General features: G+C 38.8%; 1 protein-coding gene across 2 annotated transcripts; it reads right to left on the reverse strand.

The window, feature by feature from the left end:
- Positions 1 to 3,607: 3,607 nt before the first annotated feature.
- Positions 3,608 to 49,062, reverse strand: LOC145537103 (plastin-3-like). Of its 2 annotated transcripts, XM_081567775.1 has the most exons (17): positions 48,978 to 49,062; positions 46,093 to 46,173; positions 35,776 to 35,939; positions 29,791 to 29,920; positions 28,927 to 29,059; positions 24,921 to 25,002; positions 23,981 to 24,146; positions 21,931 to 22,073; positions 14,596 to 14,622; positions 14,228 to 14,323; positions 10,429 to 10,624; positions 8,777 to 8,855; positions 7,935 to 8,049; positions 7,614 to 7,747; positions 6,648 to 6,771; positions 6,301 to 6,425; positions 3,608 to 4,839 (listed from the first exon to the last, which is right to left on the reverse strand). In XM_081567775.1, exons 2-17 carry the CDS (start codon positions 46,163 to 46,165, stop codon positions 4,707 to 4,709), a joined length of 1,920 nt encoding a protein of 639 aa, XP_081423901.1. In that variant the 5' UTR covers positions 46,166 to 46,173; positions 48,978 to 49,062; the 3' UTR covers positions 3,608 to 4,706. The 2 variants fall into 2 exon arrangements, with proteins under 2 accessions (XP_081423901.1, XP_081423900.1); XM_081567774.1 differs by lacking the exon at positions 14,596 to 14,622.
- Between the last annotated feature and the right edge of the window lie 23,027 nt (positions 49,063 to 72,089).

Here is a 72,089-nt window from a genome sequence, read left to right on the forward strand (position 1 = left end):
GTAATATAAAAAGTAAAAACCCCTTGTTAATCACACTCCATCCCTCCAAGTATAACTACACAAATATATTTATGGAATTTCTAACACTTTTATCTATATGAAAGTGAAGTCGCTCAGTCGTGTCCGACTCTTTGCGACCCCATGGACTGTAGCCTACCACGTTCCACTGTCCATGGGATTTTTCAGGCAAGAATACTGGAGTGGGTTGCCATTTCCTTCTCCAGGAGATCTTCCCGACCCAGGGACTGAACCCAGGTCTCCAACATTGTAGGCAGACACTTTACCGTCTGAGCCACCAGGGAAGTCCCTTTATCTATATATATACTATCATTTATTTTTCTAAAGTGGGATTAACACAGGACATCTTTCCTCGTCATTACAGAGTCACAGCCATCTTTTTTCTAAACTTTTTATTGGAGAATAGTTGACTTACAATATTGTGTTAGTTTCTGCTATGCAGCAAAGTGTATGTTATACATATATCCACTTTTTTAGATTCTTTGCCCATACAAGTCAGTGCAGAGTATTGAGTAGAGCTCCCTGTGCTATACAGTAGGTTGTCATTAGTTATCTATTTTATATATATAGCAGTGTGTAAATGTCAATTTTATATATAGTAGTGTGTATATGCCAATCCCAATCTCCCAATTTATCCCCTCCTTTCCTTGTAGTAACCAAAAATTGTTTTCTACATTCGTGACTCTACTTCTGGTTTGTAAATATTTGTACCTCGCCTTTTTTTTTAGATTCCACATAAAGAACAGACTTTTGTTCTAAGTGGGAGAAGGTGAGGGTGGGATGATTTGAGAGAATAGCATTGAAACATGTATATTACCATATGTAAAATAGATGACCAGTGCAAGTTCTATGCAGGAAGCAGGGCACTCAAAGCCGGTGCTCTGAGTCACAGCCATCTTTTTAACAACTACATAACTATTGCATTGTGTAGATGGACCATATTTATCTCACCAACCCTTTATTATATTACAAGATGTATCATGGCACACTGCTGTACTTGCTGGCTGCACAGAGTTGAAGGATATGCTAGTTTTTGGTTTCTCTGTAATTACCAACTTGCCTTCAACAAGCTATAAACTGATCACTCTTCCATCTGTGGTGTCAGAGAATGCCTGTATGCTCATACCTTCATTAGCATCAAATAATTTATCAATTACTGTTTAAAAAAATCAATGGCAGGCAGTTCATAAAAAAGGCAGTTCTATTAAATGCCTATTACTCAGTGAAAGAAAACAATCTGAAAAGGCTATACTGTATGATTCTGACATTCTGGAAAAGGCAAAACTATGGAGATCGTAAAAAGATCAGTGGTTTCCAGGGGTTAGGGAATAGGGAGGGATGGCAAGGCAGAGAACAGAAGATTCTAGGGCAGTGAAAATCCTATATATTATACTATAAAGGTAGATTCATGTCATTACACATTTGTCAAAATCCACAGAATATCCAAGGTAAACTATGGACTTTAGGTGATTATGGATGTGTCCATGTAGGTTCATCAACTATAACAAATGTACCACTCTGGTGGGGGATGTTGTTAGTGAGGGAGGCTCATGCATGTGTGTGGGCTGGAGGTATGTGGAAAATCTTTGTACATTTTACTCAATTTTGCTGTGAACCTAAAATTGCTCTAAAAATAAAGTCTACTAAAAAAGGCAGCTCTTTGTTGGTTGAAACTACATAACCCTCGTTACTTTTTGAGAATCAGCATTCCCTTTTAATGTTCTTTGTTTAATTATAGGCTTTGAATTGGATATTGATCTCCTTTGCCCATTTTTCTAATGGAACTTTCTCTTTTACAGATTTGTTAGATTTCTTAATATATTAGTGATTTTAGCCCTTTATTTGGAGGAAAGAAGAATGGTGTGTTCAGGCCAACTGTTTCATGTGAACACTTAAGTAACCAAAGGTGCATTCCTACAGATGGTGGGCTCTGTACAGTGAACCACCCAAGAAACTAGCTCCTGTTTTGAATAAAGGGCAAGATGGAATAAGTCTTTTTTATTAATATCTTGCTTCAAAGCCACTTCAAGGCATTACTTACAGAGAACTTTTGTACCTGGAAGGAAACATATGTAGATAAGCATGGGAAATACAAAGTAGAAGACAGGTCATAAGGGATAACTGTCCTGTCTTATCAGTTACCCTGGTATATATTTGCAGAGACTGGTCTTTTATCCTTATATTAAGAAAATCCATCATACGGGTACTATAGACTAAATGTTTCAGGCTCCTCCAAAATTTGCATGTTGAAACACAATCTCCCAGTGTGACGGTATTAGGAGGTGGGACATTAAGTTATAAAGGTGAAGTCATGAGTGGGGTTAGTGCCCTTATTAAAGAGACTCCAGAGCTCCTTGTCCCTATCACAATGTGAGGTTACAGCTAAAAGACAGCCATCTGTGAACTAGGAGGTGTGCTCTCACCACACAGCAAACCTTCCAGTGCCTTGATCTGGGACTTCCAGACTGCCTAACTGTGAGAAATAAATTTGGTATTTATAAATCACGCAGTCTATGATACTTTGTTACAGCAGCCTGAATGGACTAAGACAATGGGACCAAACATTTTTTCTCAGTCATCTATATTGTGACTTTGCTTACTCATTTATTGCAAAAGTAGAATTGTCACATTTATCTTTCTTTTATAGCTCTGGGGTTTATATCATATTAAGAAAGGTCTTTCTTATTCTTAGGCTATAAATAAAAACTATTTTATAGTATCACCATGTAGTTCCTTAAAGGATTGCATTTCATATTACTGATTCACACAAAACGTTAAAACGGTACCATAAACAACATTTTGTCAACTAGAGATGATTTTGCCCCCACCTTGGAACATTTGACTGGTTCTGGAGACATATTTGGTCTACACACTGGGGGTATGCTACTGACATCTAGTGGATAGAGGCCAGGGACACAGCTAAATGCTCTGCAATAATGCACAGGACAGCTCCCTCCCACCTCCAACAAAGAATTATCCAGCCCAAAATGTCAATAGTGATGAGGCTAAGAAAACCTGTCATAAGCCACCTCTCCTCCCTGGTTGTTTGGATCCCCATTGTTTTGACCTTCTGTATACCATAGAACAGGCGTCCCTGGTGGCTCAGCAGTAAAGAATCGCCTGCAATGCAGGAGTTGCAGGAGATGCAGGTTCTAGCCCTGTGTTGGAAAGATCCCCTGGAGAAGGGAATGACAACCCACTCCAGTATTCTTGCCTGGAGAATCCCATGGACAGAGGAGCCTGGCGGGATACAGTCCATAGGGTCACAAAGAGTCCAACAAGACTGAAGTGACTTAGCACGCATGCAAACACATATCGTGTCATTACTGAACACTGAAAAGATTGAATGACATGAAAAGAAAGAAAAAGGGAGAAAATGGACTAAGAAATTTTGGTAAGTTGGAGAAAACCATCTTACCTCATTGAGGATTATAACCTTAATCTGTCCATCTGTGTAATTCAGCTCCAAAAGCATAAATTTAACAAACATCATATTATAAAGTACACCAGAAAATGAGTTAGAATATTGGAGAAAAAAAACTGGCAAACATTATAGGCATACTAAGAAGGGACAGAGGCACGAAGAGACTAATTATGTAAATGCCTTTATTTGAACTAATAATCGCTACCAGATTACATTAGAGTTAGAGTAACATTACGATCTTAAAAACTATAGCAAACAGCTTGACAAAGCAAGAGTACATTAGAGTACATTAAGTCCTACATATATGTTTATTTTTTAGTGACCACATCTCCTTATCTTAGGTGTAAAATTAGAAAATTTAATATACACTTAGCATACTTGGCCTACCATATCCTTCCTAAATTCTGAGCCCACTCTCTCCTCAAAAGTGTCATATTCAACAGCATTTTAAATCTAAAGAGAGAGTTTGATGGTACATGTTTTAAAACAAATAAGCATATATTGAACCAATGTTTCAGGACAAAATATGTCAAGTGTTTACAGCTTTAGTGTGGGAGGGAAGATGGAAATTCAAGGTACATTTCCCTCTATGTTTTTTACTTACTTGAAGACCCCTTAAAAAAGTAGCAAAATCAGCAGTCTTATTTAACGTAATCAAAATATTCTTAAATGTACAAAAAAGGATCATGTAGAAAGAATACTGTAAAAAGATACTGATTTTAAGAATAAAAGAATATGAAAAGCTTCTATTACATTCTGCACAGCCAGTTACTTCTGTCAATTTTCAGTACTAGAAAGATAAGCAAAGGATACTCATATACAAATACCCTCTGACCACAGTTCTTGAATAAGAACTAGCATACTGGATGGAAAGCAAATTATTGCCTAATATCAATAATATTCATATTCAATCATCTAAGCAAGTCCCACGAGGTGGACATTCTAAGAGGAAAACAGATACATAGAAATACGTACAGCAATGGAAAATGTCAAGGGCAGCGATCTATGAGGAGCGAGTAAATGATTTGACTACGGGCACATTTCAGGTGGGCCTGACAAATCCACCTTGACTATGGGAAAGAGGAGTTGTTGCTACTAAAACTCTTTCACCTGAGGGCTCCCAAGATGAGCTTAGTCTTGTGAAAACTAAAAAGTCCTTTCAATAACCAATAGTTTCTTAAGCCATGAGCACTTCAGCCAGAAATTGCTGTACTGCTAATCATGCACCTGGGAGCAAGGTTGTTTTTTATTCAAATTGGTTATTTTACACTCTCTTCATACCCCTGCCCATCAAGCATGCAAACACAGTCATGACCATCTTGGGCTTTACTTCCACAAGGTCTTCTGGGAGAGCGTACACCCTGGCTCCAAGTCTTCTAGCCATCGACACTGCGTACCTATTTTTTGGAGGAAACAAAAATTGAAGTGCAATTCTGGTCAGTCATGGGCACTGACATGAGGCATCTATTTCCTCTTATATACTCAACTGTCTAGGATGCAAAACTTCTACAGTGAGAGTTCAAATCAGAATGACTTTATTTTTCATTGTCTTCTCTTTTATTTTTTGAGGTCACTCATAAGTGATACCAGATTTTTAAGCTCTACTATTTGGGGCTGATGATATTTATTCACTCCTTTTCTACAATGTAAAATGAGAACAATTTAGGAGTACTGATATGAAAAAACACTTTTCTAGAATATGTGTGTGTGTGTATATACATATATGTATATATACCCAGATGTTGAAAATATGTATATATAATTACTCAGATATTGATATTCTCATTGAGCATGTAATAAGATAACAGTGGCTATCACGAGATCTTAGAGACACAGAATGGAAAACTGTGCCAGATGCAAAATACAATTTCATAGATGCAGTGAATACTTCGAAATATCCAAGGGAGGAGAGAGAGTCTGTATGGTACATGCCAGTGTGGCTGAAGCAAGGAACGAAAAGGGTAGAAAAAGGAAAGGAGTTAAGAACTGACATGTCCAGCCGAGGAAATTTGCAGGAGCACCCCTCAATTAATACACAAGGCATTTCTAGGTGTTCTATAACAGGAATCTTTAAATATGATCAAGTTTCTGGAAAAAGAACTTTGAGGAGTTCTCTATAAATCTTTATCATATTATGCTGCAAATATTTTTTTCAAGGAGGGAAGAAATGATGTGATGCAGTATGTGATGCCAAAATGAAGTTTTACAGTAATGCTTCTTAGCTATCTTGTGAAGCCCTGTTGGGAGCTGATTTTCAGTGTATACTAGGAGAGCTTTCATGGGTTGCCCATGAAACCAGATCACAGTCTAGATCTTTGGAGAAGAAGGGAAGAGGCAGGTGGGAAGGACCTTCTGCATGTTGTCAAAATGCAGGGAACTTTCAAGGCACGGTTTCAGCTGAGGGTTTAGCATCCTGCCCACTTAAGGGACCAAGATAAACTCAGTGTATGTAGTAAGGTGGGCTATGCACAGTAAGTTTTAAAAACGTTTGAAAAGAGTGCAACAAAAGAAAACCCTATCAAAGGCATGGTTATCCTTAGCCCATTTTTCTTCTGTTCTAAGTTTGCAGCTAAGTTGCTTTAACACATACATTATTTCTATAACCTACAAACCAATGGCTGACTGAGCACCTACCTATTAGGTCAGGTGCAGCAATGTTAGGCTCTTAACGTATTTTACTCATTTCAAAATCTCCAAGGTAAGTATTATTGCTCCCATTTTATGGATGAGGAATCTGAGGCTAGAAGATGCTTCCCCCAGCTGACACCATTCTTGAGTGGCAGAACCTGAATGATAATGCAGATCTGCCTGCCTACAATGTCTATGCCCTTATGAGGATATTAGGCAGCATCCCTTACTTGGCATTATTGTGCTTGTCATCTTCTGTCAGAGTGCCACTCTTAACAAGGTCATAGTTTATGCAGCCTGGCTGGATGGCGTCAATTAAATCCACAACTGCCAAACTAGAGCTGATCGTCTTATCCTAGAGTAAAAGGACAATACATTTGAGAATTTCCATGTGTACAAATTAATGCATGATCACTTATATAACGCTGTCAAAAACAAAGTCTAGTGAATTAGAAAAGAATCATGTCGTTAGCCCCACAATGATCTCACTCACAAAGAATCCAAAGGCTAGCTTTCCAAACTATAGATACTTTTTATAGCAAACATAACGTTTAATAGTCAAACATGGAATTCTTACCTTAAAACTCTGAATGGAGGTTGATTTTCCAGCTTCATTCAATGTTCTGTTCACCCAGCTTACAATGATGTCGTCATTAGCTTTCTGACCATCACCGAGATCTTCCAGGACATTGAGGGTATATCTAAATGAAGCAGCAGAAGAAATAGGTAACTAATGAGAAGCTACTGCATAGGATAGGGAACTCGACTCAATGCTCTGTGCTGAAAAAGACGGGATATATTTAAACATATAGCTGATTCACTTTGCTGTATAGCAGAAACTAACACAACATTGTAAAGCAACTAAACACCAATAGAAATTAATTTTAAAAAAGCAGCAGAACAGTTTCTGTCCTAGTTTATTAGAAAAAAAATACAATTATTAGAATGCTTTATCTTTCATTTCTTTTCCTTAGGTTTGAGAGATTAAAGGAAAGATTTCACGAGAAGACATTCACACTATATGAAAAAAAAAATTTCAGGCAGTAGTGGCTTGCCATTGAGCTGCCTTTTGCACTGCTGGTGGGAAGATTTTCAGCGCTCTACTGAGTAAGTCCACCAGTCTACTTACTGCAGGCTCACTGTGTACTAGGCCAACCCCTGGTAACGACTTAAAGTAAGCTGTGCTTTGGCTGGTACCCAGTTATAATGAATTGCTTTTTAGCATTACAGTTAAGAGATCTTCTTTCTCAAATGTATACATGTTCATAATTTTTGCTGTTTTTATTCACCAACTCTAAATGAGGCTCAGGTCTGTGTCAGGCAGATTATAAAAAAGGGAAATATTCACAATTCTGTTGCCTCACTATCGAGAAGGCATTTCCCATTGACCATCCAACATATACTCATTACTTAAACTCACTTCGGAGTCTAAACATAAAAATTTCAAAGGTGTAGTCATTGATACGTTTCCTTAGAAATAGTAAAGACTAGATCACAGACCTGTATGATAGTGAACTTGAGCAGTTAAAATTGTATACCATACCTTCTCATCAGCTGCCAGACCAAAGCTAAAGTCAGGGTTTGATTTCCATCATTCAGGTCTTGCCCTCCAATGCCAACCAGGGAGAATTTGGCAGGATGCTTCCCTAATTCAACAGCATAGTTGCAGTTTTCTAGCTGCAAGCAAACAAAAGCAAATGATTAAAGATTTTCACTTGTTTAATCTTTATATGCAGGTGCGCACAAAGTAAGACACAGTTTCTGTCCTCAAGAAGCTCAGAGTCAAAGAGTTTCCCAAACAAAAGAAACAAATTGAGAATAAAAACAGTCCGTAACAAATATGTGCAGCAACTTAATTAGCTACCTTTTTCATGTTGGCTCCAAGTTTCGGGTATGGAGGTTTATTCACCTTACTCCAGTCAACAGGAACTTTAATTCGTTCATATAGCTGTAAGATTACCAGGGCATCTTGCAGGTCACTGATGATTTAAAAAGAGTTTGATCAGTGTTTTCAGAGAGCAGAGCCTGTTTCCTTAAAAACAAGGACACTACACTGTCAAAAGACTCATGTATTTTATTAATCTGTGCTAAAAATGGAGCTAACACCATCCAATTCACTTAAAAATAGTTATTGAGAGCTTATTGTTTGCAAAGAACTGTTCTAGAAGCTGGGCTCATAGGAGAAAAATTCCAGGCCTTTAGAGTCAGAGAAAGAAAGAGAATAAACAAGTATATGGATAAATGGGTTAGGGGAATGTATTTAATTGCTATGAAAAACAAAAAGAAAGAGGTTAGGAGTTAGGGAGTGGTAGGTGGTGGTTAGGATCTGGATCAGCGGCTTGAATATAGCAAGGGAATAAAGCATTTGATGTGGAAAAGAACATTCCAGGCTGAGAGAACAGTGAACACAAAGACCTCAAGGCATCATGGATGGTCTACTTAATGTGCTCTCTGGTCTCCGTTTCAAAATATAAAGTCTCTGTTCCCTAGGGTGTTAGAAAGATATTTATACATTTTTTCACTTAATGACCATGTAAAGAAATAATCTGGGCTTTTGTGTATTTGGGAAATGATAACGGAAGTCACCACATTTTCCAATAAAGTAATGGCTACAAACTAACATTTAGAAAAGGTTTAGAGCTATAATTATTTATGCAGCATCCATTCATGATGTTCAAAACTTTACAAGAGCATTGGAAGGCTTACGCATAGAGATGGTTTACATGGGGATTAACACCAAGAGAGTTCATCCAGTTACGAAAGGTTCTTTCTTCGCGAGTTTCTCCTATTAAAAATATTCACAGTGTTTATATAATCATTAAACACCTTGCATATGTGCATATAACATCAACCCACAATTAGATGATTATTTTTTTTTCAGATCTAAAGGTTTTCTCCAATATGAATCTCTAAGCAGTCTCTCTAAATACATACTCTCTTGTTTTTTAAATTGGATGACTTTCTTTTAAAAGTAAAAATATAACCTTATTATAACCAGCTAAGAGGTATATGAACTTTTTATACTCTCTTCCCTATCTCATCCTTCTCCAGTATCTCCCCAAATCCCCATACTTCTAAAGTAACTGATATTATTGGTTTAGTTTTTATTAGAAAAATTTACCATGGTCATACAAACCTCTATACTCACATTAATTTACATCTTCTCTCTACCCATTTAAAAATACTGATACTAAGTTACATATATGTACTTTTTTTTACGTGCCTATATTAGAGCAACAAATTATTTGAAACTTCAAAAGCATAAAATTTAAAGATTTTACAGTAATCCTAGTATATATGCAATGAGCTGCTAATTGAGAGTTTGAAGTATTAGTCGCTAAGTTGTGTCCAGCTCTTTGTGATCCCATGGACTGTAGCCTTCCAGAATCCTCTGTCCACGGATTTCTTAGGCAAGAACACTGGAGTGGGCAGCCATTCCCTTCTCCAGGGGATCTTCCCAACCCAGGGATTGATCCCAGGTCTCCTGCACTGCAGGCAGATTCTTTACCATCTGATTTCATAATAATGCTAGTGGATATGCAATGAGCTACTAATTACATTTGTTAATTTTTAAGTACTATACTTCATGCATATATAATCTGGCAAAGGTATACTCTGCCTTTCCCAAATTAAATGAATATTTACATGCATTATTATTATTTTTTGAGTAGGTTAAAGGTGAAAGGAAATGAGAGCAGTTTCAGTTAGTCTGACTATGCAAGAATGAATCAAATACTGCAGATTTACATAGGTCAAATTTTATGCACACGTGCATTTTTTTGGAGGGAGGTTTAAAAATAAGTGACCTAAATACAAAATATTAAAATAAAACATTGGTTTACTAAGTGGCCTTATACTAAGTGATCCTAGGCTAGCTTACTTTAAAAGTTCCCAGACTTCCTTGGTGGTACAGTGGATAAAAGTCCTCCTGCCAAAGCAGGGGACACAGGTTCGATCCCTGGTTCAGGAAGATCCCCTATGCCATGGGGCAACGAAGCCCAACTACTGAACCTACACTCCTCAACAAGAGAAGCCACCCCAATGAGAAGGCTGAGCACCAAAACAAAGAGTAGCCCCCGGGTGCAGCAACTAGAGAAAGCCGACACGCAGCAACAAAGACCCAGAGCAGCCAAAAATAAGTAAATTAAAATAAAAGTTCCCTTGTATCATCCCTTTCTATCAGTTGCCACTTTTTACTCAGCCCTTGGGACTACTTATAGTAGACAGTTGCTAAAGGAAAGTGGATAAGGAAACTTATTAAATCAAGATTATGAAATCATCGTGGCCTATGTATTTCTACTGTGTAGCCCCAAATATAATTTAAGAAACCTGTATACTAAACCTGTATACTCTATTACCTTCTAATAGAGTCCAATCAATATCTTGGTTCTCTGGCTTAGTGAGTGCTGGGTATTTATTAAACAGGTTAGCCACAAAGGCTAAGTTCAGTTTGGGGTTCCCACTGACAACATCAGCTGGGGTAACAAACTTTCTGCAACCTAATTTGTCTGCTTGTTGAAGCATACTCTCAGCCCTCTTCAAATCATCTGTTTCCTGTTGAAGTAAAATAAGACTTTTTTTTAAAAAAGGCCATACTAAAAATATAGAAACTTTGCCCTACAATGATAAGCTGGGTATACAATTCTATTTTTTCTTAGCCAACACATGGTACTTATATTACTGTTTTGAATGCAAAAAAAAAAAAAAAGTTGCCTGTGCTGGATATGCAGTACCTTGAAAATACCCTAGATGGCACCAGATCACGAATCTAAGGACAGGATACATTTCACTCAACTGAAATTACTTCTCTCATGCCAAAATTCATTAAGAAAAAAAGTGAAACTTGTTCAGATTTTAAATTTAGGCCCTAAAGAGGGTGTAAGGCTGAAAAAGATGAAGGAATTATGAAGAAATTTTTTACAATAATAATCAAGGATACCAGGCTCCAATAATTTTGAGGTTTAAATTACATATTTCAAATTATCATCTTTCTCTTAAACTATTTTTTGATTTTACTTTTCCATCCAGGAAGCAAAGTTGTCTATTTCTGTGTAAAATACTTACTTTCAGCTAATTCCTAGGACTCCTAACTTCTTCTCTGTTTTGTCCCCCCCACCCCCTCAACCCCAACTTCTTTCCTTTTGGAAAGATGCATGCTGATTTCTTGACTAACATACAGTTTGGTGAGGAGTATAAGTTACAGATATGATAATTTCATACCAAATTAAAGATAGTTTCCCAAGTGCTCACCATCCCCACCTCCCAACAATAAAAGTAAAAAAAAACTGGAGCTGCAGGAGGAACAATTGCTTTTGGATTATTCGTTTCCAGTGATCTGCCCCCTCTAGACTTCTCTTGGCAGTTACTATAGATGTGGCCACCCCAGTATGCCCCAGGGTAAATGTATGTCTTCTGGAAAAGAGTGTCAGGTAAGAAGGGATTTTTATAATAAGGGGGAAACAAGAGATAAAGGAAATTTGGGAATGTTACTTACAAACCAACACAGTTCAGATTCTATAATTTGAGTCTTAACTCTGTCTTTAATGGGTGATGCTATCTTTACTTTTTTCATCTCCAGTGAGGGGCCTCGATCATCTAGGTCTCCAGAAGAATGGGTATTTACTGTGTTACCCTTCACTGTTACCATTGCAGAGCAATCAGTAACCACCAGCAGATGAGCAGTTGACTGGGATTCAGCCTTTGGGATTCTCCATGAGCCTAGTGAGTTCATCTCATAGAGCCTATTCTATTTTCTGTTACTTTAATACTTCTGGTTCATGCTATTTACTATCTTTATTTTTAAATCTCATATTTTTTATCATCTCGGCATTCTTAAACAAAAAGCATTGATGATATTGGAGTAGAAGGAAACGTTGAAATAGCAACAATTTTAAAAAATTAAGATACAGAATAATGAAACAAAAGACAATCAAATAAATATATATATATATGCCAAAAAGAACTTCAGCCCATACCTCACATCATATTCAAAATTAACCTTCAATACACACACACATGTAAATGTATAAACCCAAAACTATAAATAAAAAACTAGATATAAAACCCCAACTATAAACCCTCTAAGAGGAGACATAAGAAATGTTTGTGACCTTGTGTTAGGCTAAAATTTCTTAGATACAACATCAAAAGCATGATTTGTCAAAGAAAAAAAATGACTAAATCTGACTTTGTTCAAATTAAACAATGCCTGTTCTTGGAAAACCACTGGGACTAAGTATCTGCAAATCACATATCCAATCAAGGACTTATATCCAAAATATATAAAACACTCAAAACTTGATAAGAAAACAAACAATGCAATTAAAATGGGTAAAGTGTTTAAACAAAGATGTATAGACAGCAAATAACTACATGGAAAGATGTTCAACATCATTAGCCATTAGGGAAATGCAAATTAAAATCACAATGAGACACCTCTACCACTGCCAAAATTCTTAATGTTTAAACTAACCACATTAAAGTGTCAGTGAGCATGTGGATGAACTGGAACTTTCATGTGCTACTGGTAGCAATGTGCAATGGTACAACCATTTTGGAAAACAACTTGGCGGCTGCTTAGAAAAGTTAAACGCACATATACCATTACCCAGCCATTCTACTCCTAGGTATTTACCAAAGATAAATGAATGCATAAACTCACACAAAGACTTGTATATGAATGTTCAGAGCAGCTGTATTTGTAATAGCCTCAAACTTGAAACAATCCAAATGTTCATTGGGGTGAATGGATAACAAATTATAGCATATCCATTCACTGAAATATTATTCAGCAATAAAAAGGAATGAATTTCTGATTTATGTAACAACACAGATGAATCTCAAAATAATAACGCTGAAAGAAGCTTGATTAAAAAAAGGGCACCTATTATATGATTCCATAAAATTCTCAAAAATTCAAACTACATTGAAAGAAAGCAAATCAGTGGTTGCCTGGGATGGTGGAGTATGGAGGCAGAGAGGAATCACAAAGGATCATGAGGAAACTGGATGTTATGATGGAGATACATATCCCTAAAGAAGGTATAAGACTGACAAAGATAAAGGACACTGAAAAACAAAGGAAAAGCATGATGAAAGGCTCAACAGTAAAATGAATGTGTGGACAGAGCAGTAGGAAATTGCCCTGGCTAGAAGAAATGGAGCAAGATGGTGTAGCAGGGCTTCACGTGCACAGCAGAACATTTCAGATTGAACTCTTAAGTCAACGGGGAATCCTTAAAGGATTCTGAGGAGGACAGAGACAGCGAAGGGAGTGCTTTAAGATCAACCAGGGAGAAGTGACTAGAGAAGAGCTGTATCATAATCAGAATCAGTACACTGGTGTTATCTACCCAGGCATAAGATCACCTGGCTAGCCATCCCAGATAGCTTCCTTCATGCACAGGAGGGCCCCTCATTTGTGCCAAGAGGGACCTGAACTGAAGAATTTCAGATTTAAAAACAGACAGAAATGTAAGTACTACAAGTCAGTGACAAATTCAGTTCTGATAAGGGCTGCATAAAATGTTTAGCAAGTGTAATCCACTCAATCCTGAAGTGGATATGAAATATGCTAGAAATGTGCATTTTTTAAAAATCAGTAGAATCCATTCCATATCTAATGAATACAAAGAACAACAGGATCCTAGAAAGTTGAGACTCAATAGTCTAGGCCAACTTGTTACTTCATGTATGAACAAAGGAACTTGTCCAAGGTCATTGAGCAAATAAGTGATGTAACAAGGGAACATGGTCTGTGACAGTAATTCACCAAATTGGATTTGAGAGATCAGGAGTTTGTAAACACATTCACATTACTCTCAACATAAGAATATGTTTTCATTAAATCTATCATTGTGATTATAATCCAAACACTCAGAAAAGGTTAGCCTCTAGTGCTTATTTCCCCACACTTACTCTGAATATTTTATGCCATCCATAAAAACCAACAACACCATAACTACAGAACTCACCAATAAACTATTAATATAAATCAAAGCTGGTCTTTCTGTCTATAAATTACATCTACAGTAATAAAATTTAAGATAATACTTAAAACTGCCAACATCACAACATGCAATTATAAGCATTCTTGTTATCTATAAGAAATTGACAATTTTGTAAGCTTGTAGAATTCACAAGAACATCTATACTTACATTGAAACCCGACATGTTAATATCTATCCGTGGTTCACCTTCCTTTTGTCCTTTTGGTGCGATTTGATTGAGAAGATGAAAATAGGCTTTGGAATCCTAAAAATGAATTGCAAATGTCAGTGAGATCACATTTACAAAGAATGAATGTATCCTATTGTCCCATGTGTGGAAGGATATTTGCATTGGATTTTGTAAGAATGTGACACAAATCTCTATCTTCTTATTTAACAGTTCCTTTTCCCAGAAAAGTCCACCTATCTGGCCTTATGTCTGCCTTGAATATGGATGAACTGGATTTTGTCATGACTTTACAATTTATTGAAATCATCAATATAATAATGCTAGAAAACATATAACTAGTTCTGTACCTTCACTGAGTTACTGAAGTCAATAAGCTTGACAGATAAAACAAGCACGAGAAACAAGTAGGATAGGAGAAATCCAGGAAGCATAGGGAAAGAGAAAATAAACAGGTTATATCATTACAAAGCATAATATGTATATACCATAACCTATGGAGAAGAGATTAGTTGTGTTAACAATGCATTAAATTATAAATTGAAATGACAAAAATTTTTAAATGATTTCTACTTGAGGTGGTGAAATAACAGTAAACTCTTAATCATCTGAATATATTTAACCAAATGAGCTTCTCTTTGTTTTAAGCCCTTGACCTCTTTCAACACTGGAACACTTTTACTTGGAATACCAATACCTAAAACAAAATGGTATTGCTCATATGGGATGTGGGCTGGGTGAATTCAGGCTGTGTGGATGCTACACAGAACAAAACCTGAAAACCACTATATTAGTCTAAACATTTAATGAGGGTCTCCAACACACATGTCAAGTACAATTCTGCCTCTCTGGAATACCAGAGGACAGGAACTGGAGTGAAGTTTCTTTATCATGTTGAGGCAGGACATACATGGGCCCCAGGCTGAAGTTTCTCCCTGTGGACAGAAACTCCATAATAGTAATAGCAGAAACTCCATAAAAGCTGGATGATGGAGCAGGCTGGGCCCTGTCCAGATAAGAGATAGAAGAGGTAGCATCACGGTGGTTTTGGGTAGCCTCAGTCCACAGTGCCTTGAAGCAGGGCTTTGGTTCCCAGACAGAAATTGAGGTGTTGCCCCCTTCCTTTTGACCTCCATTGAGCCTTCCTGTGCCTGTGTAGTCAGGAAGGTATCCTTGACTTCAAGAATGAGGAATATATGGTCTTTTATTTCTTATCTGGGCAAGGCCCAGCCTCCTCCATCATCCAGTTTTTATGGAGTTTCTTCTATTATAGAATTTCTGTCCACAGGGGAGAAACTCTTCAGCCTGGACCCATGTATCTCCTGTCTCAAGCTCATAGTAAGTGATGTCAACCTACCCATAGGCCTCTTCACTAGAATCCATCTTGGCTAAGAGATACACATGCACACATGGGAGGATCCTGAGATAAACCAAACACGGACTCAGAACCAGACAAAGCAAGATGACTGGCAAAGGGAAACCCAGAAGAAATGCTCCATGAAAGTGACTTCAACCACCACGAGGGTGCAACTGTCTCTCTGAGCCCACCCATGTGAGTCTATTCACATATACGTTTTCCTCCTAATAAACACTTGTTTTACTTGTCTCAGTCTCTATGTGGAAATTCATTTCTACACAGCTGATGGGCCAGGGCCTTGGTCCCACTGGTCCCTCGTGATCTAGTGGCTAAGATTCAGTTCTCTCACGGCTGTAGCCTGACCTCAATCTCTGGCTGGGAACAGAATCCCTGCCTCAAGCTGCTATAGGCCGAGGCCACCTGAGATCAATGTTACATCTGAAGATCACCTTCCCAGCTTTGGTAGTTTTCTATTACTGGGCCTTGACAGTCCAAACAGATTATAAAGGAATGTTTCTCATGGTAACTCCTATGGATTGTGTACACCCTAATCCCCCAGGGAAGTTGCTGAATATGGAGATGGCCAGATGTAAGCTCTGACCTGCTAAGTACAGAGCTCTGGGAGAGGCCTAGAAAGCTGTATCTTCAATGAGCCAACTATGTACGTTTGATACACTTGCCAGAAATTATTCTAAGAATGGGGAGAATCAGGTGAGAGTGAAAGCCACTGCAGAGAAATTCATGGAACGCAAACTCAGATCTTACATTAGTGGCACAGAGGTTATCTCCTAAGGAGTAGGGCATTACAGTTGTGAAAGTGCTTTCACTTACAACTATCTACTAAGGGTGCAGAAATAATTTGTATGTGCCTTCTCCCTATGCACTTGAGAAAGACAGGTGAAGAGTAGACCCCAAAGAGTCTGTAACTTACTACCCCAAAAAGGGGCTTTAGGTGAAAATTTGAATGTGAACATAAATTGGAACTTCCTTTTCACATTACCCAGAAATCCTCTTCTTTTTAAAACTATTAAAAGCAGAATATCTTTTTAAAAAAATATCAAAGGAGAATTTTTTACAATATTCATTTAAAAATAAGATTCCCTTTCCAAAACAGCAGAATACACTTTTTTCTCAAGTGTACACGGAACACTCTCCAGGACAGATCACATCTTCAGTCACAATCATCAGGAAATTTAAGAAAACTGAAATTGTATCAAGCATTTTTTCTGAACCACAATGCTATGAGACTAGATATGAATTACAGGAAAAAAAAAAAACACAAACACATGGAAGCTAAACAACCTGCTTCTAAATAACCAACAGGTACTGAAGGCATCAAAAAGGAAATTAAAAATACCTAGAAATAAATGACAATGAAAACATGACAACCCAAAACCTATGGGACGCAGCAAAAGAGGGAAGTTTATAGCAATACAAGCCTACCTCAAGAAATGAGAAAAACATCATAAACAACCAGACTTTATGCCAAAGCAAATAGAAAAAGAAGAACACACACAAAAAAACCCTGAAGTTAGTAGAAGGACAGAAATCGTAAAGATATAAATGAAAAATACATGAAGGAAACAATAGCAAAGATCAATAAAACTAAAAGCTGGTTCTTTGAGAATATAAAATTGACAACCCACTAGCCAGACTCATCAAGGAAAAAAGGGAGAAGACTCAAATCAATAAAACTAGAAACAAAAAAGAAGTTACTACAGAACGCAGAAATACAAAGGATCATAAAAGACTACTGTGAGCAACCATATGCCAATAAAATGAACAACCTGGAAATGGATAAGTTCTTAGAAAAGTACAACCTTCCAAAACTGAAACAGGAAGAATTAGAAATCACAAACGGATCAATCACAAGCACCAACATTGAAACTGTGATTTAAAAATCTTTCAGCAAACAAAGGCCCAGGGCCAGATGGCTTCACAGGTGAATTCTACCAAAAGTTTAAAGAAGAGCTAACACCTATCATGCTCAAATTCTTCCAGAAAATTGCAGAGGAAGGAGAACTCCCAAACTCATTCTATGAGGCCACCATCACCTTGAGAGCAAAACCAGACAAAGATACCACCAAAAAAGAAAATTACAGGCTAATATCATTGATGAATATAGATGCAAAAATCCTCAACAAAATTTTAGCAACCAGAATCCAACAGCACATTAATGGATCATACACCATAAGCAAGGGTGATTTATCCCAGGGATGCAAGGATTCTTCAACATATGCAAATCAATCAATGTGATTGACCATATCAATAAACTGAAAGATAAAAGTCATACGATCATATAAATAGATGCAGAGAAAGCTTTTGACAAAATATAATACCCATTCATGATAAAAACACTCCAAAAAGTAGGCACAGAAGGAACCTACCTCAACATAATAAAGGCCATATACGACAAACCCACAGCGAGCATTCTTCTCAATAGCGAAAAACTGAATGCATTTCTTCTAAGATTAGGAACAAGACAATGGTGCCCACTCTTGCCACTATTATTCAATCTAGATTTGGAAGTCCTAGCCATGGCAATCAGAGAAGAAAGAAAAAGAAATAAAAGGAATCCAGATTGGAAAACAAGAAGTAAAACTCTATTTGCAGATGACATGATAACATAGAAAACCATAAAGATTCCACCAGAAAATTACCAGAATTAATCAATGAATATGGTATAGTTGTAGGATATAAAATTAACAGAGAGAAATCCCTTGCATTCCTATACACTAACAATGACAAATCAGAAAGGGATGTTAAGGAAACAATTCCATTCACCATTGCAACAAAAAGAATAAAATACCTAGGAATAAACCTACCTAAAGGGACAAAAGACCTGTATGCAGAAAACTGTGAGACACTGATGAAACAAATCAAATATGACACAAACAGATGGAGAAATATACCATGTTCTTGGATTGGGAGAAATATTGTGAAAATGACTATACTACTCAAAGCAATCTACAGATTCAATGTAATCCCTATCAAACTACCAATAATATTTTTCACAGAAATAGAACCAAAATAAGTTGCAAATTTTTTTTTTTCAAAATAAGTTACAACTTTAATGGAAACACAAAAGACCCTGAAAAGCCAAAGCAATCTTGACAAAGAAAATCAGAGCTGCAGGAATCAACATTCCTGACTTCAGACTATACTACAGATCTACAGTCATCAAGACAGTATGGTACTGGCACAAAAACAGAAACATAGACCAATGGAACAAGATAGAAAGTCCAGAGATAAGCTTACACACACCTATGGGTACCTTATCTTTGACAAAAGAGGCAACAATATACAACGGAGAAAAGACAGCCTCTTCAATAGGTAGTGCTGGGGAAACAGGACAGCTACAAAAGAATGAAACTAGAACACTTCCTAACACCATACACAAAAAAAAACTCAAAATGGATTAAAGACTTAAATATCAGGTCAGAAACTATAAAGCTTAGAAGAAAACATAGGCAGCATGCTCCTTGACATAAATCACAGCAAGATCCTCTGTGACCCACCTCCTAGAGTAATGAAAATAAAAACAAAAAAAACCCTAATAGACCTAATTAAACTTAAAAGCTTTTGCACAGCAAAGGAAACAATAAACAAGATTAAAAGATAACCCTCAGAAAGGGAGAAAATAATTGCAAATGAAACAACTGACAAAGGATTAATCTCCAGAATATATAAGTAGCTCATATAGCTCAATATTAGGAAAACAAACAGCGCATTCAAAAAATGGGCAAAAGACCTAAACAGACATTTCTCCAAAGAAGACATACAGATGGCCAAGAAACACATGAAAAGATGCTCAACATCATTAATCCTTAGAGAAATTCAAATCAAAACTACAATGAGCTATCACCTCACACCATTCAGAATAGCCATCATCAAAAATTCTACAAACAATAAATGCTGGAAAGGATGTAAAGAAAAGCAAACCCTCCTATACTGTTGGTGGAATGTAAACTGATACAGCCATTATGGAGAACAGTATGGAGATTCCTTAAAAAACCAGGAATAAATACCATATGACCCAGCAACCTCACTACTGGGCATATACCCTGAAAAGGATCCATGTACCCCAATATTCACGTGTGCTTAGTCACTCAGTCGTGTCTGACTCTTGCGACTGCATAGACGGTATCCTGCCAGGCTCCTCTATCCATGGGATTCTCCAGACAAGAATACTGGAGTGGGTTGCCATTTCCTTCTCCAGGGGATCTTCCCAACCCAGTGACTGAACCTAGGTCTCCTGCATTGCAGTCAGACTCTACCGACTGAGCTACGAGGGAAGCCGAACATTCATAGCAGCAGTATTTACAACAGCCATGACATGGGAGCAACCTACATGTTCATCAACAGATGAATGGATAAAGAAGATGTGGTATATATACACCATGGAATATTACTCAGCCATAAAAAAGAACGAATTTGAGTCAGTTCTAGTGAGATGGATGAACCTAGAGCCTGTTAAAGAGAGTGAAGTCAGTCAGAAAGAGAGAAACAAATATAGTAGATTAATACATATATATGGAATCTAGAAAAATGACACTGATGAACCTATTTACAGGGAAGGAATGGAGACATAGATATAGAGAATGGACTTGTGGACACAGTGGGGGAGGGAAAGAGTGGGACGAATGGAGAGAGTAGCATCTATATATATATATATATATATATATATATATATATATATATATATATACACACACACACACACACACACACACTATGGAGTGTAAGATGGATAGCTGGTGAGAAGTTGCAGTGTAGCACAGGGAGCCCAGTCTGGTGCTCTGTGATGATCTGGAGGGATGAGATGGGGAGAGGGGTAGGAGGCCAGAGAGGGAGGGGAATGTATGGCTGATTTGCGTTGTGGTATGGCAGAAACAAATATAACATTGTAACATTTTTAAAAATATATTTAAATTTAAAAAATAGGGGCAGGGTTGAGGTAAGAAATACAAACATACATAAGAGTATATAACTACCCCCAAGAACTGAATGCCTGAAGGAGGGAGCACATGACAGAAGAGGAGCCAAATAAGAAAGGGAATGGGGAATCCTGAGGCCCTTTCTCTCTAGGCCTTTACTAACACAGATCCACTGAGGCCTGGGAAAGGCAGTTAGGAACAGAAGTCATGACTGCCGATCTTTTCGTACAGCATGTTGAACAGTAGGCAGAATAGAAAATGTTAGCACTGTAATATTTAAACCCCTTTCCACAAAATGAAAGCTAGACTTAGTGCTGGTGCTCTTACTTGGCTCAGTCTCTCTACTGAAATCTACCATCAGGGCCTAGAGGCAACAAGGTTGGGTGATAAACTCATAGGATTTTCCCTCCTTTAAGCTGACCTGAAGTCTCCATGTTATTATGTCCCTGTCAAGTATTTAACTAAACGGTTAAGGCTGTATATTGTCACCCTGCTTATTTAACTTATATGCAGAGGACATCATGAGAAACGATGGGCTGGAGGAAGCACAAGCTGGAATCAAGATTGCTGGGAGAAATATCAATAACTTCAGATATGCAGATGATACCACCCTTATGGCAGAAAGCGAAAAACTAAAGATCCTCTTGATGAAAGTGAAAGAGGAGAGCGAAAAAGTTGGCTTAAAGCCCAACATTCAGAAAACTAAGATCATGGCATCTGGTTCCATCACTTCATGGGAAATAGATGGGGAAACAGTGGAAACAGTGGCTGACTTTATTTTTCTGGGCTCCAAAATCATGGCAGATGGTGATTGCAGCCATGAAATTAAAAGACGCTTACTCCTTGGAAAGAAAGTTATGACCAACCTAGACAGCATATTATAAAGCAGAGACATCGCTTTGTCAACAAAGGTCCGTCTAGTCAAGGCTATGGTTTTTCCAGTGGTCATGTATGGATGTGAGAGTTGGACTATAAAGAAAGCTGAGTGCAGAAGAATTGATGCTTTTAAACTGTGGTGTTGGAGAAGACTCTTGAGAGTCCCTTGACTGCAAGGAGATCCAACCAGTCCATCCTAAAGGAGATCAGTCCTGGGTGTTCATTGGAAGGACTGATGTTGAAGCTGAAACTCCAATACTTTGGCCACCTGATGCAAGGAGTTAACTCATTGGAAAAGACCCTGATGCTGGGAAAGATTGAGGGCAGGAAGAGAAGGGGACGACAGAGGATGAGATGGTTGGATGGCTTCACCGACTGAATGGACATGGGTTTGGGTGGATTCTGGGAGTTGGTGATGGACAGGGAGGCCTGGCGTGCTGCGGCTCATGGGGTCACAAGGAGTCGGACACAACTGAGCAGCTGAACTGAACTGAAGTATTTAACTAAACAGTTACCTTGATGTCAGCACTAAAATTGTTGATTTTCTGCCAGCCTGAGTTTTCCAAATGAAAATTTGCCCATCTAAGCAGAAGCTCTTCTGGAGATAATTTCATAAGCTCCTCCAAAGTCTCACCATCTCGAAGTAAAGCAGCCAAGGCTACAAAGGAAAAAAAGAAAAACCCAACCGATACATTATATGGTAACAGTCATTACATGTTTATTGAGTCTTTTGACACTCTGTTAAGTAAGTAACAGAGGTACAAAAAGTACTGTGACCTAGTTCCTGGTTTTCAGGTACTCACAGTCTAATAATAAAGATAAATGAAAGTATATAATGAGTTATAAGATGATACAGATAGAAACACTTAATTACAAGAATACACAGCATTACATATTTTAACATCTTGATTATTCATCACATTCCAAATACCAAGTAAGTTCTAGCTTTAAGTTGAACATTGTTACATTATGTCATATATTTACATAAACTATTCTTAAATAATATTAAAATCAGAGGCTTGGGGGAGTATGTTTAAAACTTTGGAGCCTTTTGATTTAAAGAGTATTCAAACCCTATGGTATTTATATTTAAGCATAACTAACTCTTGAAATGTTAAACCTGGTTTTTTAAATTAATTTAATTGGAGGCTAATTACTTTACAATATTGTAGTGGCTTTTGCCATACCTGTTTTTAAAGAAAAAGAATTCAACTTTACATTGTCTATAGCACCTAATATGTAAAGGTTCCTCAACACTTTTTTGTTATTGAATTAAATGTGCAGAAGAAGCCAAGGGTTTTTGGTTAAATATCCCCAGAGATAAGAGGTAGAAGCTTGGGCATCTGCACAGAGAATTGTCTAAATTTAGGTACTGTTTTTATGGAGAAGTTGTATAGTCCTTATGCAATAATTCCCTCCCATAGGATAAAAGGAGATTTACACTGAACAAGAAGACTAAAACTGCCTGACTTCCAAAGAGGTCTAAGTAATATCTCTAATGGGCAAACTTCATCTTTCATAGACTCCACTTCACACCATGTCACTCTGGCACTGAGGGATTTAAGTAAAGGCAGAGGCAACATTGTCACTTGTACAGAAACCTCCTCATGCTCTCCATCTCCAAGTCAAAAGGCTGGAAAGGATTAAACAGCCTGACCTCCCTGCACCTGAGACCTTGTCAGAGATAAATCATTTGACTTATTACATGAGCCAATGTAGTTTAATTTTGTTGTCTTCCTTTCCTTGTTCAATGGACTTTAACTCTAACAAGATAAACACTGCTCTGAAGAGGCTAGCAACTAGAAAAATTTTATTTGTTTAAATACAGCCCACTTTGAGTGGACTGAAAATTTTAAGTATCATAAAGTCTTGGATAAATGTGCAGAATAGGACTGTTGACAGGTATTGTGAGACCCTGAAATACTGAGAACTCCCAATATATATTCTTCCCCCAAAGTAACTGAAGATTGATATGGTGATTTCCGGAAAAAAACGTGAATATTTGGAGTGATGCTTAATATTTTAAACTTCAAAAGGAGAGGACAGTGTAGCACTTCCTAGGACCTTAGGACAATTGTATCACATATGCTTACACATTCTACAAGTCTATGATGTGATATCAAACCCTATGCTATAAAAACGGTGCTTCTGCTAATTCAGGAAATATGAGACCATCAAGGGCAGGTTAGAATATTTTTGAAGAGTCTTAAATCTATAATAGAATAGAAAAGGTATTAAAATTAATAGGAGATGGTGTGCCTGAGGGTGGTAATGGGGTGGGGACTATGTGAGTAGAGCAGAAAAGAACTTTGCACAAATTCCTTAAACTCTCTGGGTTTTCATGTCTTTATTGTGAAATGAATTCTAAAGAGCCAGACAAATGTTAATTACTACTAAAGAAGAAAGTTATAATTAGGCTGTTTTCCTGAATAACACTATAACATTACCTTCTGTTAATTCTAATTATCATCTAATCACCTCAATTAGGTGAAAGCATGACAGTCTGCATGACTAGAAAAAAATAACCAATAAACAATTTTCAAGATCATGACTGTGTTTCATTACCTTCATTCCTGCTTAATTCAATGTCAGCAAACAAACCGATCTTAATGATCTGCCACAGCAGTCCCAAAACCAGGTGAGGCTTCCCAGCCCTCAAATCCTCTGCACCAATGTTCACAACATGACATCCAATGGCAGAAGCTGAATTCAGTGCCAAGTTCAAGTTTTCCTGCAAGACAGCCAATTTATAACACTTGCTTCTTGACCTTTCTGTTTTTTTACAGTCTTTTTCTCCCTTCACTGAAATAACACTCAGTAATGACATTATGTATTAAGTTTACCCATACATGATCCACAGAAAGTAATATCCAAGCTTTGGTGTTAAAAGCATAGCTAAAACAAATCTATCCTCATTTTTATAGTCTTTTCCAGATTTCCAAGGCAAGTTAACAGCATTTTTAGTTAGCCTCGATTGAAAGATACCGACCCTAAAGGAAAAGGCTGAGTTACTAGAGTAAGTATATCCATGTGGGTTATGTGTTGAATTTTTTAAAATGCCTAAATGAGAGGTCTACTGAATACACATGAGAGTTCTAGAAGTTCTGAATCTCCTCATCCCAAGAGATGGCCTTGCATGAGGAAATACTGCTATATAACGCCCTAATACGAGATGGAAAATAAAAGCCTTCTATTCTTCAAGCATGCTAATTAACTAAGAGCTTAAACATGCTTGCTTATTTCTGTATGTTTGAACGCAAAATGTAATGAAAAGAATATAGGGCTTTGCAGTTACACCTGGATTTGAACTTTAGTTCCAGCACTATTAACCTTGGTACAGCTCTGAAATCTTTCTGCATCTCAGCTTCTATGAAATCTGGAAAATAATCCTCAACTCAGAGCTGTTGTAAGAATTAAATGAGACAATGCAAAATGCAGAGCCTTCAGTCTGTAAAACAGGTCCTCAAATAATAGTTTCATGGAAGGAGAGGAGAAGAGTGCATACCTGAATGATGAATGGTGTGAGTTTCTTCTTGTTGATTGCTCTCTCATCAATTGTATCAGGAACTGAAAGGTTGATCATTTTACTGAAACAGAAATTTTAAAATAAGTTGACTTATTTTTTAAATAATCCATAAATATTCACAAATATTTTAAGGCTTATTATAATATCTATCTCATGTAATCTGAAAAAAAAGCAATGTATGACTTTAGTCAGGTTGATCAAAAAACCATACATATAAAAATGCAAATAAAGGAAAGACCAAAGTGCTTATAGTAGTTGAATATTTCTGAGTTGGGGATTGGGGCATATTTTCTTATTTAATGTTTTGTACTTCTCACATTCTTTTAGAAGAATGAATTACTTGGATATTAAAAACTTTGTTGAGTAAGTGTTAAAAACAGATAATATCCCACATTGGAACTGAATCTCTCTGTTAGATTATATAATGTATAATTAAAATGATTTCATCTACAAAGACTGAAAATTAGTTGAGCATGAGATTCTTTCATTCACCAAATATTTATTGAGTACCTAGATGATGCACCTGGAGAAGGCAATGGCACCCCACTCCAGTACTCTTGCCTGGAAAATCCCATGGATGGAGGAGCCTGGCGGGCTGCAGTCCATGGGGTCACTGAGTCGGACACGACTGAGCGACTCCACTTTCACTTTTCACTTTCATGCCCTGGAGAAGGAAATGGCAACCCACTCCAGTACTCTTGCCTGGAGAATCCCAGGGACAGGGGAGCCTGGTGGGCTGCCGTCTATGAGGTCGCACAGAGTCGGACACGACTGACGCGACTTAGCAGTAGCAGTAGCAGATGATGCACCAGGTACCATATTTGGTGCTGAAAATACAGTGATAATATCGATAGAAAGAAAAGTTGTATTAATTAGGGCAGGATCTGACTTAGAACAACCTCATTTGGTAAAATTTGGAGTTAGACTCTAACATTTTAGATGTTTATACTACTGTCCTAAAACAAGTTATTTTGCATAGAGAAAACCGTGCTTATTTCCATGCAAAATTTAAATATTAAATAAATAGTATCATATGAGTCTCTCTATTAAAATATATGGGAAATTATTTCTTTACAGCCTATAAGTGGCAAGTAAAAGGGTATCTCACATTTTTAGAAATCATCTTTTTAAATAACCAAAATGACCGTATTGGAAAAAAACAAATTTTATATATTGTACACTGTCATCAGAAATATACCCACTGTACTGTTCTAAGTGTTCCAATATGTACTTACTCAATGCTCACAACAAATTTCTGAGCAAGCACAATAATATGGGGATCATAATGGATGGATCCTGAAATGCAAAGCAGTCAAGTACCTTTTTTTTTTAATACTTCTTCCCTACTATGGAAAAGGTCAGTTTTCATTTCAATCCCAAAGAAAGGCAATGCCAAAGAATGCTCCAACTACCGCACAATTGCACTCATCTCACACACCAGTAAAGTAATGCTCAAAATTCTCCAAGCCAGGCTTCAGCAATACGTGAACCGTGAACTTCCAGATATTTGAGCTGGTTTTAGAAAAGGCAGAGGAACCAGAGATCAAATTGCCAACATCTGCTGGATCATCGAAAAAGCAAGAGAGTTCCAGAAGAACATCTATTTCTGCTTTATTGACTATGCCAAAGCCTTTGTGTGGATCACAATAAACTGTGGAAAATTCTGAAAGAGATGGGAATACCAGACCATCTGACCTGTCTCTTGAGAATCCTGTATGCAGGTCAGGAAGCAACAGTTAGAACTGGACATGGAACAACAGACTGGTTCCAAATAGGAAAAGGAGTATGTCAAGGCTGTATATTGTCACCCTTCTTATTTAACTAATATGCAGAGTACATCTTGAGAAACGCTGGGCTGGAAGAAACATAAGCTGGAATCAAGATTGCTGAGAGAAATATCAATAACCTCAGATATATGTAGATGACACCACCCTTATGGCAGAAAGCAAAGAACTAAAGAGCCTCTTGATGAAAGTGAAAGAGGAGAGTGAAAAAGTTGGCTTAAAGCTCAACATTCAGAAAACTGAGATCATGGCATCTGGTTGTATCACCTCATGGGAAATAGATGGGGAAACAGTGGAAATAGTGTCAGACTTTATTTTTGGGGGCTCCAAAATCACTGCTGAAGGTGATTGCAGCCATGAAATTAAAAGATGCTTATTCCTTGGAAGGAAGGTTATGACCAACCTAGATAGCATATTGAAAAGCAGAGACATTACTTTGCCAACAAAAGTCCGTCTAGTCAAGGCTATGGTTTTTTCCAGTGGTCATGTATGGATGTGAGAGTTGGACTGTAAAGAAAGCTGAGCGCCGAAGAATTGATGCTTTTGAACTGTGGTGTTGGAGAAGACTCTTGAGAGTCCCTTGGACTGCAAGGATATCCAACCAGTCAATCCTAAAGGAGATCAGTCCTGGGTGTTCATTGGAAGTACTGATGTTGAAGCTGAAACTTCAATACTTTGGCCACCTCATGTGAAGAGTTGACTCATTGGAAATGACCCTGATGCTGGGAAGGATTGGGGGCAGGAGGAGAAGGGGACGACAGAGGATGAGATGGCTGGATGGCATCACTGACTCAATGGACATGGGTTTGGGTAGACTCCGGGAGTTGGTGATGGACAGGGAGGCCTGGCGTGCTGCGATTCATGGGGTCACAAAGAGTCAGACCCGACTGAGCAAATGAACTGAACTGAACTGAACTATGGTTTGTTACTAGAGAAGGAAATGGCAACCCACTCCAGTATTCTTGCCTGGAGAATTTCATGGACAGAGGAACCTGGTAGGCTACAGTCCATGGGGTCACAGAGTCAGATGCAAATGAACACACACACACACGGTTTATTACAGGATATTAAATATGGTTCCTTATGATATACAGTAGGACCTTATTTTATATATAGTGTACTTTATATATAGTGTGTGTCTGCTAATGCAAAACTCCTAATTTACCATCCCCCCTTTCCCCTTAGGTAACCATAAGCTTGTTTTCTATATCCTTGAGTCTGTTAGTTTTATAAATAAGTTCATTTTTTTCAGATTTCACATGTAAGTGATATCATGTAGTACTTGACTTTCTTTGACTTCACTTAGTATGATAATCTCTAGGTCCATTCATGTTGCTGCAAATGGCGTAATTTCATTCTTTTCATGGCTGAGTAGTATTCCATTCATCTTTTTTATCCACCCCCTGTCGACTGACATTTAGGTGATTTCTGTATCTTGGCTATTGTAAAACAGTGCTGCTATGAACACTGGGGTGCATGTATCTGTTTTACTTTTAGTTTTCTCCAGACATATGCCCAAGAGTGGGATTGCCGGATCATATGGTTACTCTATTTTTAGTTTTTTAAGGAACCTCCATACTTTTTCCTATAGTGGCTGCACCAATTTACATTCCCACCAATAGTGTAGGAGAGTTCAAAGGGGTCAGTGTCTTGATTACAGTTGCGCAGCTACTGAGAGGCAGAGCCTGAAAAGGAACCAGGCAAACTGATTGTAGAGCATGCTGTTAACCACTGTGTTCCACTACCTCAAAAAAGAGGTAAATCTATTGACAGCTGTTGATAATCTTTCACCTTTCTGGCTGAGACACTGTTGGGTCTAGGGCAGCAGCAGTGACAAACATATGTTTCAGAAATAAGTAATTGGAGATTGAAAAGTGACAAGTGGCCTGTTTTTCTCTTTTGGAATTTATGGTACTTGAGAATAAAGAGATGCTGACATAAAAGGATTAACGAAGTTGAAATGCTTAGCTTGCTCAGTGATGAGAAGAAACTGGAAGCTGAAAGCTCCTCTAGGAAGAGGTGTCCAGTATAAATGACTGAGGTTTAGATTCACCTTTGGTGGCACTTTCACAGACAGACATAAAGATGAAATGGACAGAACCTAGACAATTTTCAATTCTAGTTTTTCCCCAAGAAGAATCTGTCAGGCATCCAGAAACGACTGTATCAATTACATGGAAGACTATTCTTGGAAATCTTACCAAAGCACAATTCCATCACCAACAGCTTTGAACAGGTCATCAGTATTTGGGTTCATTGGTATGACGTGTCGGCAATCTGGATCATTTTCCAAAGCTTTGTTTATCCAGTTAACAAAAGCATATTTTTCTTCCTCTAAAATTATGTGGAATAAGACATTAGTTTATTCTCTAGGTTAAATATTTGACTTTAAAGCCTGAAATAGCTGTTCATGAGCACTGCAGTCAGTGTGTCATAAGCCTGTGTTATCCTCTTTGGAAACCCAAACAATTGAATGCAACACAATAGTTCTTAGGAGCTATAAAATTAACAAAGAAATAGAGCAAGGTCAACTGATATTTACAGAAATTACAAAATTCTTAGAAGTTAGTTACAAAATTCTTTAAAAATTCTATTTATATTACCACAGATGGTGCTAGGGGTAAAGAACCTACCTACTGATGCAGGAGACAAAAGAGATGTGGGTTCCATCCCTGGGTCAGGAAGATCCCCTGGAGGAGGGCATGGCAACCCACTCCAGTATTGTTGCCTAGAGAATCCCATGGACAGGGGAGCTACAGTCTATAGGGTCGCAAAAGAGTCAGACACAACTGAAGCGACTTAGCACACACTGCTATAATAAAGCCTATTATTGTATCATGTGTTGCATCATATCAATATTGTGCACATATTGTATCATGGCTCTTACAAGCTAACAAAGTTATATAATAAATACCTGTAATGCTCTTATGGCAAGTATTAGCCCCAGTCCAACTACAGATCACAACAACTTCAACTGTATTCTTACCTAGGAGGCAGGGTTTTTCTAGAGCTTCTCCTTGATATTACAGCAGGCACCATATGTTGTTCACTGTGTTAACCATTACCTGAGTAAGAATGCTGCGTTCCTTCACTGGACAGCTCTGAAGTTCCTCCAAGAGCACAAATCCCTTCTTTCCTGTTGATGGCTTTGTGGAAGGTTTTGGCTATATCACTGCTTTTTACCTCTTGGAAAATCTATTAATGAAAACATGTTGCAGATTCACAATTTTCAATCTGGCACAACTATAAGAATATTGATCTTCTTTTATATGCTGGTAACCTACATTCTCCCCACAGGTGATGAGTGTTAAAAGATAAGGCAAACTAAGCTTTGAGTTTTTAAAATGCTAAACAAGTACTTCAATACTGCTACCAAAAATGAAGCACCAGAAATCAACTGTACACACTTGTCAAAAACATCAAATGCCACATGCATTGAAATCTGCTTTAAGCCAAACACTAGTGTAGTTCAAAGGCATAGGTAAAACTGTTAATTTTCTAGAACAAGGAAGACTCTGTTCTTTTCCTGCAAAGAAAAGACTGAAGGATTTCCCCCTTCTTTAAGCACAATACACAGTGCAAAGAAATATGGAAATTTTATAGCTCAACCAAAAAAACTATTTCTTATCCTGGGGTAGCTTGGTAACAGCTAGAACAGAATAATAAGGGGGGAAATATGCTTAGTTGGCAGCAGAAGATGAATACACCCAGAAAAGAGGCTTTTTGGTGATTTTCTTTTCACAATAAGGCACAAAAGCAGGATGGGACAAAGCAAATTTCACACCCTACTCGAACCAATTGACTGAATGACTGGACATTCCAAAGTTCTGCCTATGTTAAGTCTGAAATACTGGAACTTACCTAACCTCCAATGTGTTCCTGAGCTATCAATGTGCATGGCTAAATTAGCCACCACCAGAAAAACAAGAGCAAGATGTAGTATTTTCATAAAAACTCATTTAAAAGGTGTTTGGAACACAACAGGCTTATTGAAGGAAACTTAGAGCCCTAATGGAAAAGTCACTGAGCAAATAGAAGATAACCCAAAGGCCTTTAGCATTATTGACATGTACATACTTGTACACACACCTCAGGAGGGGTAGCCTATATGTGAAGGTCACAGAACAGAGTGGTGATATCTAGCAGTTCAGGCTGTGTCTGTGAGAGCAGGCATGAGCAGAAGCTGAAATGCAGCCCACGCTCCCCTAAGCAGGCGTGGGGTCTTGTGCAAGACTGTGGCAGGCAGAAACACGAGTGTCTTTTCACATTTAGTCTTTCCAGGAGAACACCTTTTTGTAATTAATTGATGGAGAGAGAGTGACTTTTGTAACCAGTAGGAAAGTTGCTGCAACTCTGTCACAAAGTTATCTTTTCCTGTTACCATCCTTAAATCCTGGCCTTCCTTGGACTTATAAACCCAATTTTATTTAGGAAAATGGTAAGCATGAAGTTTTACAAAATCAAGCTTATTCACTTTGCATAGCTGCGATTTTGTGCTATGTCTGTAATTTCAGAGGTGAACTTTTAGAATGGGTGTGTGTGTGTGTGTGTGTGTGTGTGTGTGCCCGCGCGCGCACCTCCATCTATTTATGTATAATATATAGACACACACATACTGACTACCAATGAAATCACTCTTCCTCCTCTCTGGCCATTATACTGACTCCTATTAAGTATCAATAGTGTGGATCTGACTCATGCACTCTGGGTAATTTTCAAATTATTAAAATCATTTTTACTCACACTCTGATTCCAACCAACTGGAATTTCATTTATTTCACTTTAACATCCAAGCCAAGGTTATACAACAAATGGTGGCTTGGGAATGTAGCAGTTTTCATTGTGATACATTTTGTTCAAACAGGTCCCTCTTTGGTAACTATCCATCAGCTCAGTGAAAAAGCAATCTTCACTATCCCACCTCATTCTGAACTCTACTTCATTTAGTAGAACAGTGTCTAGTAAATTAAAATCCAAAATCTAAGTCTTTTCCTCAAGACTGAGATACTATAAATCACTGGAATGACAAAAAAGCTCCCAATGTGACTGCTTTGGAGTTACCGCCTCAGAATGACATATGAAAACTTATTTTGCTTATTACAATTATTTCTGTCTTAAGTATCATTACCTTCTAAAATTAGGTTGCTTCCGTGATCACAATTTCAGCTGAAAAAATCCAAATTTGTGTACATCATGCAAAAGAGGAGTAATATAAATAATAATCATTTAAAAAAAGAATCTCTGCTTTACAATATTCTATTACTTACATAGCTCTACTTAAACCCTTGATGCTTGGGAATGACATGTTGAATGCAAAGATGCAATTAAATTAGTTACATTTTCAATTGTCTTACAAAATTTACATGACCTTGCTTTTCTAAATATCTTTAAATAAATTCTTCCAGCCGAGTGCAAATTTGCAGTTTCATAGTATTTTCCTCTGTTCTTTAGATTTTAAACAAATGTTAAAAGATAGGAGATGACTGAAGATTTATGTATTTGTTCAGCGGATTCACCACGTGAGAATGAACACTTTCTTTTCTAGTAAAGAAATCTCTCCAGTGGATGATAAGGCAGTTTGAGTATAAGCCTTGGCTTAACAAGAATCTCTGAAATCAGAGAAAACACCAGGCCAACTACTGTGCTGGAGAGTTGTCAATGAATCTTTTCAAAGCTGCCTGTTGTGATACTAACGAGCTCACTGTTTCATGCTGTTTTCCCTCCAGGAGGAGGGACTTGCTTTATCATGTATGAACAAAGTCCTGGTGTACACTGCTCTCTCTGGTTCTATACATTTTTCCAGTCTCTTTTATGGAACATATATGTCCTGTATCCCTTTTAAAAGTGTCATCACCTTCCTAGATCAACACTAGTGGCCAAACCAAAGCAATGCAGAGACATAGGAGTTTAAGAAGCAAAGATTTCAGAAAGAATTGCAAAAAAATATGACTGGCTTCCAGCGTTTGAGGTTTGTTTCCAATATAGTAGGTTTGAGTTTTTACTTTTTGGGAATCTGTTGTAGGCCTAAACTTAGTAATAATAGGAAGAGAACACTGCCCATTTAATAAATAGAAATAACTACCAACAACTAACACTTCTATAGTTTTTGCTATATACCAGGTACAATTTTAAGCACTTTGCTTATATGAAGTTACTTATCTCTATGATATACCGGTCTTTTTATAGATGCAGGAAAATACCTTACTACAATCTAAGAAGTATAAAAATCTAGTAACTTAGTTTTGAAATACTCAAGAGAAACAAGATCAGTTAATATATATTTAATTTTAATGTGTGAAGTTTAGATATAATTTAGGGACTCTTTTCTGCCATATATATATATATATATATTCTTCTCCAAAATTCATACAGACATTTTCTTGGTAGCCTGGTTTGCAATTAATACCTTTTAAGCAGCAATTTAAATAAAAACCAAAAATCTAACATGCAAGAACATGTTTATTTCTATTTCCTTATGTTAATCCCTGACAGGAATAACGTGCTTCTGTTAGGGGAAGCACACTGACTGAAACGGCCCATCCTGGCCAGGCACCATAATAACCATTTGCATGAGTTGTTTTACAACAGGAGATCCTGGTAAGGAACAGGGAACTAATAAGCCACCAGCAACCAGAAGAGTTCAGAAAAGGTCAAAAGGGAGACACCACATGTCTGACCACCTTCCCAGAATCCTCCTCTCTGGCATCCATCTTGGCTGAACAAGGCATGCACCACCAGGAAGGACTCTGAGTCAGAATGACTGGCTAAAAACAACCCGGAAACTAATCCCATCACCATAAAACCTGAGACTTTGAGCCAGTGGCAGAGCTGTCCTCCTGGGTTCCCTTACCCTACTGCTCTTCACCTGGGTTCCCTTTCCCAATAAAATCTCTTGCTTTGTCAGCACGTGTCTCCTCAGACAATTCATTTCCGAGTGTTAGACAAGAGCCCAGTTTTGGGCCCTGGAAGGGGTCCCCCTTCCTGCAACACTTCCTTTTTCTCAGATAACTAGGATCTACCATATTTTGTCTAATGATTTGTAAGAGGTTTCATTGATGACAAGGCAGATGGGAGTGGACAGATGTCCGCTTGGTTAATCACACACCCATCTTTCTTTCAGTACAGTCATGGTGGTATCATTCTGAAACTTCAGGTGAGTTATTTTACTGTCATCCTTTCCAATTTTTTGAACAAAGAGGGGTAACTGACAAAGCCACTAGTTCCCTGTGTAATGTTAGGCAAGTCACTTCCTTTTTGAGAAACCCAGGCTTTTTTTCTTTTAATTTGAGAAATGAAGGAGTATAAACATATTGATTTCTTCCAATTCTAAAATATATATATTTTAACCAACAAGGTTCTCATTAGTATTTTATTTTTAAAAAAGTCCTGGGTGATGCCAAAATTATGATGCCTATTATTCACTTTTTAAGAAAATACTAGGTTATTCACAGCCACAAACAGCTGTGTGGAATCAGCAACATTTCAAAATGTACAAAATTAAATATTTCCCTAAGATGATTTTTCTCAAAGACAGTTTCATAACCGTCTCCTTAAAAATACTGGCACACTGCACATCTTGATTATTTAAGTCTGTTCTTTCTAGTTGATTAAAAAATTCTGAGCAGCAAACTATATCAAAAGTAAGCAATCGTAGTTCACCACCACTCTAAGCTGCTTTAAATTCACAATTAAACATGCAGTTACAAGAGGACCAAGTTATACATCAGAGGACATGCAAGTGCTCACATTGCAAGTCAACTGCAACTTACTATTGAACACAGGATTTAAAACAAAAGGCTTTGGCAATAACTGGAGACAAAAAATGGTGGGGAGGAAGTCAGTATTGCAAAAGAAGATGGCAAGAACTATAATAGCATTATAATTCTGACCATTGTGCATTTTAAAACAGTAATGCTCCCTTCCTCCCTGCTCTGCCCCCAGACAAATGCTATCAGAACAGCAGACATCATTACTTAGTCAATTTGCTTCTGGAACTTTCCAGGTGTTCTAAAGGGGCTAATTCTAATAGGAGAAAATATATCAGAATTTCACTTGCTGTATTGAGCTGTGGTTACTGATGGGAGTATATGTTATCATTTCAGGTGTCTTGGGGCAAAAACGAACCCTAGAAAAGATAGGAGTGCTAGGAAGTTTGTGATAATATTAGGCACTAATTACTATCTGTAATACACATAAGGAATGCCAAATAAGATCTAGTCAAACTCAGTCTTAAATGAATAATAAAAATGATGAACTCTTAAAAGTGTTCTTAATTGAGGAAACAGCTATTCTTTAATATCTATCTCAAATACTTTGTCAGTGAATATGGATGGGAAATGTCCTATGTCCAGAAAAATCTTGACCCCACTAGCTAGCAGCTAAAAGCATTAAATTTCAATAATGAGTACCACGCACACACTCGCTAAGCACCGAGTATAGAACACTAGGTGCTTGGGGGTAGAATTAAGAAATCAGCCCCTAACCTTGAAGAGTATTTGATGATACTAGAGAAGAAAACAAGAATTTTAACTGCCTCTTCCAATGGATTAAAAAGATATGCTTCTAACTTTTAATTATCAAAATCATCATCCTAGGGAAAATGGTACAGTTAAACACTACTACCACAAGATTAGCAAACATGTTTTTAATCAGAAAGTTGAACTCAGGAAGCTTCCAAGACTGTGAGTCAGGGTGTATCATTAACATTCGGGACTACGCTGTTCACCTATAGAAAGAGCACTTCAAGGATGTGATTTCACACCTGAACAATGTCCTTTAATAATGCCCCCCTAAGGAGACTGTTCACCTTACACAGTAAGCAGAGTGTTATATTTTTGATTCTGTCAGTGTTTTTTTCTCAGTTCTTGTTAAGATATTCTAATGGCTAAAAGAATGAACTAAATGTAGTGGGTGAGATGAGAGAAATTTTATTAGTTATAACAGTACTACTATGATATATTTAGGAACTTAATAGGACTTATTACTAAAAGACCCCACAAGACAAAGAAGCAATCATTACTTCTAATAATGGTAGGTTTTCACATACTTACATAAACAAATTCGTCAAAACTTATCTTCCCATCTTTATTCCTGTCACCATCCAGCATGAGTTTTTGAATAATTTCTCTCACTTTATATCCAGGTAATGGCATATTAGCTTCCTTGAAAAGCTCATGAAGTTCATAGTTACAAATGAATCCATTGCTGTTGAGGTCTTTTTGATAAGGGAGAACAAGCAAAAAAGGAAATAAGTTAACCTATAGAGTATTTTTCTTCATTTTAGGCTCAGTTCTTAAAGCTTAAAGTTCATAAGCTCAGCTAAATACAATATTATCCTTTCTTATTGTTTGCTACCTAAAGAGGTTTGAAAGGGAAATGCAAATTTTAACTGAAAGGGCATGGCTTACATCATGTTTCTTGTATTTTGAACTGTATATGTAGCTTAGCTTAAAAATAGCATCCCTAATATTAGGAAAGCATAGTTGTCTAATAAAATTATCATTAAATCATAAAGTTGACAGGACTTCAGAATAGATTATACACCAATAAAACACTGCCATGGTATAAAACAATTCCTACTGTAGCTATCTAGGAGTTTTATGATCCATATTCTCCTCTCTGTCAAAGATAACAGTTTGTGATTAATGCTAATTATATTATATAGAACACCTGAAATTATGCTATCTTCTTGAGTGCCAATGTTTTCAAGAGTTAATGTAAATAAATGTTAATACAAAACAAATACAGAGTTCATAAAAATAAATGCAGTCATAAGTAATGCAAATGTTTAAATGAAGTCTACAAATAATTAAAAAATTTTTGTGCTTTCATAATTTTAACAGAGTGTATCTAAGTGCTGATAATGCTTATTCTGAAACAATTAAAAATGGAAAAAAAACTGATCAATTGCTAAAAGTTAATTTATTGGAAAATAGGGCTAATGTCCTGAGGTGTAATTTTTTAGTAAAGACAGTTGGACTTTCACCAACTATTTCATATACTTAAATGTTCAGAAATGCTTTTTATTGCTTAGCTCCTCCACTGATTTTCATATATAAATTTAATTATAATAGAGGGAAACAATCTGAATAGAGAAATGGCTCAAGATGATGCCAATACCATTCAAGAAGATATACTATGAAGTTAATCTATTTGATATATTACTTAAAAACTGTACCAAAACAAAAAATAAAACAAAATTGCACCAGATACCATTCCTAAGATTGGAGATACTGCAACCAATGAAACACAGTCTTGCTAGACAAAAGCTCACCTTCTCATGACAACTAATAAGCAAGTAACATATAGCATAAGTGCTATGAAGAAAAATAAAGAGGGTAAGGGGTTAGAATAGGGGCTATTTTGCCCTCCATGGAACATTCAGTGCATAAAGGCCAGGAATGCTACTAAAAATCCTCCAGTGCATATGACTCCCACTCACATTCCCATCCGGCAACACAGAATTGTGCAGCTCAACTTGTCAATAATGCTGACGTTGAAGAACCCTGGGTTATAGTGACAGGGGGATATGGGTGATGATGGGAGTGCTATTTAGATAGAATCATCAAGGATGGCCACTTTGATGAGGTAATATTTGAATGAAGACTTACGTGAGGTAAGAAAGTGAATCATGTGGCTATCTGTGGGGGGTGGATTTTAGGTAGAGGAAAGAGCAAATGCAGTCTGTGATGTGGAAGTGTGCCTGACATGTTTCGGGGACAGCAAAGATCCAGTATGACTTGAGCAGGGTGAGCAAAGGAGAAAATGAGAGAGGAGGTCAGGGAACTGATCATGGAAGCTCTTATAGGCCATGGTACACACTCTGGATTTTCTTCTAAGTATGATCGAAGCAAAATTGATATTAGCCAGTGTGGGCCAATTATTAAAATATTAAATCCCCTGTATGAAACCATTTCCCTAATAAACTGAAAGCTGATGAAATTGTTATGTTTAGTTTTAATGAAGTATATGATTCTAGAGTCAAATATTCTTAAGCATAGATTACCATATTTTAAATCTATCAATTAAAATAATCATACTTTTAAAGCATCATCACTAAAGTACCCAACACTTCTGAAAATCACTAATAGTTCCTTCAAGGTAAAGTACTTGATTCCCCTTAGGGCACATCTTCACTATTTTTGCTTTGAATGTATAAAAGGCCATACATCAAACACTTTATTAGTAAGTGTTTATATGCAGAAATTAATCCAGCAACGACATCTGCAGTTGCTAAAAAGGACAAAGTAATCCACATAGCACTGTGGTAGGATTTTAGCAACTTCTGATGAATGAAATTCTTGGGTTTAAATACACCTTTCCCCATGCACATACCAATCTGTTTCTCCCATTTTTTTAAAAAAGCGAAAAGACAACTCAGTTCTAGGGAGTGTGACAAAGTGAAAGATACACAGCATACACAACAAGAGGGAGTAATGTGACACAGGCTCTAACTACATTTAATTTTCCCAAGTCATCTCTCCAGATCATAGTTTTCTCATCTGTAAAAGGAGGGCTTCATTTGATCTTAGAGATCAAATGATCTCTAAGATCCCCTTTTAGCTCTAAAAACTGGAGATAAAAAACCATCATACACATGAAAAACAAATATAGAGTAAGAGCATTCTGACCATTATTAAACCTCAGTATCCAACCACCATATTCCTTCATTTTATTATATCTATAGAGAAGGAGACGGCATATTCCTTTTGACTATCGAAACTCTGTCCACGCTAGCAATTTCTGATAGAAAGATATTTTAAAACATGCTCTGACTTTCCTCTGACTTCTGAAGTGACATACCAGAACATAATTTAATTGTGTTACTTACTCCATCTTAGACCTAGCATGCTGTTCTTTTTGTATTCTCAGTGATATAATAGAAGTGGAAGGCAGAGATGTTTATTTTTGTATTTATTATGCTGGAGAACTATAATGAATTCAAAGCTACATGAAACTGACAAAGGCACTGAGTCTAGTCTGTCTGGCAGTTTCTTTGCTTTAGGTAGAAGAGAGGTGCAGGCAATGGGGGAACTATCACTTGTGTGCACCCTCTCTGAAATAACCTCTCTTGAGCATTAATTAGAAGCTCACTGATGTGATTAAAAGATGCCAGGAAATAGCCACCCTAAAATATAACTAGCATAAAATAACCACATGTGGAAATACCATTTTGAAGTAAGAGAAGTAATAACAGATGCTTTCAGCAATGGACAGAAATGTTTTAAAGGGGGTCTGGAGGAATATGAATTTGTCATTACCTGACAATCTTACGAGATTGTAAAAATCTCTTGATAAAGATTCTCCTAAATCTTTCTCCAACCCCAGTATGTAGCACAGTACCTTGCATAGAATAAGCAGAGGGAAAAAATTATTTTTGTAGAACCATTGATCCTGAAGTATTTTTAAATTAATTTTTATTGGAGTATACTTGATTTACAATGTTGTTGGTTTCTGCTGTACAGCAAAGTGAATCAGTTTTATATATATATATATATATATACATATACCTACTCTTTTTTAGATTCTATTCCCATGTAAGTGATTACAGAATATTGAGTAGCATACACTGTAGGTTCTTATTAGGATCCTCAAGTATTAAACCAGGAAAATAATGCTCTAATCTAATGAGCATTTTAAAAACATAAATAAGCAAACAACAATGAGCAAAAAATGAAGAAATAGCACTGATAGACTGAATGGCACTCCGTCAGGAAACCCTGAGAACAGAAATATCCCTTAAATAGCATTCAATCTCATTCCCTTTGTTCTAATTCTGTCCCCATCCAGCAGCCTTCAGATCTGTAATTTGGTTTTCTAAGTGAACACACCCACCAAGGAGTATCCAAGTAGACTACCAATGATGGCTGTCAGGTCAGGACCTCTCTCTCATTCTAAATGTAGAAACCTGCTTCGACTTTATTAAGAAAAACTGTGCACTTGCATAGCATGAATCAACCTCTAGAGCAAATCGAGTCCTTACTCTGTGGCAGGCACAGGGCTAGACACCAAAGATACAGAATTAATCAGACAGAACGTCTGCTTTTTACTTGAAACTGTGGCTTCAAAATCCTTATAAAAATCTGGAGTTACTTGGAATCTCTCTCCTGTATCTTTCCTGATATGGGAAAAGAATAGTTGACCATGCGTCATCTTCTTCTACATATTTGTAAAATTTTACCTACTGTTTCTCCATATTTTAAAAGCAGAGCAAGCTTGTACTACCTCCTGAGATCAAAGGCATTTTAGTGTTAGTACTAGTAAATTACTGCAAGGCTTTCTGTCTCTAAATCATACCTTTTGAAGAAAACAATTTTAATTTCAATAAGAAGGCAGAGGGAGCCTTAAAAAGCAGCTTGAAATTAATTTTAGAAAATCTCCCAGCTGCTAAAGTACTTGAAAGACAAAACAGGGTGCAATTACTTTAAAAGAGTTTTAGGCTAATTTTATTCCCAATCTCCAGCCAACACACACACACAAAACAGTTTTAACAACTGGAAATCACAACCTCCTGGCATGATGGTAGTTCTTTATTTTCGCATTAAAGCTGTCAATATTCTGGAGGCCCTTTCTGGCTCATTTGCCCCTTCTTCATTAACTACCCATTGGCATGGGGGTGGAACAAGTTTTGCATTTCGAAAACTCTTCTGTTCCAGCATCCTATTTTTGACCACCCGATAACGTAGACATTATCATACAGCCTATATTATTTAGAGAATTTTCAATGTTTCTACAAGCACGGGTCTCAACTTTTCAGTTCAGAAAATATGGTCAGCATGGGTAGACACTGACAGGCTGGGGAGGGGAGGGGAGAAGAAACTCCACCTAACTACTGAACAAAGTTCCCGCATAGAGTCGAGAGCTAAATTTCAAGAAATGGATCAAGTGTTCTATTTTTAAAGAAATTGCTATACTTAAAAAAACACACAAAGATGCTCCCAAGGGTGTACCAGAGAGGCCTGTGTCTTTCATACTGGCTGCTGAATTCATCAGAAAGGAATTAAATGTTTTTAACAACAGATTCTGTCTGTCTGTCTGTCTATGATGACACGTGTAGATTCACATCTGCACTTAAAAAAAACACAAAACCTTATTATGCTCTTAACAAGTATTATTTTAGATGCCAGTACTCTCCCCAAACCCTCCCCCCAAGTAACCTTAAAGTAAATAAACTCATTATACAGCCATGTTCCTGCAGAAGTTTGAATCACACCAAGAATGCATATCCTTAAAAGGAAATGTTTTCCCTCCCCTTGCATCCTGTTATTTAAGCTATTTTCAGTACTTGTCTGGAGAAAGCTGAGCCAGAATTCAAGTGGTTTTGATTTTAGCTGCTGTTTTACACTGCCCATGTCCAGGTGGAATGTGGTGTAATCTGTCACTTCAAATGCATCTTTTGGGGTGCTACTTTGTCTTATAAATCTGACAGTGAGAAAAACCTGGGTTTCCCTTGACTCTTAGGTTGTGTGTGTGTGTGTGTTGCTTTATCCAGCCTTGATTCTGTCTAAATCTCGTGTCTTTCTTTATAAACAGGTCATATGTGTGTGTTCTCATCTGCAATACATATGCAACTTCTTTACTAACCCACTGCGGACAGTGCTCATTAGGACTTAAAGAAGAAAACCAATCAAGTACAGATGCACATCCTTTACAAAATGCTGTGTTTAAAAGTTCCATTTAGTTTAACTGATAAACACCACAAATTTTTGCATTAAAAAATGACAAAAGGAATCTATGTATCTAGCAATAATGGGTTTATACACACACACACGATCCTGACCGCCTGTGAAAGCACACAACATATTAATTTAAAAGACTCAGCCAAGAAACTTGCACAGAAGAATTTGGATTATATTCCATCCTCAGATCTAAGCAATAAAGTTGAGCTTTCATCAGGCATTAAAACTTTAGAAAAGGGAGATGCTAAACATCTCCAGATGCTTAGATAAACACGGATTTTGCCTTTCACAGCTTATATCTTTTGAGGTAGCTCACTCCAGCAAATACATATAAGAGGCAGTTTAATGAGTCCCAGCTAACAGTAGAATAGAGGTTGCTACCGAAGAGTTCATCCTAATGGTGGATCCCCAAAGGTGGAAGTCAAGTACAGCTGAAGGCTGGACAAGATTAGAGGGCTGGAGACCAGGCAATCAAAAATGTTGTCTATCAACTGTTTTCCAACTCAAAATTGGCCATGACTTCCCACCTGCTGCCACTTCCCCACTTAAAAAATACACACACACGCACATTCTCACATACATGTATGCTCCTGCTCTTACCCAACACACCTATAATCTGTGCACCTATCTTCCACACAGTCAAAACACAGCTTTCAGACTATCTTGAGACCTTAATTTCCAATATTCCATCGATAATTAACCAGACAGCACAGTGAAAGAGCACTGGTCTATTTCTTTATTTTTTTTGGTTGGGCTGTAGTTTTTATTTTTTAAGCCATAATTAAACAAATATGCACTGGTGTCATTTTATTGAATGCTAAAAGTAAATTAAATGAAACCACTGTACTTTTTGTCACATCATCTGGATGTGGTTTTTATATACTAGAGAATATCAAGTAACATGAAATCACTTAACTTCCTGAGATGAGAAAATCTGGTATAGCTACAATCACCATAACCAAAAAATTTTGGCTTAGTTTGGTGGGCATCCTCAAAGGAATATACCCACACTATTCCTAGTCACTTATGAAACCCCATTATTCTTTAATTTCAAAAGTGTAGAATTCCTGTTTTGTTTTGTTTTTTAAAGCAGAGTGGCTACTGCTTAGGAGAGAAAAAAGTCAGATTAAGTGTTTGCAGGACTAAAGCCGGTCTGAGCAGTTCTACATTATATGAATTTACCTTTATGACAAGTAATCATTCAAATGACCTCTAGCTTCCCTAACAAGATTAAAGTTTCAGAATGTAAAAGACATTTTCTACTTGGTAAAATATTTACTTCCTAAGTGTTCCGAAAAGCTTTATATATTCTTCTTTAGAATGAATTCATGCAGCCTTGCAGCATTTAAATTAAAACAGAAACATCATGATGTAAGAAAAAATGAGAGCCAAGGCTTCTGCTATCCCAACGAGAAATACTGGAAACAAATATTGAGAAAATGAAAATAATTAAATGAAAATATACTGCTTGGAACTTAACATTAAGCAGGTGCAGAAAGTGAATGAAAGGAGAACTTTAAATCTTAGTACTCGATTTTTATTGCTAGTAAAGAGAATTTTAAAGCACTATTAATTGATTGAACAAAACCCATGATTAGTGGTAATTACAGAGATTTTCTCCATACACTATGATTTTGCTGAATTTCTAAAGAGATAATCAAGGCTATTATTGTTAATAGATGGGGAAAATCATACAATGATTTCCATATTTTGTCACAATTGAACTGAGATAAAGTAGTCCGCCCTTACCTCCCCATAAGAAAGAATTGTCCTTGTCAGGAAAATAAGTTATGGAGCTTGTTTTTAAAATCAAGTTTTCCTGAATGAAGGGAAAAAAAAGGGATTTCCATAATACCTTTGATAGTTGCCTAAGGGCTCTGTAAATAAGAACTAAAAACTACAAAGATTTTAAAGGAAAATCTAGATTCAGCTGGGTCTTTAAACACTTTTCTGAAAGACTATACACAGCTTTTAATATGCTGGAAAATACAAATTTTATGTGTTACACTGTAATGGCCAAAGCCTTCAGCAGTAAATTCTGCCATGATGAAAATCTTCATAACAAAGACCCTTTGTGATAAAGACAAAGTCCTAGTACATGAAAAGACTATGTATAATTCCTTAGAATTCAATTATTTATGTATTGAAAACTAAACGTGTACAACAGTGAGCTAGATACTGAGGGGGAATACAAAGAATACTATGTGGAACTGGTAGAAATTTTGGACTCCAGAATTCCTGCTTATAGCATACAGAGTGATAAGAGTCTCCATATCACAGGAATATATGCCTGGTAGGACTTCAATAAGACTCATGGTCCAATCTCTCAGCTTTGAGAAGGTCTTTGCCTACCCTAAACCTTTCAAGATATATGATTTAAAGTAAGACAGTAGTTCCACAATGACCCTTTCTTGCAGTCCAAGTTCTAATTGATCCCTCATTAGCCTAATTTAGCCCCATTTCCTCCTTGGAGATAATTGGTCAACCCTTTTTATATCATTCAGCTTTAAAAGAGCATTTAAGCTCTTTTACTGACAAAACTATTACAGTGCCATCAGGTAAATAATATTTGCATTAACTTTAATTTTTTAAGAATATTTCACACAGATATTTCTAAGACTCTGCACATGAGGACAAAGCCTTTATTCAATAATAAACATTGATTTGAGGAGGTGAGGCCTTGGAAGAGTAAGTAATAGCAATAATAAGGTACCCACACTAAAATTCAAACAGTAAGAAAACAAATTAGGCGGAAACCAATACAACACTGAAAAGCAATTATCCTCCAATTAAAAATAAATTCAAAAAATAAAATGTATAACCCCCCCAAAAATAGGCTGTCCCCAACACTGAAGATGAATAAAAATAAAACAGAAAGTTCAAAGGCTGCTGCTGCTGCCAAGTCTCTTCAGTCGTGTCTGACTCTGTGCGACCCCATAGATGGCAGCCCACCAGGCTCCCCCATTCCTGGGATTCTCCAGGCAAGAATACTGGAGTGGGTTGCCATTTCCTTCTCCAATAAGCTCAAAGGAAACAATGATTAAAAAAAAAAACAATTTCTACAGAATAATGTGATTTAAACAGTCTTGTAGCCAAGAAACCACCTTCTGTTTTCCATAATCAATCTAATATTAAACTGAGTAGTACATTGAGTAGTCCAGTAAGTGGTATCTATGGCAAGTTAACTGTCTTTTTTTTCATACACATACGTAGTCATGTTAAAGACTCAGGACTATTTTTCCCTAGTTAGAATTCTGATGGGATTATGAATAGTCACTCTGGCTGTTGGGGCAGGGTGGGGGCTGTCATTACCTTTCCCAAGGCATGTTGTTGTTACCAAATGCCTTCATAGAACATACTCACAAATATATGGGAATATAGCAAGGAGATCAAACCAGTCGGTCCTAAAGGAAATTAGGACTATTCATTGGAAGGACTGATGCTGAAGTTGAAGCTTCAATACTTTGGCCACCTGATGCAAAGAGCTGACTCATTGGAAAGGCCGTGATGCTGGGAAAGATTGAAGGCAAGAGGAGAAGGGGGTGACAGAGGATGAGATGGTTGGATGGCATCACCGATTCAATGGACATGAGTTTGAGCACATTCCAGGAGTTAGTGAAGGACAAGGAAGCCTGGCGTGATGCAGTCCATGGGGTCACAAAGAGTCGGACATGACCGAGTGACTGAACAACAAGAGATGTGTATTTCCTCACTTTTCACTAATGGGGTTTCCAACACAGGTCAAAGAGTAGATTCTGGTTTAAATAACAAATCATTATGATTTGACTTCATACCCTTTAGTCAAGAAGATACCAAACAGTAATACTCTCCCTCTGAAAGCACCTGTTGAGTACACACATCAATAATCAGGTCTTACCCTGTTTTCTCATTATCTTCACTGACTTGAGCACTGAAATAATGGAATGTAAATACTATAAATTGCTTCCATAGCTGCTAAATTTGAAGACATGTTATATGATGTTAAAGGTAAGCCAAATGGTATGCTAATCCTTCCCATCTTATACATATGCTGATTCAAGAAGGTAGAACAGTGTGCATCATCCAAAGGCACAATACATCCAAGAAAAAGGCAGTAAAGCCATGTTAATTAAAAGTAAACTATCATCTGGGCTTCCCAGGTGGGTCAGGAAGATCACTTGGAGTAGGAAATGACAATCCACACCAGTATTCTTGCCTGGAAAATTACATGGGCAGAGGAGCCTGGTGGGCTATAGTCCATGGGGTTGCAAAGAGTCAGACACGATTGAATGACTGAGCATGCTCACGCACACGTGCGCATGTGCGCGCGCGCACACACACACACACACACGCAACATCATCTAACGGTTCTTAACATTTTGGGGGGTCAGTTGGCTCTTTGAGAATATAGTGAAAGCTTCAAATCCTCTCCTCAGAAAAATATGGTAAAACAAAATATGTCTACAAATTTCAGGAGCCACAGCAGCCCCCAGGTAAAGACTGGGACCCTGGACTAAAAACCTTTCACCATATTAGATACTAGCTATAATTAGCAATGACACAGTTTAAAGTGTGGCTTCTAGAACTTTATTCCATTGATTTTAACTAGTTTCCTGATTAACCATTCACATAATTTTTCAGAGAAATAACTTTGATTAGTGCCAAATAAACATTGCTTTACCATAGTTACCCTACAAGAAAACAACTCACCAACTTTTGCAAAGGCCTCTTTGAGTTCATCAAGCTCATCTTTGGAAATCTGAGTGGTAGCCATCTCATCCATTTAAAGATCTAAAGAGAAACCAAAAAGGTTTAAGACTTGAAAACAGTCATAGATAACAAGAACTAACAGTGTTGTGGGTCAATTATACTTCAAAAACAAACTGACAGAAAAAGAGATGAGATTGGTGGTTACAAGATGTAGGGGGTTACCAGAGGATAGGGAATTGGATGAAGGCAGTCAAAAGGTATAAACTCCCAGTTATAAGTAAGTACTAAGGATGTAATGTACAACATGATAATTATAATGTGAAATTTGTTAAGAGAGCTAATCCTAAGAGTTCTCATCAAAAGGAAAAACATTTTTTTCTTTTATTTTGTATCTATATGAGATAATGCATGTTTACTAAATTTATTGTGATAATCCTTTCATGATGTATATAAATTATTTTGCTGTTCCTCTTCAACTTCTACAAATGCTGTATGTCAACTGTATCTATCAAACTGGAAGAAAAAAAATTTTAAGACAAAAAATTTGTGATGAATATATTATAAGCAATCCTGTAAACTCTCATTTTAGGGATAATTTAGACAGAAATGCAAACTACTAGAACTATCTGCATAGGTTCCCATATTTCTAGCTATAGCCATAATGAAGAAAACAAATGAGAAATTATCATTGGTCAAAAGCTCCTCAGACAAAAATACTTCTCAATCGTCCTTTCAAGGACAAAGTCTTACACTGCATTCAAAGAATGTAAAGAAGGGGCAAGGTAGCAAGCAATGATAGATTCTTAGTTATATGAGCCAAAACTAAGTCAACATTATGTGACTAAAGATTCATGTAAAATATAACTTTTTTAGGACTTCCCTGGTGGTCCAGTGGTTAGGTCTCTGTGCTTCCACTGCAAAGGGCACCGGTTCAATCCCTGGAGGGGGAACTAAGATCCTGTATGCTGCATGGCATGGCCAATAAATAAATAAATGTTTAAAAAATAACTTTTTCAATTGGCATCTATCTATCTTACTGGCTAGTTCTATTTTTTCCATCTTTATTGAGATACGTGACATAATATTGTGTTAAGTTTAAGCTCTACACCATAACAACTTGATATATACATATATTGTGAAAATATAGTAACTTAACCACAATAAGGTAAGTTAACACATCTATCATCTCACATAGTTACCATTTTTTCCCCTTAAGTCATTTAAAAGTCATTCACTGTGGAAAACCTTATGTTCATATAGGAGCATACGACAGCTACCAATCATCCCCATTAAAGAATGAATCAACTAAAACAAATTATTTTTGGTTGTGATACAGAAACACACACAAGAGCATGCTTATCAACACATCTTTGTGTACACAACTTTTTAATATTATTTGAGCTTATACTCTTTCTGATTTGCCCCTATTTTACCTATTTAATCAACAAACAGGTCTTGGCAAACTATGGCCTATGGGCCCAATCTGGACCACTGCTTATTTCTGTATGGCCCCAAGCTAAGTAAGGTTTTTTTCAGATAAACATCTGCTGTCAAATGTTTGAACTTCAATAAAATGAAATGTTATCCCAGAAAAATAACAAAAGAATTCCATTTTTCTCATCAGTACAGTTGTAGTACCAAAAAAAGTACTCAAATACTTATTATTTTTTGAATTTTGTCAGTAAAAATTTGTGGAAACAACATTTAAATCCTTGACATTAATAATATAATATTCTTATTTTGCCTCTTGGCATACAGTATATATGAGGGTACCTTTACAGAAAATCTTGACTGATTCCTGCAATAGAGAAAGGAGGTCTGTACTACAATGGAAAATCCCCACATACAAACCTATTAACTTTTAGACAGAAGGAAATGCACATGATTATTTGTTGTCTTTTTCTTTTTTTTTTTTTTCTCATTTAATCTTTTTAACTCCTGGAGAAGGAAATGACAACCCACTCCAGTATTCTCGCCCAGAGAATTCCACGGACACATGAGCCTGGTAAGCTACAGTCCATGGGGTCGCAAAGAGGTGGACATGACTGAGCGACTTTCACATACACCATCTTTTTAAAGAAATTTCCTTTTTAACAGAACTGAGCAAAAAGCAGAGAATTTAGTTTCCATATACCCCTGCCCTAACACTCTCACAGCCTCCCTCATTATGAACATCCTTCATCAGGGATACATTCGTTACAATTGATGAACCTTCTTTGACACATCATTGTCACCTAAGTCAACAGTTTACATTAGGCTCACTCTTGGTGTTGTACATACTATGCATTTTGTATATACAAAACGGACACCATTATAGTATCATATAGGATAGTTTCACTGTCCTAAATGTGTTACCTGTTAAAGTTCAAAAACTATATGAAAAGCAAATTTGAGATCTCATATTTATCTTTTAAACATTTTTATTAAAAGTTAAAAAATTACTTGACAACTCTTCTGTTTGCCGTGATGCCTAATATTTAATACAGAAGAGCTCAAAAGAGAGGGGACCACATCTGTCTTTTGCACACCCATCATTGTCACTTCTAGAACTAACCACAGTCCCAGTCATGTAGTAAGGGACTCAACAAAACAGTACTTTCATAAATTCATATTCCTACTAATTCTATGAACCCTCATAACAGCCTTTTAAGGTAAATATTCTTACTCCATTTTTTCTTATTAGATAACCTAGGCTCAGGGAGACCAAGGATCTAGAATTCAAACTCAGGTTTCTCAAATCCCTGCAAAGATTTAAAATGACCATATGATACTATTCGCTATATTTCCACCCTAATACAACACACATTTATAATGACTCATATTTTTAAAAAATTAAATAAAAGCAGACTTTTCAAAAACTTGTATGTTCATAAAACTTTTCTTACCTCTAGTGTTAAAATGTCACTAAAGATGGACAACTTCTCAGTAGATAAGCTGTATGAAAAACACCTTTCAGAGCAGTCTCAGGATCTATAGGGTAAAGAAATATCTTCAATTGGATACGAAGGCAGTCATTTTCAAGACGGAGAGTAAGAAATGATTTTGCCTAAGTTAGCCTGCAACCTGCTGATGGTACTTTTTAAAATATTCTATACTTTACTAATATGATGGTCAACACTTCTGATTACCAAAATACTCTACAGGTTTCACTCTAATTTTCTTTACACATATTGTAAGTAATCATATTTTCAATGTGAAATAATTGCCCCTCTCTAGTAATGACATCACACAGAACAGTGGCACAGAAAGTTTAAAGTGAGACTGTCTCAGAAAATTGAAAACACGTGGCCTCTCCTTTATTTCTAAAGTTTCCATCTAGTTTGGGCAATTTACGAGTCAATAATAATCTAAAATATAGTTGTTTTTTTTTTAAAGAATATATTATTCTTATACTGTTATATCACTTCTATAAAAGAGAAAATTAGGAAAAAGTGGTTCTGGACATTTACCTCCCACCCAGCTCATACCCACCCCAAATCCCAACCTGCAGCACCTTTCATTTCGGCTAACCACTAACCAGTGGGTTCTGAATCAAACCTTCTCTCCCAGTTCTCCCCTTTGCAGGCAGCAGGGCTAACGGGGTAGAAATCTCTTCCCTCTTCTTTATACCCTCAACACATATGCACTTCTATCCTCACACAATTTTACCCAGGCCTCTGTTACATGTCTAGTTCCTACCCTCAAAGAATTTACAATCTGGGGAAGACAAAGATGTAGATAATTATAATTTGACACAAAGTGAACTAGCGGTTGTAATAAAAGGTAGAGATGGGGCAAAGACTCTGAAGACTTTAAGGATTATTAATTTCATCTCAAGCAGGCCAGGAAAGGAGCACTTTTGTTCATCCTGAAAAATTAGGAAATACATACATCTCATAGAAATGATTCCAAGGCACACGTTTACTTAAAAAAATTAATAAAATGCATCATTAAAAAAAAACGCCAAAATACACTTTCAAGTTTCCTAATTTCTTATTCCTGTCTAAATACCATCATGAAAGCCTAAAGTGACCCCTTTTATACTGATAGCTCAGATTTTTCAGCTACAGGAGACAAGAAGAGGCACAACTAAGAATTAAAAGAACTGTAACACGCATGTATTACCCAAAGAATATTTGTTTAGCTCAGGATAACAACATAGTTTAATTTAGGAGTCTCCCACTTAAATAAACTCCATTTGTTTATTTATAATTATTTGAAAGTAAATAAATAAATGCTACCCTGAAGCACCTGAACTAAAACAAGAAATCCAATGTAAAGTTTAAAAGCCTCACAATATACATCTCAGTTGACAAAAATCATAATATTTAAATTAGCTATTTAATGCAGATTTTTTTCCCACTATGAATAAAAAAAGGTTTGTCCTTAAGATTACTTACGGGTACTTGATGGAATCAAGCAATTAAGTACTTACTATCCTGGAGGAAAATACCACATTTAAACAATTTAGGGAAGACTGCCAGGAACATCAGATTTTTAGAAACTGTACAAATTAAAATTACTGAAAGCTCTACCCTCTTTATAGGGCATTCATTGTACTCTTTCTCTCAAAATAAGTAAAACATCTCAGATTGGGGTTTAGGGAGCAAAACAGATTATTGCCCCATAAACACCTTGATTGAATCCTGAATACTTGCAGCAAACTTGTTCCCCACCCAAGGATGTAGTATGTTAACACAGGAAGACTGAGAGATGTGGAATCAGAAGAGATCAATCAGTGTCCCGGCTCTGCGACCTGCTAGCAGTGTGTCTATGAGTGAGTGAGTTTAATCTTTCTAAGCTTCAGTTTCCTCCTTTGAAAACAGCCGTAATAACTACTTCCCTAGGGTTCTGATGAAGATTAAAGATGGCATGTGAGGGCACACTATAAACCATAAAGCATTATACAGCAACTTCAAATCCTTAATGAAAGAAAAAGAGAAAAAAATCAATGCCTAAGTAATTAAGAGGCTATGTATAAATATAAGGCATGAGTTCTACTAAGAACCTTTTAAATAAAATATATGAAAAGTTATGTCTTTTGCCCTATAATTATCAACTGCAGAGTATGATAGATCTCCTTCATATATAAAAACTATAAGACTTTAAGTCAAAGTAATTTAAGAAGGATGGGACTAATGAAAATTTGTCAGCCACTTTTTACCCATGAGTCGATTTGGCTCCTGCATAAGGCCAGTTTCTAAACACAACTTGAAGAATGGCCAGGAGGTTTTTTTTTTAATCCAATTTTTACTTTATATCAGGACCACTTAAAAAATAGTTAACAGCTTGTCAATACTGTCACATTCTTCCTACTTTGCATTTTTTTTTCTGTGAGCAATGAAAAATGAAAGGTGAAGAGGTAAAAAGTAAATATTATTGCTGAATAAAATTTCACAGTATGTGATTGGTAGGCAAAAAGAAAGTCTGACTGTTGAAATATGTTAAAATGTGTCCTTTTCCCCAGTCTGTCTTCCCACAAAAAATGAACTTTATTTATATAGAGAGAGAGCAGGCACTGATATTAAAAAAAAGAAAGAAAGAAATATATTTATATATTTTCCCTCCATTTAAATTTAGCCAAATGAAATACCAATCAAAAATAAAAGCTTCCAGTGTCTCTCCATTTTTCTGAATTCTGTCATCTGCAGAGCACTTTGTCCCAAATTCTGTTTTCCTCCCTAGCTCCAGTGCTGGCCTTCTCTATAAAGGGCAAACAGCAGGAAAAAAGCAAACCTTCTCTCTCCTTAAACAGGAAAACAGATTTTAAAATAAGGGAATGAAACAAAAGCAAACAAAACCTTGTTTGTTTGTTTTGTCATAAAAGGATATCGTATACAACTGGGTCTGAATTCAGGGCGTCACCCATAGAGGAATCTTATGCCTATGAAGTCATCCCTAATTACAGCGTTTGACTAACAATACAGCAATTACGAAACCACTCCACTGGCTCATTTAACTATACTTAAACCCGGAATACAAATCTTTGTTGAGAAAGGTGTACCTACAACTAACTACCTGAAACAATGACTCAAATTCTCAAAGGCATTTGATGGGGGGTGGAGGCAGCAGGGGTGGGGAGTGGGGAGAGAATGCCTGTTTTCATACCCTAAAGCAATTCACTTTAGGAATGCAGCTTACTAAATTTACTAATCTGTGTCAATCACAAGCAACCGCGGCTCAGGCAGCAGGGCACACACAGTGGGAAAATCAACCATGGATAATCAAGAGTTGATTATGAATTTTGTATTTTTTTCTTGAAATTGAAAGGAACTAAAAGATAAAAGCAGGGGCTATTCATCAGCCACTAGCAGGTAAACAGAATTGGGAAAGTGAGGCTGATTGATGACTTAAAATCAGAGATTTGGTCACACACACACAGTTAAGCTGATAAGTTCAAATCATGAAGAAGAGAAGGTGGATAAAACATGCAAGAATACATTATTTGTATTTGTGTATTTGTCACCTTCCTCTATCCAAAACAGGCAATGCTTCAGAACACCCACACTTCACATACCTAACTGTACCAACAGAAACTGCCACCCTGCCTCCTCCCTAGCCGGTAAATCAACAGCACTAGTCTCCAGGTCAAATGGGCATGCAACCCTCTGAGTCAAAGCTCACCCACTCTCACTCTGATTACTCAAGCTCTAGTGACATGTTTCCAAACGACTTGAGAAGATTTCAACTTGAATGTCTATCATACTCACCCAACTTATTCATTTATATTCAAGCTTTAAGTGAATGTTTAGTGTGTAGGCACCGTGCTGGGTGCTGCATATATAGAGACTAAGGATCCAGAGTCTCCTCTCGAAGACTTTACTGTTCAGTGGGGACAAAGATGGAAAATAAAGACATAGTATTAATGTCATCACGCTAGTCACTCAGTGGTGGGGTGACAGTGATGGGCTTCAGTTTTCCAGAGAAGGTGACTTTTGAACTTAATCTTAAAATGTAAGGAGGACATCCTCAGACAGATTATCACTGGTAAAGGCACTCTAGGCACAGAGAAGAGGATATCCTGGTGCTAGAGAAAGATAGTGTGGTTGGAGCACTGTGCCTAGGGTTTGTGACAAACACAGTTGGAGCAGAAGGTCAGGGTCTAATTTAGAAGGCTGAGACTCAAAATCTGGACTTGACCTTCCGGCCAAGGGAGAAGGAAGGTCAGAGAGGAAAATCCCAGTCAGGAAAGTCTAAGTGTCTACATTTGAACTTACTGTCATGTTATTTCTCCCCTTTTCGAACACCTCTGCTGTCAAATTCAGTCTCCTTTTCAACTTTCCTCAATCTCCAGGTTTACAAATTCAAGAAGTTTGGTCACAAGAAACAAAGGGAGATTGAGGTAAATCACTAAGCCTTTTGGATTATCATAGCCCTTTATCACTTCAAGTCTAGCTTTTCTAAAGACCTTTTAGTCTATCCATCTACAGTCCTATCTCCCTCCTACGTAATCTTTATGCTGCTAACATCCTGAAGAGCAGATCTAAGGTATATTACCTATGAAAGCAAGTCCCAACTTCTCAGCACAACATCCAAGAAGCCTACACACTTTTCTGTATTGATACCTGTCTATCTTTCCAATGTTTCTTCCCATTACATGCACTGCACACTCTGGAATCACACTCTGTAAAGATAACCTCTGCCCCAATCAGGGCATCTCCTCTCCCAGGTACTTTTCAAAAGAATCTTTGAGAAAGCCTCTTTGGATGATCCCCACCTGAGGGAAAAATTCTTTTTCCCAGGACTCTCACAGAACTGTCTGTTTTCTTCTATTACAGCCAGCATGAATCCTTTCAGATAGCTCTAATTTTAAATATCTTACTGTCAGATCATATGTACCAATTTTTGAATGGGAAAATACAGTCACACAAGGATAACATTTAATACTATTATACAAAAGCTTTCTGATGGAAGGGACTGCTTAGCCTTCATCCTCATATTCCCAGCCCCTCTCACAGTGGCTACAGAGTAGGTAATAATCATAATTAAGATAATATAATAACATATCATTGTAAGTTTATATTATAACAGCTAACATTTATGGAGGACTTATTATTTAAATGAACTGTGCTATACATTATGTAAAGTTACTTCTCAGAAAAACTCTGTGAACCACGTAATACTATTATTTCCATTTTACAGTAAAGCAAACAGGCTTACAGAAGTTGAATAACTTGCCCAGTCACATGGCTCAAGAGAGGGAGACCTAGGTCTCAATCCAACTCCACCTGACACCAAAGTCAGCATTCTCAATTGTTATGCTGTATTATAGGTTTCTCAATCACAGTTTAGTGAATGAATTTATTTCCCCAACAAGACTATAAACTTATTTAAGTAGTAACACAGCTTACTCATCTATGTATTCACCACAGCACTTAGCACAACACAGGGACACAAGTGTATTCTCAGTAAATCTTTTATTTTCTTTTTAAACTTTTTATTTTGTATTGGGGTATAGCCGATTTAACTAGTATGATAGTTTTAGGTGGACAGCAAAGGGACCCAGCCATACATTTACATGTACCCATTCTCCCTCAAACTCATCTCCCATCCAGGCTGCCACGAAACACTGAGCAGAGTTCCCTCTGCTATATACAGTAGGACCCTCTCAGTAAATACCTTGACTCAAAAAAGGTCCACATCTAGGGTTCACACCCATTTTGATCATGTCAGTCTCATTTCAGGAAGCTATAATTATTATGCTGAAATGGCTTGTCTAAACTTTGCCGGGTATTCCGGGTCTTCTGGCGTTCCTACTAGCCACATTTAACCAGTTTAATCTTTCAACAACACTCAAAATTAGCTTTTTGATCACTACCATCCTCCTGTGGAGAAGGAAATGGCAACCCACTCCAGATATTCTTGCCTGGAGAATCCCATGGACAGAGGAGCCTGGCGGGCTATGGTCCACAGGTCGCAGAGAGTCGGACACAACTGAAGCGACTCCGCATGCACAGGCACGCACCATCCTCCTGAACATGTCCTCCTAACCCCTACATCAGTACCTTCTGTTTTATCCTGACCCCACTACCTCTATCTCTCCCTCGTAGTAAGAATCCCCTCTCTCTGTATCTACCTTTCAGCCTTAAAATGCCCTCCACTTTATTCCTTATCCAAATTCTACTCATCCTTCAAGTTTCAGCAGAAGCCTCATCCTCTCCCAAACCACGTTTCCCAATGACTACACATCCCTGCTGATTTTTCTCTTCAACTCCCATAGGATTTAGAATGTTGCCACAAAATTCAGCAATTGAATCACAGACATCCTCCTATAGTTATATAAGTGGATGAGGACAATCTGGCTGGGACATCCATTATCCTACTAGATTCAGTTCATCTGCCTCTTCCACACAGATCCTCAAACTTGGTCAAAGAGAATAATCTTCCTCCATCAAAGACAACCATTCTTTCACCATCAGCACACACAATACTTGTCTAATTACTTGCTCTGATGTCTTATTTCAAGATTGTTTGTTTCTCAAGAACAGAATCTAAACTTCATCTTCCTCTCGGATATTCCCACAATGATAATCTTTTGCTGGACACTGGGTACAGAAGTATGCCTCAAAACATATTCCAACCGACTGCAATGTTTTGAGGGTGGTGTTAATTCCCAGTATTCCCAATATCCAATGATTACTGAAATTAGGGAAGAAACAAAAACTTAGGGTAGTTAAGTGACTTTGCCCAAAACAGAGCTGTGGAGTAAATGTAAAATTAAAAAAAAAAAGATTATGTGAGAGAGAAGGTAATTAACTACTCTTACCATAAAAATGAAAACAAAGAGGCTACACAGTGCTTTATGGAAAGAAGGCACATGCCTTTTATACCCTATGGAAGATAATTTAAAAACTCCTAACCAGGAATTCCCTGGTTGTCTAGTGGTTAGGACCCTGTGCTTCCACTGCAGGGGGCATGGGTTTGATTCATGGTTAGGGAATTAAGATCACACATGCCGCCAGATGCAGCCAAAAAAACCAAAACTTTTAACAAATGTGACCATGATACTGAGAAATATAAAAAGTTGCCAGAAAATGCAGACAGGGACCCTTCTAGCTAATGCTAATTCATTTTCATTATTTAAAGAAGGGATTCAATTAATCCTTGAACTGAAATCACCAAAACTATAACTGTGTAAAACACACAGATTATTGGCAACAGGTTCAGTAGGGGCTATATATGAAAGTGTTCTAAACGTTCTTTCTTCAAAACATTGGTGTTAAGTGGGTACTGACCAAAAAACAGGCCAGACTTTTTAAAAATAAGGACAAGAATGCTGACCTTCTCTTGTGGCACATTCATTCCTATATATGACATGTTTCTGCTTCCCTGTATTTAATATCACTTAATTTCAGCCTCTTATATGCTAACTACTATAAACAACTATTCTCATTGCATCAGTGCTAATAATTTAGTATAAATATAAGCACACACTCCAGTATCAGTGTGATTTATTTTGAGTATAAGATTTTTTTTTAACACACAAGAGCCATCGCTATGGTACCCATAGTTATTTTTTTTTTTTTAGTGATTAGTTTTTAACCTTACAGCTTATTTTCTCCAGGTGACTGCAGCTTGGAGTTTTGTTTGCTTCCTTTTAGAAAACTTTAGTGGAATCTTGGTAAAGGAGTAACTGTAGCAGTTTAAGAGGTTATATCATCTTTCTCAATCATCTGTTGCTCTGAAAGTCACAAGTGAGTTACTCTTTAAATGGTCTCACCTGTTGTCACAGGTTCCCTGTTTTGAGTCGCAGGTTCCTAGCCCTGAAAGTTTAGGAAAGGTGAAAGCAGACAGAATAAGTGGTGAAAGATGTTACTGTTTATTATTTCAGCATCTCAACATTATTAAAAATTGCTCATTACAGTTAAGTAGAGAACAAGTTTCTATGATGAAAGAAAAGTTCAACAAGTACAGCATACTTTGCTTAGCTAGGTTGCTTTTTTGGTCTAGATCCTCTGGTAATTCTACTTGACATTTCTGCCACAAACTGGTAAAACTACACAAGAGGACATCGCTAGATAACTCCCAATAAAACGGATAGTCTTTTCCCATGAAGCACTGTTACATATGGACTTTCCTGGTAACACAGTGGTAAAGAATCTGCCTGCCACTGCAGGAGATATAGGTTCAATCCCTGGGTCAGGGAGTTCCCTTGGAGAAGGAAATGACAACCCACATTTCTAAAGTGACCTTAAAAAAATCTTCTTTAAGCCCTGGGGATCAAATCTATCAAAAGACCATTACCTACTATTTACATGACAAAATACATGCAGGAAATACATGTCCCTGAAATGGTATGCTATGTCACCAAAATGATGACACCAAAATCTATCCTAGTTTTTCAGGATACAGTTCAAAGGAGTGAGGCTTTCGGGAAACATCATGATGTTTTCGGGGTTTGTATTATTAGAACCTAATATCACATCTACACTAAAGGAACTGTAGAAACATCATTGCTAAATGTATCCAAATCAGCTAGCTAGCTGCTTTATTCTCTAGTTACAACTCCTGTACAGCCTAACAGCATATATAAGTGTGTGTGTGTGTGTGTGTGTGTGTGCGCTCACACACACACATGCTCAGCTGTGAGCATGTGCGACCAGCACCCTCTTTCTCCCGGAGGCGTCCCTCCCTGCTCTAGATGGGGGTGTAGACAGACTTGACACCAAAGCTTTTCTTTTTCTGGTCGGACTTAGTCTGTCCCTTACCGACGCAGGCGCCGTACTCTTCCCTCCCGGTTCTACCACCGAGACGGGGTGGGGATGCACCAGGGGTAGACCTGATGGCATCCCTGACTGACGTCCAGCTCCTCATCGTTAAAACCTTGCTTGCCTCTGATGCCACCCGGGGTGCAATCAGAGTAACCTTCCAGAATGCCTCCCAGACCAAGACCGCTGGAGGAGACATTTGTCACCTGAGTGCCTGTGCACGACCCTGAATATATTCCTGACCACAATAAGACCAATGCGCACATAAAACTGAGATGTTCCTTCCAAGCATCACCACACCAGTATAAGAGCCTCGTCTGGGCCGCTAAGAGCCAGTGTTACCAAAGGGAAAAAAATCCATTGCAGTTCCAATCTGAGTAACTTTTAACCTCAGAGATGTTCTCGCAGCTAGAGCTCCATCTAGCTTCCAAACTTTCGATTCCTAGCGAGGCTAGGCGCTTGCTGACTACCAACCTCAAGTTTGGGGCCCAAGGAACAGTACACAGTAACAGCATAGATCACAAGTCCCTTGAAAGTCTATGACCCGACAGATAGGTTAGTACTTCTAATTCCCAAGGAGCTATGAAATGGTCAAAGAGACCGAAAAGTTTGACCGAGAAAGGAGAGTTCGGTCCACACGCTTTGCCCATTTCTGCTCGGTCCCCAAAGGAGACACTGGGTGCCTCTTGGCATTGGCAGGTCGGTATAAACCCCCGACAGGTTTCTGCCATAAGCCGTATGAGGTCACCGCGGAACCGCAGAGCAGGGCTCCTCACTTCTTTCACGCAGATTCACACAAGCACGCCGTAGAGTTAGTAAAGTACAGCAGAAAACGTGTTCGCTAGGAGAACAAAGAACTAGAGCTCCAAGCATCCTTACCTTGTGAAGAATCCCGGACGAGCCCCCAAGATGAAAGGTTGTTGCTGAGCCACAGAAAAACGGCCGGAATTCTTGGCCTCTGGAGGAGAAGAATTCAATCCTGGGCCAGAGACGAGGCTGGATCGCTCAGAGCTTTGGTGTGATCAAGTTTTATTAAAGTATAAAGGAGATAGAGAAAGCTGACATAGGCATCAGAAGGGGGCAGAAAGAGTACCTCCCCGCTAGTCTTCAGCTGGATGTTATATAGTCACTAGCAGTTTGTTAATGTAAGAAAGGAATGTCTTCAACTCAGAGTGACACCACACCCCTCATCCATAAGATGTATTTTCGAATAATCTGGGCACCGGACATTCCGGGCCATAAAACGATTGACTTGAATTTTGCAGAAAGGCAGATCATGCAAATAGTTTCATTTACATAGATTAGGGGAACAATGTCTGAGTATAACACACTGGTTTGCCAAGTAGGTTCTGAGCCTTAGGCGAAAGACAGCCTTTGGGGTAAATGCACAGTACATTAACATAGCTTAAGACAAACATTTCCATAAGAAAAATGCATTGGTTAACTCCGAGTTTGAGAATAGTTAACTTCAGCTGAAACCAGGTGTCATGGCAACACAGTATTTTAAGAGAAACCTCTCTTAAATTTGTATAGAGAAGGTAAAAAATATCGCTAGTTTGTTTTTTCCTGCCGCTTAAGAGAGATAAAATGTCTGACCCTTGCAGCCTATTTCCTCCGTTTGGAGACCCCTGGCCTTCCTGCCTGTTGCTCTCTCTCACTAGTTCCCACATGAGGGTGAGGCCCCTGTCCAATGATGAGAGACCCCGCATGTGTGTGACCTGTGCCTCCAGGGAGAACAACCTTATGCTAGTTTAAACCTGACCACGTTCTGTCTACATGGTGGATTTAGACCTCCCTAAGTCTTGTCTAGGGGCTTCCCTGGTGGCTGAGATGGTAAAGAATCTGCATGCAGTGCAGGAGACCTGGGTTTGATCTCTGGATCGGGAAGATCCCCTGGAGAAGGGAATGGCAAGCGACTCCAGTATCCTAGCCTGGAGAATCCCATGGACAGAGGAGGCTGGAGGGGTACAGTGCATGTGATCACAAACAGTCAGACATGTCTGAATGATGAACACTTTGACTTTTCAATGCCGTCTGCACTGATTATGTTTAGACAAGACTGCGTGCTTTCTACAGTGATTCCACTTCTTGCCTATTGAGATAGTGTGGGAATATTGGCAGCGACCATGTTCTGTGTGCACTAGGATGTGGAGACCTGGGTGCAGACTGGGCCTGTCCTCTGTCCTGGAAAACTCCGTGCCTGTGTCTGAATGTCAGTGCTCAGAGGCCTGGGGTCTGGAGCTGAGGTGGGCTTCTCTGGGTAACGTGCCCTCCTCTGAGTGGGGTTCCATGGTCCTCCCAGGGGTCAGGGCTGCAGTAGGGCTCTTAGTCTTTCCTCCTGCCAGGTTCACCTGCCCTGGGGCTCATAGAGACACCTCAGGTGGGCTACCTGGTAATTAGTCCCATTTTCCAGCACCTTCAATTTGAGTAGGAAGGCAGGTTCACCTGGTAAATTGATTCCAGGGTACTGGGATGAGGCAAAAAACCAACGGGCAGCAGGTGAGGTTGCCCCTGTGATCGCCTTCCGGTCGCCCATCCCTGCTCAGCAGAGACCAGACCTGCCCCTCGTCTCCTAGCCCCGTGCCTGGTGTGTTTTCTCAACACCTCAGTGGGAAAACAAAGGACCGAGCCCGCTGGAACCAAGGTAGTGTGTTCAACATTATCGTGACAGCTGTAAAAACAGTATCAGACAGAACCGAAGGGTGGGAGAGGAGGACTTCCCTGGGACAAGTGTGGGGAGAGGAGACCCTACGCTTCTTTCTACCATCCCAGGAGGCTCCAGGAACCCACTCGTTTCCGCCTTAGGGGCTCAGCCAGCAGAGACCTGGTGTCCTAACCAAGAGTCGTGCGACCCCAGATGCAGGGGCCGGGGATTGTGTGGGTCTCACCCCATCCACGTGGGTCCGGATCCCGTACCCGGAGACCCTGTGTCTGCTCTTGCCCCTCGGAGATTCCCAACATCTGAATTGAGGGTGTTGCCCTGATTAACCTGTGGTCCTTTTTCTTCTCTTCATCTTGGGACATTCACATGAGGTCAGGCACCTTTGAATGGGTTGCTGCTCTGTGTTCTACTGGGTGAAAACATTTGGTGGTGTCATATTAATGTCATAGCATATCACATATCTAATCCATAGGGTCGCCACTGTCTGGGGTTCCCTAGATGGATTTCAGGTAATTTAATTTTTATTTCCTATTGGAGTCAAGTTGATTTCCATTGTTTTGTTAGTTTTAGCGGTACAGGAACTTAATTTGATTTTACATAGAAGCGTATCTATTCTTTTTCCATGTTTTTCCTCGTATAGATTATTACAGTCTGTTCAATAGAGTTCCCTGTTCTATTCACTAGGTCCTATTTGATTATTAATTTGTTAGATATTAGTCTGTATCGTTAATCCTAAACTCTTAATTATCCCTTCTTTCTAACTTTCTTTTGATAATCATAGTTTGATTTTCTCAGGCTGTGAAGTCTGTTTTGTACATTAAGTCATTGGTATGAATTTATAGACTGCACCTGTAAGTGATATCTCACGATATTTATCTTTCTGTCTGAGTTCCCTCACTTCCTGGGATGATTTCTTAGTCCATCCATGCTGCTGACAGCATCCTTATTTCATTCTATTTTATGGTTGAGTAGTATTCCAGTGTATAGATGTACCCCCTAGTCTTCATTATTCTGTCAGTGGACCTTTTGGTGGATGCCATGTCTTGCCTATTGAAATAGTGCTGCCCTGAAAATCAAGGGGCATGTGTCATTTTGAATGGTGATTTTCTGTGGACCTGCGCTTCCCTTGTGGCTCAGCTGGTAAAGAATCCGCCTGCAATGAGGGAGACTTGGGTTTGATCCCTGGGTTGGGAAGATCCCCTGGAGAAGGGAAAGGCTACCCACTCCAGTGTTCTGGCCTAGTGAATTCCATGGACTGTATAGTCCATGGGGTTGCAAAGGGTCAGACACGACTGAGCTAATTACACTTCACTTTCTCTGGACCCAAGCCCATGAGTGGGATTGCGGGGTCATATGATACCTCTATGTCTTGTGTTTCTTGGAAGCTCCATGCTGTTGTCCATAGGGGCTTCACCATTTACATTCTCAAACAAGATTGTAGGAAGATTTCATTTTCTGTATATTCTTTGCAGATCTTTTATTTTATTTATCTATTTTATCTTTATTCTTTGTAGATCATTTTGATGATGGCCATTGTGACCAGCGTGAGGTGATACCTTATGGTAGTTATGATTGGCATTGATTTAATAACTATTGGTGTGGAGTATCTTTCCATGTGCTTTTATTATTTTCATCCTTTGTGAGTACAATTTACCTCTTGAAAATGGCTTCTTGAATCTCGGCGCTGTTTGGAATTCTTTTCTGATGAAATGCCCCGCGACGTTTCTTGAGGGCAGATGTCATTTAAAGCCCCGTCACACTTGTGACTATTTAGAGCCCTTCAGCACCTGTTTTATGGCTTCCCTGCTCGCTCAGTGGTAAAAGAATCCACCTGCAATGCAGGAGACTTTCAGGAGACCTGGGCTCAATTTCTGGGTTGGGAAGACCCCCTGGAGAAAGAAATGGCAAACCACTCCAGTATTCTTGCCTAGAGACTCCCATGACAAAGGAGCCTGGCCGGCTACAGTCCATGGGGTTGCCAAGAGTCGGACACGACTGAGCAACTAAACAACAACAACTGCACCAGTTTTGACATGTAAATCTCGATCTGTACCAGCTAATTACTCCCCCCGCCCCCTGCCACCTTTCCGTTTTGCCACCTTTCTGTAAGTTTCTGAGTCTGTGAATCTGTTTGCCTTTTGTAATGACATTCATTTGTATCCATTTTTAGATTCCACAGAAGCGATACTCTCTATTATCTGACTTTCCCTTTCTCAGTTATTTCACTTAGTTTGATCACCTCTAATTTCTTCCCTGTAACTGGAAATGGCATCATTTCATCCTTCTTTATGTCTGAGCAATATCGCATTGTGTATATGTGCCTCATTTTCTGGATCCGTCTGTCTGTCCTTGTTCACTTAAGTTGCCCCCCTGTCTTGGCTGTGTATGTACCTCATTTTCTGGATCCATCTGTCTGTCCTTGCTCACTGAAGTCGCTCCTCTGTCTGTCTGTTGTACCCAGTGTATATGTACGTCATTTTCTGTGTCCGTCTGTCTGTCATTGCTCACTTAAGTTGCCCCCTGTCTTGGCTGTGTATGTACCTCATTCTCTGTGTCTGTCTGTCTGTCCTTGCTCACTGAAGTCGCTCCCCCGTCTTGGCTGTTGACCCGGCGCTGCCGTGATCTGTGGAGTGCAGGTGTCTTTTAAAATGTTGCTTTCTTTTTCTGGATCTCCTTCTAGGTGTTGGATTTCTGGGTCACCGGGTACTTCTATGTTTAGTTTTTAAAAGAGCCGCCATAATGTTCTCCCTAATTGGTGTACCCGTTTACATTCCCACCAACAGTGTAGGAGGGTTTCTTTCTCTCCACACCCTCTGCAGAATATATTGTTGTAGGTTTTTGATGTGTCCATTCTGACCAATGTGAGGTGATGCCTCAGTGTACATTTGATTTGCCTTTCTCAGAGAACTGGTGATGCTGAGCATCTTTTCATGTGCTTTATGACCGTCTCTATGACTTCGTTAGAGAAACATGCATTTAGACCTTTGGCAGATTTTTTTGTTGAGTTTTGTTTTGTTTTTTTTTTTTTTTAGCTGAGGTGTACTAATAATTTGTATGTGTAGGAGAGAAAGTTCTTGTGGAATCAACCCTGAATATTCATTGGAAGTGGAAGGGCTGAAGCTGAAGCTCCAATTTTTGGCCACCTGATGCGAAGAGTCGACTCATTGGAAAAGACCCTGATGCTAGAAAAGATTGAGGATGGGAGGAGAAGGGGGCAGCAGAGGATGAGGTGGTTGGATGGCTTTACCCACTCAACAGGCGTGAGTTTGAGCAAACTCCCAGAGATAGTGAGGGACAGGGAAGCCTAGAGTGCTGCAAAGAGTCAGACATGACTTAGCAACTGAACAACTACGAAAAGCTGGATCTTCCTGAATATTAACTGCCTAGCAATTCAGCTGACCTTTAATAGTCAGCTGCACAGTATGAAAAGACAAAAAGATATGACACTGAAAAATGAACTCCCCTAGTTGGTAAGTGCCCAATATGCTACTGGAGAAGAGTGAAGAAATAAATCCAGAAGGAATGAAAAGGCTAAGTCAAAACGGAAACAGTTGTGGGTGTGTCTGGGGGTAAAGTCCGATGCTGTAAAGAGCAATATTGCATAGGAACCTGGAATGTTAGGTCTATGAATCCAGGTAAATTAGATGTGGTCAAGAAGGAGATGGCAAGAGTGAACATTGACATTTGAGGAGTAGGTGAGCTAAGATGGGTGGGAATGAGTGACTTTAATTCAGATGACCATTATATCCACTACTGTGGGCAAGAATCCCTGAGAAGAAATGGAGTAGCCCTGATAGTCAACAAAAGAATGTGAAATGCAGTACTTGACTGCAGTCTCAAAAACAACAGAATGAACTCTGTTCATTTCCAAGGCAATTCATTGAGTATCAAAGTAATCCAAGTCTATGCCCCAACCTCTAATGCTGAAGAAGCTGAAATACCGATTCTGTGAAGACCTCCCAGAACTAACACCAAAAAAAGATGTCCTTTTCATCATAGGGACTGGAATGCAAGTTATCTATGAAATCTCTACTTTTTTTTCCCCGACTTTTTGCCTTAGAAGGTTGAGCAGAGTGGTGAGCATCAGGTCCTTGTGAGTTATTTATATCAGATACACTTTTCTGTGAATATAAACAGGAAGATAGGAGATAAATTTGATGAATTATCTCTTAGAGACAAAGATTTCTGTGCATATGTTGAAGGAAGGAATGAAGGAAGGAAGGCAGAGGATTTTCCTTGTGGATTACTTGTTACATATATTGATTTCTTGTCAATTTAGGTATGGACCTCCTAATGCATCCCATCCCTTCACTTCAATTTTTTTCTGGAACAGTTTGTTTGATTTGAATTCTCAGAGTCTCTTTCAGAATTGGAAATTTGTTGGCTTGCACATCTTTTTTTTAGTTTACCTGGACAATACCTCATACACCATGTTCTACCTCTGCCTTAGTGCATGATCCTTCAAACTCCATCCCTGTGACTACCAGTGTCATAATTCCCTAACTTCAGTGGCAGTTTTATATGAGTGAGAAATAGTCTACCGTATACGTGTAGCACATCTTGTTGTTCAGTTGCTCAGTCGTGTCTGACTCTTTGTGACCCCATGGACCGCAGCATGCCAGGCTTCCCTGTCCATCACCAATGCCCAGAGCTTGCTCCAACTCATGTCCGTTGAGTTGGTGATGCCATCCAACCATCTCATCCTCTGTCATCCCCTTCTCCTCCTGCCTTCAATCTCTCCCAGCATCAGGGTCTTTCCCAATGAGTCAGTTCTTCGCGTCATGTTACCAAAGTATTGGAGTTTCAGCTTCAGTGTCAGTCCTCCTAAAGAATATTCAGGACTGATTTCCTTTAGGATGGACTGGTTGGGTCTCCTTGCATTCCAAGGAACTCTCAAGAGTCTTCTCCAACACCACAGTTCAAAAGCATCAATTCTTTGGCATTCAGCTTTCTTTATGGTCCAACTCTCACATCCATACATGACTACTGGAAAAACCATAGCTTTGACTAGACAGACCTTTGTCGGCAAAATATTGTCTCTGCTTTTTAATATGCTGTCTAGGTTGGTCATAACTTTTCTTTCAAGGATCAAGCATCTTATAATTTCATGGCTGCAGCCACCATCTGCAGTGATTTTGGAGCCCCCAAAAATAAAGTCTGTTATTTTTCCATTGTTTCCCCATCTATTTGCCATGAAGTGATGGGACCAGATGCCATGGTCTTGGTTTTTTGAATGTTGAGTTTTAAAACCGCTTTTTCACTCTCCTCTTTCACTTTCATCAGGAGGCTCTTTAGTTCCTCTTCACTGTCTGCCGAAAGGGTAGTGTCATCTGTATCTGAGGTTATTGATATTTCCCCCGGCAATCTTGATTCCAGCTTGTGCTTCCTCCAGCCCAGCATTTCACACGATGTACTCTGCATATAGTTAAATAAGCAGGGTGATAATGTACAGCCTTGAGGTACTCCTTTCCCCATTTGGAGCCAGTCCATTGTTCCATGTCTGGTTCTAACTGTTGCTTCTTGACCTGCATACAGACTTCTCAGGAGGCAGTTCAGGTGGTCTGGGATCCCCATCTCTTGAAGAATTTCCCACATTTTGTTGTGATCCACACAGTCAAAGGCTTTGACGTAATCAATAAAGAAAATGTTTTTCTGGAATTCTCTTGCTTTTTCTATGATCCAGTGGATGTTGGCAATTTCATCTCTGGTTCCTCTGCCTTTCTAAATCGAGCTTGAACATCTGGAAGTTCATGGTTCATGTACTGTTGAAGCCTGGCTTGGAGAATTTTGAGTATTACTTTGCTAGCATGTGAGATGAGTGCAATTGTGCGGTAGTTTGAACATTCTTTGGCCTTGCCCTTATTTGGGATTGGAATGAAAATTGACCTTTTCCAGTCTTGTGGCCACTGCTGAGTTTTCCAAATTTGCTGGCATATTGAGTGCAGCACTTTCACAGCATCATCTTTTAGGATTTGAAATAGCTCAACTGGAATTCTATCACCCCCACTAGCTTTTTGTAGCAATGCTTCCTAAGGCCCCCTTGACTTCACATTCCCGGATGCCTGGCTCTAGATGAGTGATCACACCATCGTGGTTATCTGGGTCATGAAGATGTTTTTTGTATAGTTCTGTGTATTCTTGCCACCTCTTCTTAATATCTTCTGCTTCTGTGAGATCCACACCATTTCTGTCCTTTATTGTGCCCATTTTTGCATGACATATTCCCTTAGTATCTCTAATTTTCTTGAGGAGATCTCTAGTCTTTCCCATTCTATTGTTTTCGTCTATTTCTTTGCATTGATCCCTGAGGAAGGCTCTCTTATCTCTGCTTGCTCTTCTTTGGAACTCTGCATTCAAATGGGTATATCTTTCCTTTTCTCCTTTTCCTTTTGCTTCTCTTCTTTTCACAGCTATTTTTAGGGCCTCCTTAGACAACCATTTTGCCTTTTTGCATTTCTTTTTCTTCGGGATGGTCTTGATCCCTGTCTCCTGTACAGTGTCACGAACCTCCATCCATAGTTCTTCAGGCACTCTGTCTATCAGATCTAATCCCTTGAATCTATTTCTCACTTCCACTGTAGAATTGTAAGGGATTTGATTTGGGTCATACCTGAATGGTCTAATGGTTTTCCCTAGTTTCTTCCATGTAAGTCTGAATTTGGCAATAAGGAGTTCATGATCGGAGCCACAGTCAGCTCCCGGTCTTGTTTTTTCCTGACTGTATAGAGGTTCTCCATCTTTGGCTGCGAAGAATATAATCAATCTGATTTCGGTATTGACCATCTGGTGATGTCCGTGTGTAGAGTCTTCTCTTGTGTTGTTGGAAGGGGTGTTTGCTATGACCAGTGTGTTCTCTTGGCAAAACTCTGTTAGCTTTTGCCCTGTTTCATTTTGTACTCCCAGGCCAATTTTGCCTGTTCCTCCAGGTATCTCTTGACTCCCTACTTTTGCATTCCGGTCCCCTATGATGAAAAGGACATCTTTTTTGGGTATTAGTTCTAGAACATCTTGTAGGTCTTCATAGAATAATTCAATTTCAGCTTCTTCAGCATTACTGGTTGGGGCCTGGATTTGGAACTGTGATACTGAATGGTTTGTCTTGGCAACGAACAGAAATCATTCTGTCATTTTTTTTGGGGGGGGGGATTGTAGACATGGTTTTATTTATTTTTTAATAAATTTATTTATTTTAGTTGGGGGCTAATTACTTTATAATATTGTAGTGGTTTTTGCCATACATTGACATGAATCAGCCATGGGTTTACATGTGTTCCCCATTCTGTCATTTTTGAGACTGTACCCAAGTACTGCATTTCCAACTCTTCTGTTGACTGTGAGGGCTACTCCATTCTTCTAAGGGATTCTTGGCCACAGTAGTAGATATAATGGTCATCTGAGTTAAATTTGCCCATTCCAGTCCATTTCAGTTCACTGATTCCTAAAATGTTGATGTTCACTCTTGCCATCCCCTGTTTGACCACTTCTAATTTACCTTGATTCATGGACCTAACATTCCAGGTTCCTATGCAATATTGCTCTTTATAGCATGGGATGTTACTTCCATCACCAGTCACATCCACAACTGGGCATTGTTTCCACTTTGACTCTGTCTCTTCCTTCTTCCTGGAGCTATTTCTCTCCTCTTCTCCAGTAGCATGTTGGGCACCTACTGACCTGGGGAGTTTATCTTTCAGTGTCATATATTTTTGCCTTTTCGTACTGTTCATGGAATTCTCAAGGCAAGAATACTGAAGTGGTTTGCCTTTCCCATCTCCAGTGGACTACATTTTGTCAGAACTCTCCACCATGACCCGTCTGTCTCGGGTGGCCCTACATGGCATGGCTCATAGTTTCTTTGAGTTAGACAAGGCTGTGGTTGTTGTGACCAGTTTAATTAGTTTTCTGTGTTTTTGGATTCTACCTGAACTATCTGTCTGGATTCTACCTGAACAAATAGAAAAGGCCTTGAGTCTCACTACTATTTCCCCATAAAGCATCATAAAAACACCCAATCCAGACTAATCTTTTCAGGGTCCACAGTACACTACTGAGGGTGCTTATATTCCAGGAGGCAGCGTTGTCAGGAAGGAGGCTTGAGCTAAGATCCCAGGACCAGCAGAGGTGAAGACTGGTTTAATTTTGCCTTGAAATTCCTAGCGGCCTCAATCCCACAATGTAATCTTGTCCCAGCCTGACACAGCACACACTAAACCTTTAAAAATTGTTCACTGCCAGACTGTTCTGACCCCACCCCAGTTCAGCAGTGGGACTCAAGCCTGTTCAGCCTCCAGGGATGCGGTAGCATCCCAAGTTAGGGAGGTCGAACGTCATACAGTAGACACTGCTTTCCTTCCCTTTTCTTTAACATCTTGCCAATACTACCCGCAGCATAGTCTAATTGACCTGCTGTGATGGTTGTCACTGCACAGTCGCCTGATTCAGGTATGAAGTCATCTGTGGGTTTTCTCTATGGTGTTGGGGGGACTATCTGCCTTAGGAGGTCGGGCAGAGTGGTGAGCATCAGGTCTTCATGCCTTTTCTACCTCAGGTACTTTATTTTTGCCAATGGAAAGCAGGAAGATAACAGATAACTGGATCATCTCTTAGAGCTACAGAGTTGTATGTCTGTGTGGATGGAAGGGAGGAGGAAAGGGTACAGTCCACGTGGGTGATTCATTACAGGTACAGATCTGCTTTCGCTTTGGGTACTTACCTGCTAATTTGTTCCAGGCCGTGCTCTTTCTTTCTTTCCAAAACCCTTTTTTTGACTTTGAATTCTCAGCGTCTCTTTCTGGGATGTCAATTTGTTGCCTTCTATGTCTGTCCTCACTTGGCCTAGACTAGACCTCATATACCCAGTTCTTCCTCTGCCTGCCTGACTACTCTTGGCCTGTGATCCTTCGTGGGCCATCCATCCGTGTCTCCCAGGGTTAGAGCTCCCTACTTCCCGTGTCATTTTTTCTGTGAGTGAGACACCGTCTACCGGATCTGTGCACAACATTTTCTTTAAGCTTCAGTCTCTCGTTGGGGATTTTGCAGGTTGTGCATCTAGGCTCCTGAAGGAAGCAGTGCTGGCGGTCTGTTGGGGTGCATGTGCCTTTTGATCGATGGAGCTCTCAGGATACAGGCCAAGGTGCGGGAATGACACAAGGCCTGACTTGAGAGTGTTTCTTTCAGGCGTTCAGAGTCTGCCGTCTCCCTTCTAGCGGCTGCTGTCAATGGGCGCTCCCACCCGCAGTCCAGGGCGGTTCTTCTTCCTCCAGACTCTCTGCCACGTTGATTGCCTATAGCCTTGCCATGTTGGCATTTGTGAGTGTTGCAATGTGATTTCCCATTGTTCTTTGGATTGGCATTCCTGCGGTAATTAGGGATGCTGAGCGCCTTGTTTGGTGGGGGAGGTTGGGTGCATCTGTGCTTTCTGTTTTTTTCTTTCTTTCCTCTCCTTTAAGGGTGTGAGGGCGATTTTCCTTTGGCAGTTGGCTTCCTGAACATCAGCTGCCATTCCCTGGGGGCAGCTGGCTGGAAGGGAAGCCCAGGCCTTGTGGATTGAGCTGAGGTGCCTGTGGTCATGTTGTAGTTACAGACAATGGCCACAAGGTGGCAGCACTTTCCCAGGCCCACCTTTGGATTCCAGGGGCAAGCGGAGTCTTAGGGCCAGCTGGCTTCCTGGGCTGTGCAATAAATGAGCGGGATGTGCCTGAGCAAAGAAGACAGGCCCTGAGTCTCACTCCTTTCCCCCTACAGCATCTCACAAACCTCCCTTCCAGATGAGTCCCTTCAGGGTCCACAGTGCACTGCTGGGAGTTCTTAGGCGTTAGAAGGCTGCATCCTCAGGCAGGAGGCTGGAACTGGGATTCCCAGCACCAGGAGAGGGAGAGGCTGCCTGAATAACCTCAGTTACGCAGATGACAGCACCCTTATGGCAGAAAGTGAAGAACTAAATAGCATCTTGATGAAAGTGAAAGAGGAGACTGAAAAAGCTAGCTTAAAACTCAACATTCAAAAACGAAGGACGTGGCATTCGGTCCCATCACTTCATGGCAAATAGATGAGGAACTGATGGAAGCAGGGAGTGTGCTTCCCCCCCCCACCCCCACCTTGAGCGCCCAAATCACTGTAGTTGGTGACTGCAGCCATGAAATTAAAAGACACTCCCTCCTTGGAAGAAAAGCTATGACCAACCTAGACAGCACATTAAAAAGAAGAGACATACTTTGCTGACAAAAGTCCGTCTAGTCAAAGCTATGGTTTTTTCAGTAGTCGTGTATGGACGTGAGAGTTGGACCATAAAAAAACTGAGCGCCGTGGAATTGGTGGTTTTGAACTGTGGTGTTGGAGAAGACTCTTGAGAGTCCCTTGGACTGCAAGGAGATCCAACCAGTCCATCCTAAAGGAAATCAGTCCTGAATATTCATTGGTCGGATTGATGCTGACGTTGAAGCTCCAATACTTTGGCCGCCTGATGGGAATACTGACTCACTGAGAAAGTCCCTGATGCTGGGAAGGATTGAAGGCAGGAGGAGAAGGGGATGACAGAGGATGAGATGGTTGGATGGCATCACTGACTCAATGGACATGAGTTTGAGTAAGCTCCGGGAGTCGGTGATGGACGGGGAGGCCTGGTGTGCTGCGGTCCATGGGGTCGGAAAGAGCCGGACACGACTGAGTGACTGAACTGAACTGAGGCAAAAAGGGCCTGACTTCCTCAGCTTTACTCTGGTGATCCCAGAACCTCTTACTTAAAAATAGGAATTTTACTTTGGCTCGATTTATAAATTGAAAAAGGTTTGTGCTGGATGCCTTATACAAATTTTGAAGGCATAACAATTTAACTCTGAAGTTACAGAACATAGAACTTCCTAAAAGAAATTTCCAGTCAGTGGAGAGGGGAACCCCGTAGGGTCATGCTTCGAGAACTGCACCCCCTCCCATGAGGAGTCCAGGGGCCTATATAAGACGAGGGCTTGCAGTCAGGACTCAGTGATGAGGAACAGAGGTGCTAGGATCTTGTCAAAAACAGTCCTAGGCTGGTGTTAATAGCCCAGTAATTGAGTCTAGCAGTTCAGTTACTCTGCGGCCTTTCTGATATGTAACTACAAGGGCAAGGGAGCGTTGTGAGGGTAAGCAAAGGATAATATGTGCAACACTGTGTCCTTACATGGCAGGGAGAGAGACAGAGAGACACACAGGCAGAGCAGACGGTATTTTAGAAGAGAGAATTTGCTGAGAACAGAGGACTGAGGTAGGGAGGGCCACTGATGAGCCAGCGGGCAGACTTCCTGACTGACCAGGAAGAGCTGATCTCTTTCCTGGGCTTGCACCCAATGGTTATAGTCTCAGGACAAAGAAAGTTCCTATGAGATGGGATGGTGTTCTCATTGGTTGGGGGTCTTTTGATTGCCCACCTTGCCTAATATGGAGATTGGAACTTGCTATTTAGGGACAGAATGTGAAGTGAAAAGTGAAGTGAAGTCACTCAGTTGTGTCCGACTCTTCGCGACCCCATAGACTGTAGCCCACCAGGCTCCTCTGTCCATAGGATTTTCCAGGCAAGAATACTGCAGTGGGCTGCCATTTCCTCCTCCAGAGAATCTTCCCAACCCAGGGATCGAATCCCCTTCTCCCACGTCTCCTGCATTGGCAGGTGG

Source organism: Giraffa tippelskirchi, chromosome X, assembly GCF_054371585.1.
Source record: "Giraffa tippelskirchi isolate mGirTip1 chromosome X, T2T-mGirTip1v1.2.pri, whole genome shotgun sequence".
Classification (NCBI taxonomy): Eukaryota; Metazoa; Chordata; class Mammalia; order Artiodactyla; family Giraffidae; genus Giraffa; species Giraffa tippelskirchi.

Coding starts and splice junctions, on each gene's coding strand:
- LOC145537103 (XM_081567775.1), bottom strand. CDS start 46,165: ATGGATGAGATGGCTACCACTCAGATTTCCAAAGATGAGCTTGATGAA. Junction 7,748..7,934: donor TTGGAGCCAACATGAAAAAG/GTAGCTAATTAA, acceptor GTTTGCTTGCAG/CTAGAAAACTGCAACTATGC. Junction 4,840..6,300: donor GACAAGCACAATAATGCCAA/GTAAGGGATGCT, acceptor TCCAAAAAATAG/GTACGCAGTGTCGATGGCTA.